The sequence below is a fragment of the Camellia sinensis genome, chromosome 3 (assembly GCF_055761805.1).
Source record: "Camellia sinensis isolate YWXY chromosome 3, ASM5576180v1, whole genome shotgun sequence".
In the NCBI taxonomy this organism is placed as follows: Eukaryota; Viridiplantae; Streptophyta; class Magnoliopsida; order Ericales; family Theaceae; genus Camellia; species Camellia sinensis.
Window position 1 is genome coordinate 163,319,623 of NC_138963.1, and position 72,089 is coordinate 163,391,711.

At 37.8% G+C, this 72,089-nt stretch overlaps 1 protein-coding gene and 1 long non-coding RNA gene across 22 annotated transcripts; both read left to right on the forward strand.

Moving 5' to 3' along the window:
- Positions 1-16,961: 16,961 nt before the first annotated feature.
- On the forward strand, positions 16,962-54,695 carry LOC114314935 (uncharacterized). Of its 21 annotated transcripts, none has more exons than XM_082921271.1 (9): positions 16,976-17,482; positions 18,088-18,224; positions 32,022-32,119; positions 37,585-38,021; positions 38,906-39,042; positions 49,284-49,381; positions 52,486-52,518; positions 53,338-53,690; positions 54,415-54,695. In XM_082921271.1, the coding sequence occupies exons 1-9, from the start codon at positions 17,293-17,295 to the stop codon at positions 54,420-54,422; spliced, it is 1,491 nt and encodes a 496-aa protein (XP_082777397.1). In that variant the 5' UTR covers positions 16,976-17,292; the 3' UTR covers positions 54,423-54,695. The 21 variants fall into 21 exon arrangements, with proteins under 21 accessions (XP_082777398.1, XP_082777397.1, XP_082777402.1 ...); XM_082921276.1 differs by having other exon boundaries at positions 37,594-38,021; positions 53,428-53,690; XM_082921272.1 differs by lacking the exon at positions 52,486-52,518 and having other exon boundaries at positions 16,962-17,482.
- On the forward strand, positions 33,528-33,820 carry LOC145822875 (uncharacterized). The gene is made up of 2 exons (XR_014364714.1): positions 33,528-33,618; positions 33,679-33,820. It is a non-coding gene; the product is annotated as an uncharacterized LOC145822875 (long non-coding RNA).
- Positions 54,696-72,089: the final 17,394 nt, after the last annotated feature.

Here is a 72,089-nt window from a genome sequence, read left to right on the forward strand (position 1 = left end):
ATTTACTTGGATCTGATAAGAATGCCGAGATCATTCGCATTTGCATATAAGGCTTGTTTTGAGAATATGATTTGCCATGTGATTGTAGGACCTTGATCCTTGCTTTGAGCCTACACCTGAAGAACTAGGTGAGTGGTGCTTTTAATAAAGCTATGTTACACTGTTTTGACAAGTCTTGCTTTGCTTGTTTTGATGAAAGTATTTGCTAAGCATGAATGAATAGCCCTGTTTTGATGTATCAGTATAAGCTTTGTTTTAATGTCATCCTTGAAAAGTCCCTTGTACTGGAGGACTCTAAACTTTCGCAGTACCAAGTGCAAAAGTCCCTCGTGTTGGAGGACTCTAAACTTTCGCAGCTCTAAGTATAAAAGGATACGGTCCTTTCTTGGGAGCACTAGAATGTTAAATCGGGTTACGGGCCTAAGTAACAAGTGCCATAATGTTAAATCGGGCTACGGGCCTAAGTAACACAAGTGCCATAATGTTAAATCGGGCTACGGGCCTAAGTAACACCAGATCATCGTGTTAAAAGGAGCTACGGGCTTAAGTAACACAAGTCCCTTGTACTGGAGGACTCTAAACTTTCGCAGTACCAAGTGCAAAAGTCCCTCGTGCTGGAGGACTCTAAACTTTCGCAGTACCTTTGACTAAACGATTACGGATCGTACAGTTCTTGTTTTGATAAGCTTGATGTGTTTTGCCGATGTAAGTAACCATCCCTTGAGACTTGTAAGATTTGATTGATGAATACGGTTCATCCCTTGTTTTGCCGATGTAAGTAAGCATTCCTTGAGACTTGTAAGATTTGATTGATGAATACGGTTCATCCCTTGTTTTGCCGATGTAAATAAGCATCCCTTGAGACTTGTAAGATTGGATTGATGAATACGGTTCATCCCTTGTTTGATAGAGTTTGATGTGTTTTGCTTTGAAGGAGTCTCGACTAATATCTGTATAGTTTTGGCGTGTTTTGTTTTGAAAGACTTCGGCTATATTCATGCAAAACCTTTATTTTTAGTACCATTCACTGAGTATCCAAGCTCACCCTCTCTATATATATGTAGGTGATGAGCAGGACGTCGGCGACGCCTAGAATGTGTTTTTGAAAGCTTGTTTTGGATCCATGATTATGTCGGCAATTCTTAAAAATCATGCTTCTTGGCTTGTATTGACTGTATTTTGTATATGTCGGCTCGAGAAGCCTTTTGATCAAGATGTAACACATACTTTGCTTTGTTGTATTCAAGTTGTAAAGGTGAATGACATTGCATTTGATCTATGCACAGCTCTTATGGACTACTTGTATTTTAGATTATTGCTTCCGCATTTGTGAGCCCCGTTTATTATACTCTGATTGTGTTAAGTTTTTGAAAGTTGGCCTTCGATAATCTCGGATTACTGGCCATCACGGCACCAAACTACTAGGGGCGGTTTGGGGTCGTGACAAAGGGCTTACTATGTATTGAGTTAGTACTCTTCTTTTTGTAACTAAGTATTAACTTGGAAAGCTGTAAGCCCGTAGGGCATTTGCTTTTGTTGTTAACATGTAATACTTTTGTATAAACTACTCTGATTAATGAAAAGATGGTTGGTTTGTTTTATATCAATGCATGTCTAATTTGTTAGGTCCTATGAATTATTTTGAGGGCGTTATAGGGTGGACCTCTCACTAATAAAAAATATCCACTGGACCTATTGCCTTATTCATTCCGTGGATTGGATTTATAACCAATTTTCTCAAGAAAAAAAATGATTATTTAGCACTGGATAAATATTTTTTTTTTGGGACTCTTCCATTTAATTTATATTATAAATATCAAAAGATACGATATATTGAGAGTAAATTATATTCTTAAATAATTTAATAGAGGAGCATACTGAATTGTTGCGGATAGGAGTTGAATATAGAATCAAGTGTATTAGAAACAAGCACTCTAACTGCTAAGTTATCAACATTGTTGACAATGTAATAAGTACATATATTATATATTTAATATTATCTTAATTATTTTTATTAAAAATCAATGTATAAAAAACGTAAAATAAATTTTAAGAAATACATTTTTAATTTTTTATTATTTTGGTAATTTTAATATGGGAAAATTGGTCTAAGATCCCTGCCCAACTTTTGATAGAATGAGAGGTCCACAATAATATTTTTTAATGCCTCATGTCCCTCAACCTTATTTTACGTTATAAAATACCTAATTTGCCTTTCTTTATAACATAAGTTTATTTGGATTTTGGCAAACTGAATATTCTATTGCTGTTTTGTAGAAGATTTCATAGGAATGGACTTCATGGTGGAGATTTCGTAGGGATTTTGCAAGTGTTGCAGTGGATTTGACGATTGAGATTGCTATGATCGTGTAGGTTTTTCAATGGAGTTAAATCAGGTATGTTTTCAATGGAGATTCCACATGAATTTCGATTTTTGTTTTGAATTTTATGTAAGGATTCCGATTTCATATTAGTTTTTCGAGTGTATTTTTGCATTAGGTTTTTGTTTTCAGTTTTGATCAATTTAAAAGAGAGGCTAGCTCAGTGAAGTTGTTTATGATTTTTGGAGTTCATTTTTCATTCTCTTTTATTGATCAATTTTAAAGAGAGGCTAGCTTGATAAAGTTGATTTTGATTTTTGGAGTTCATCTTTCATTCTCTGTTTTTTGATCAATTTCAAAGAGAATTGACAATAGAGTTGATTTTAATTTTTAGAGTTTATTTTTCATACTTTGTTTTTCATCAACATGCTTATCAATGATAAGTTTTGTTCTCTATTTTTTCAAACCAGAGAAATTTCTTTAAACCATAAATAAGTGTAAATTTCTTATCATTTTTTGTTCTCTAAGTTTTTTTTTTTTTTTTTTTTTTTTTTTTTTTTTTTTTTTTTGCACTTTTATTGGTATAGTCTAGAGAAAATTGTAAGTTTATTATTATAATCTAACGAAAATCACAGAGAAAATTATAAGTTCATATGGATATATTATTATAAGTTTCTAATGCAGATAGAATCATAGAGAAAATTATAAGTTTGTAGTTCAGTGAAAATCACATAGAAAATTGTAAATTTGTAGTCTAGTGAAAATCACAAAGAAAATTGTAATTTGTTATAAACATATTATTATAAGTTCGTTATTTTTTTTTTCTTCTCAATTGAATGTTTGTAAGCATAACAGATCTTCTCTGTGAGTTTCTCTACGTTTGTGTGGTAGAGTTAGTATTTTTGTCAATTTGATGTTAATGTGTTTTTGTTTTTGTGATCTTGAAAGTAAATATAAGTTCTTAAATTTTTCTGGACTTTTATTTATAATTCAGAGAAAATTATAAGTTTGTTATTCACTTTCAGTTTGTAATTCAAAGAAAATTGTAAGTTTGTAGTTCAAAGTGAATATAAGTTTTTGTTTCTCTGAGTAAAAGTTATTTTTTGTATTTTTTCTTTCAGTTTAGATGAACAATGCAGTGTTTTTTGTTATCTTGAAGGTGTATATAAGTTTATAAATTTCTCTAGATTTTGATATGAGTGCAATATTACACAATTACACAGAGAAAATTATAAGCTTGTAGTTCAGTGAAAATCACATATAAGCTTATGATTTCATAATAGATCTTCTATGTGATTTTTGTCTATGATGGCGTTTAATAGTTAGCAGTAAATTTCTCTATGATTCTCTCTGGATTCATTATGTTTTCTGTGATTTTGTTTTTGTTATCTTGAAGTTGAATATAAGTTTGTAAATGTCTCTGGACTTTTATTTGAGTCCAGAGAAAATTATAAGCTTGTTATTATAATCCAAAGAAAATTATAATTATTAGAAACTTCTTTGGATTTTTATGTTGCTCTTGTGAAATGTTTTTATATTGAACAAATTATTTTTCTTGTTTTTTTCTTTCAGTTTCAATGGACAGTGCAGTGTTGTTGCTGTACAAATATGACAATAATACTATTGTCATTAATATTTCATGTGAATTGAATTTTGAGGAATTGGTTGGCATTTTGTGTAAAACATGGGAGAATTTGAAACCTGTGACGATATGTATTTCATATTCTATTGTATGCCATCCGAATTATATGGTTCGGAATTATATTGATTTTCTAAATATGTTGAGGGTTATTTGTGCACGTGGTGTTGATATAGTTGATGATTCAGTTATTAGGTATAATGCTTCTGATTAAGAGGATGAAGTGAGATCTAATTGGGTAGATGTTGTGTATGGTGAATGTGATAGGCTCGTGAATATTGAAAGGAATTCACTCTTTAAGTTTTGTTCTCACCAAGAAAATGTGTTATTGTCAGCTGGTTGGCGAAATAATATTACGAGTGTTGGACAAAAATTTGAGGGTGGTGTGGTTGAGTTCCATACTGTTTTATGCGAGTATGCTATTGAGGTTGGTTTTCAGTTTATGTATGTTAAAAATGACAAGCTGAGAGTTACAGCAGAATGTGCATAAAAGGAATCAAGGGGATATATGTGGTTTGTATATGTTTCAGTTGAAAAAACAAATGGGTTCTTTTACATAAAAATTTTGAACAATGAATATATGCGTGGTGTGGCGATTCGTACTAGTAAACATGCTAGGATGACTTCTAGTTTAGTTTTTGGGCTAATACTTGAAGAGGTAAGTTCAAACCTTTAACTCATCCAGTGGATGTTATTAAAGAAATGAAAAATAAGTATGAGGTCTTAATCAGTTATAACTGTGGTTGGTTGGGGGTTAAAAATGCAAAATGTAGTACATATAGGGATTTTTGTTTGTCATTCGATCAATTACGGTGGTATTTTGACGAGGCATTGAAAAACAATCCAGGCAGTCGTTTTGAATTAGATTTTGAAGATAACAAGCGATTCAAAAGAGTATTTGTGGCTTTTCATGCATGCATTACTGGTTTCAAATATTGTTGGTCATTCTATTTCTTGATAGAACATTTTTGAAAGGACGGTACAAAGAAGTTATGCTTGCTGCGACGGGAAAATATGAGAATGAAGGTAATTGTAAATATATCTAATTTTATCTAAGTATGTGAATTTTCTATACATGTGGGAATTGAGTGAATTTTCTATTTTTGTGGTTATGTTTTGTGATTTTTCTCTGACACTTTGAATTTTCTCTAGTTTTGGCCACTCTGTGAATTTTCTCTGATTTTGGTCACTGTGTGAATTTTTTCTGGATGTTGTTATTATGTGAATTTTATCTGTAATTGGTCACTAAGTGAATTTTCTTTGGATATTATCATTGTGTGAATTTTCTCGGTAGTTGGTCATTAAGTGAATTTTCTCTAGATATTGCCAATGTGTGAATTTTCTCTGGAGTTAATCACTAAGTGAATTTTCTTTGAAGGTTGCCATTGTGTGAATTTTCTCTGGATTTGGCCACTGTGTGAAGTTTCTTTAGATGTTGGCAGTGTCAAATTCTCTGGTTGTTTATTGTTCTAAATTTCTCTATATGTGTATATCTAATATGCTTGTTCCTATTTGTTTTGTAGGGTTTTTTCTTATAGCTTTTGCCATTGTTGATGCTAAGAATAAAGACAATTGGTGTTGGTTCCTTGAATATTTATGTCAAGTATTGGGATCGGAGAGGGTGATAAGTTTCATATCAGATCGATATTGTGGTATTGTGGAAGGAATTGCTAGGTTTTTTTCCTAATTACTATCATAGATTTTGTCTTGAACATCTAAAGAGAAATTTGAGGGATAGGTTATCATGTGGAAACACAAATTTGGTTAGGGAGACGATTATGTCCAAGTCTTCAGAATGTGCATATGTGCCAACAAAGGCATCATTCCATTTCAAGTTAAATGAATTAAAAAGTGATGGAGGAGACATTGTGAGTGTTTTCTTGAGAAGTTTATCGTATGAAAATTGGAGTGATGCATATTTTGAGGGGAAATGTTATGGTGAGATGTATTCAAATGTTGCTGAGTCATCCAATTCATGGATACGAGAAGCTCGACACTTGCCAATAACAAATTTGGTGGACATGATACGGTTGCAAATTATGAATATGAGGTCTGATAAGAGGCTGCTCTTTAGTAAATGGAATAAAGTTCTCTGTCCTCGTATGGATAGTGTATTAGAGAAGGCTTTCAAAGATAAGAGGACATGGAATGTGAGTTTATCATCTGATAATGTGTTTGAAGTGCATTGTTTTCCTTTGGTTATGGTTGATTTTAGGTTAAGAACTTGTTTATGTCGAAAATGGGAAATAAATAGATATCCATGTCAACATGCTGTTGTTTCAATTTTAAGGAGTGGAAAGAATTTGAATGATATGTATCGTCAAGCATACACGTTTTCGATTGGCCCAGTTCTAATTGTTGAAAAACCTGTGTGTAGCATTGATGATGTTATGATTTTACCTCCATTGAGTAAGAGACCAACTGGGAGGCTAAAGAAGAACATAATTGCTTTTACTGGAGAGTTTAAAAATGTGATGAAGTGTAGTCGATGTGAGAGTATTGGTCGCCATAATAAGAGGACATACAAGGAACCTTTGTTAAATAGTTGAGGATAATACATTTTATTGATTGAATAGTATATTTGATGATTATTTTGTGTATTTAGTTTTGTGAAATGTATTTTTTGGACAGTGTGTATATAATCTAATCAAATTCATCTAGAGAAATTTTTCAATAACAGTGAAAATTACTTTTTGTATTGTGTTTTTAGAAACATACTTTGGGAGTGCCTTTATAATACCCAGTCAAATTCATTCAGAGAAATTTGTCAATAGCAGAGAAATTTACTATGGGCATTATTTTTGTTGAAATGTGCATTGTATTTTGTGAGGTCAAATTCATGTAGAGAAATTTGCCAATAGTAGAGAAAATTACAGTATGTATTGTGTTTGTTGAAATATACTATAGGCAGTGTGTTTATAATACCAGTCAAATTTATCCAGAAAAATTTGCCACTAGCAAAGAAAATTCTCTGTACATTGTGTTTTGTGAGATCAAATTCATCCAGAAAATAGTAGAGAAAATTACTACGTGCATTGTGTTTTTTAAATTTGATGTTGTTTGTACCAACACAGTGCATTACAGATTATATGATCATATAGGCACTCTCTTGGTACAATACGAGTTAAATTTCTCTGTGAATTTCTGATAACTTTATACTAGTCAAATTCATTCAGAGAAATTTGCCAATAGAAGATAAATTTATTATGGGCATCGTATTTGTTGAAATGTGCATTGTGTTTTGTAAGGTCAAATTCATCTAGAGAAATTTGTCAATAGCATAAAAAAATACAGTGTGCATTGTGTTTGTTGAAGCATACTATAAACAGTGTGGTTATAATACCTAGTCAAATTCATCAAGAGAAATTGCCACTAATAGAGAAAATTCTTTGTGCAATGTGTTTTGAAGCTTCAAATTCATCAAGAGAAATTTGTCAATAGCAGAGAAAATTATTGTGCGCTTTGTGTTTTTTGAATTTGATGATTGTTTTGTACCAACACAGTGCATTACAGATTACATGATCATATAGGTACCCTCTTGGCACAATATGAGTTAAATTTCTCTGTGAATTTCTGGTAACATCATACCAGAGAAATTTTTGCAGACAATTTTCTTTGCGTGAATTGTGTTGACAATCACCACTTAGCATGCATTATAAAATATATATATATTTAACCATTGATAGCTATGAAATTTACATTAGTCAAAAAAAGATATATACATATATGTCAAACATTATCATTCCTTCAATGTATGAAAAAGCAAATTGAAGGGTTATTCCTAACTACATTGTGTGCATTGTCTTCCATTCACTAGTGTGCTTTCACTATTATACTTTTGGTTCTTCTTTTGGTGGTCTTTGAATTGGTTCTGTCCATGACTGGCCAACTTCGGTCGCAAATCTCTCTATGATTTCTACCCCCATCAACCTTACGTCTTGTGTCAACAATTTCGAGCTGATAGGTTCATGGTTGCTATATTGTCTTATTATGTAGCATACAAAGATGCCACAATCTACGCTGCATACAAATTATAGGTATAGTTAGTTTTAAGAAACATTCAAATTAGATTATCTTATTTATAGATGTTGTATGAAACTTACGAATCACTGTCTTGTTGTGGAGCATTGTTAACATACTCAAAGTCATAATTTGTGTTTTGTGAGTCTATTAATTTAAAAGAGGGTTGTGATTGTACCTCTCTTTCAAGGCAAGTTTTCAAAAAAATTTCCACATAATCTTGCTGCAAAAAAATAATTTTTAAAAAATAGAGAAATTTACACATAAATTAATGGGGTTTTATGAAAAATATCATCACATAAACATTATCATGGATCAGAGAAATTTGTACTTGTTACTAATTGTTTTGCATCTTTGATATATTTGTCTTGTGCATCATCCTTCCTTGGTCTTAGTGAGTTGTAGTACCTCCATAAATTGTCTTGTTTGTTAGAGACTAGCAAGGTCTAGTGATTTTCATCTGTTGACTTCTCATTGCCCTCGGTATTTATTGGGAAATAGAGAAACTTGTAGTTCCTCCATGCTGTTTCAAAATGCTTGTCAAATAATGAGACTCTGAAAGTTTGATTTTCTGTCATCTTGATGAAGTTTTGCCGTTAGAGAAAATAAAAAAATTATGAGAAAGTTGAAATAACAAGAATTTCATAAATATACGCACAGAGAAATTTTAAATGCACACAACTAGCTAGAGAAAATTAGACTAGTGACATAACTGGCTTTAAGAAGTATTTTAACAAGAGAAAGTAGTAAGTAAATTCTAGAGAAAATCAAATAAGGGAGTAGTAACATACCAAGCTCATGCATGTGAAAAAAATGAAGTTGGTTGTTGTCATTTTCTCCTTTGGTCAGCAAATAAGATCTCTCCATAGCCATCAATGACTTGAAAAATATCATTTATTATTGTAACATTGGTTTATAAAGGCTGATGGAACATTGCAGAGAAATTTTGATGAAAGATTTACATTGTTGGCAATTTCTTTTTCCTTTGTTAGGTTTCCAATATCTTCACAGGTAATGAGATTCAACTCACTTGTCCAGAATAAAGCGTTACAAGATAACAAAGAAGGAATTTAATAGTTGTTAATGTAATAAAAGTTAGTAAATTGTTGTTTATTATCTTCTATTTTATTTGTTGTACTTACTCTAGTCCAGGCACATTTGATATGTGCTGCAAGATGTCTTTTACATGTTCTTTTACCAATTTTGCAACTGGTAGAGTTTGTGAAAAAACTCAAGATTTTCTGATGCTTGTTGGTTGAGGCAAGACGTACTCATCGGCATCATGTACTTTTTTTTTGTCTTTGGAGGTTTGCTCTGTTTGCTTTGTAGCTTGTTTTGAACCTCTAGTCACCTTCACAACTTTGGGATATTGAAATTTTGGATCTTGCTGCTTTCCTTTCCTTTCCTTTCTTTTGCTTTTAAATTCTTTATCATTGATGTAGGATCTTTTTTCACTGTAGACAGTGAAAATATCAGTAAAAGTTAAATTTCTCTGAAGTAACAGATCATATTTCAATATGTAAATTTATTTGATTCAATAACTTCCAGTTACCATAGACTTTTATCTTTTGTTTTGGTTGTTGTTTGTGTGCCACTTGTTCTTGCTAGGTTGTTGGTTGTTGTTCCATTTATATTCAAACTATACGCAGTGAAAATCAAGCAAGCCCCAAAAATCAAATAAGCAAATAGATAGAGAAAAAATCAAATAAGTAGCAGAAATCAAACTGGCCAAACTAATGTGGTTAGAGAAATTTAACTTCTAAAGAAAATTACCATTGACAGAGAAAATTGTAATAAATAGAAATTTCTCTAAGTTATGTTGACATAAGAACATAACTTTTTATGACTCAAGATTTTCTCTGACCTTGGAGTTGAACTTGTGTTGGTGTTCGGTGAGGTTGTGCTACTAGTTGGACGGATAGTTTTTGAATTTGTTCATGCAATTTAGCATTTTCAGTTTCAAGCTCTGAAATTGAATACCTCAACTGTTGAATTATTTTTGTATCATTTTCTTTTTGAACCTCCAACATCCTTAGATTCATTTGTGCAGTCTCTTTCTTGAAGTTCCGAGTTATATGATGTTAAGATTCTTATTGCAATGTCATTTTCTGCAAGTAATTCATTACAATTTTTCTCTTCTTCTATTTTGGATTTAGAAAGTGCCTTTAGTCTTTGATGTAGATTAGCAATTTGAGCATCCTTTGATTCCTCAGATTCTTGAGGCTGATGCATTGTTGAGCCACAAATGCAATCATGATGTTGGTCCATCAGCTCATTATGTTCTTCTTCATCCCTTTCCTCATTGTTTTCTTCTTCCTCTTTAGATTCAGTGCCTTCATCTTCTTCTTCATTGTCTTCTTATTTTTTTTATTCATTTTCTTTTTTGTCTTCTACTTCTTTATTTTCTTCTCTAGCTTCTGCTTCTGCAATGCTTGCTTGATCTTCATCTCCATTGCTTGCTTCTTATTTTTCCGTGTTGCTTTCTCCTTCTTCTTCAGATGAATCTTCTAATGTCTCCTTGAATTTGACTAATTCCTTTTTTGATTCTTTCTTCTTCTTTTTACCAAGACAAAACTCCTCTGATGGGTTTTTAATTAATTTCTTGTTATCTATCTGTAACAGGAGGCTTTTTTATTAGAGAAATGTTAAAAATTCACTGAGAGAAAAATTCAAATAAGACAGATAAAATTCATCTAAATCATACTAATGGGAAACAAACTTCAGAGAAAATTGTATGGGCCAAAAAAAATTACACACAAGGAGACATAATTTTATGGGTTAGAGAAAATTATGAAACAAGTAACATAATTTAGATATCAGAGAAAATCAATCAATGCAGATAAGTTAATGTCACTATAATTGTGGTCAGAGAAATTTGGATTCCAGAGAAAATTCATTACAAGGGCAGAAATAAACAGTGTTAATCAAAAAAGCAACATAAATTGAAATTTCAGAGAAAATTGATCTCAATCAGTCAAGGCACATAAGTTATGGGCCAGATAAAATTACACACAAGGAGAAATAATTTTATGGACCAGAGAAAATTATGAAAAAAATAACATAATTTAGATATCAGAGAAAATCTATCAAGGCATATAAGTTAATGTGTTACAATTGTGGCAGAGAAATTTGAATTCTAGAAAATTCATTACAAGAGCAAAAATAAACCAGTGGTAATCAAAGAAACAACATAAATTGAAACTTCAGAGAAACTTGATGTCAATCAGTCAAGGCACATAAATTATTCCATATAAGATATCGCATTGCAGAGAAAATTGATCTCCATCAATCAAAGCACAATGAGGGAAACAAACCAGTGGTCAGAGAAATTTTGAAATTTCACTGAGAATGCAGTGGCGATAGAAATCTATCATGTCGAGGTGCAAGAGAGTGGACTGGTGTCTTCTGCAACTATTTGGTCAAGCTTTGCAGGTTCCACTTGGTACATCTTAGGAAGTCAGTTGTGTTACTGTCTTCCCAATCAATGATATTCGCATGTTCACATAGCCAATATTGTGATGGAAATTGAAGTAATTAAATTTTGCTAAACACATAAATTTGTTAGTATCATAACTGTAAATTTGAATGGAAATTCTACTTACCAGCAATGCAATGACACATCCCGCAACTTTTTCTAGAGTTTTGTGCAATGCTGTTGTAGGATCGATCAATGTTGCTTCTTGCCAATCATACTGCTTCATTGATTCAAGAGGTTCCACATACTTGATAAAAACCCACCCTATTGAATTCCCACTTGTTGTAAAAAATAGGGTGAGACACAAGTACAAGGTAACAATGATTGCTATATCTTTGAAGTCAGTTGGTTGCTTGCCTTTCATTGATTTGACCAAGGCATTCTTAAGAACAGGACCAATGAGCCTTGTGTCCTTTGGGAATCTTCGCCTTAGGAATGTAGTCTTTGGTTTTTTTGAGTATCTTAATGACATGGCTTCTTTACCACATTACAAACCAAAAATCAAGGTCATGTCATTAGTTGTAAAGGTCAAGTTCCTTTTACCAACTATGAATGCTTTCATTTTTTCATTGTAACGTTGGATTATTGCAACTACATCATCATTAAATTTCCTAGACTTCCTTGGATCCATCCTTCCAGTGGTTAGAGCTTGGATCAAATACCAGAATGGAGTCTTTTGAAGCTCTTTAAGTTGGTTTGAATTGAATTTAAGGCTTTGAAAAAAGGAGACAATACGGTATTGGATGCTGTAATGAGCTCTCTTTCTTTGGAGTTTAACAGGTTTTTTTCCTCTTGAGCTTGAGTCTTTTGAAGTTGGGGTATACATCTTGACGCTTGTTGCTTCATCACCTTGGACTTATGTTTTTTGGCGAAGAGTTTGTGGTGTTTTGCTACTTTTGATCTAAGATCAGAAGAAGACTCAGAGAGTTTCTGTTCTTTTGTGGTGTTTCTGATATTTTGCTGCTTTCGCGTTTCGCCATTTCTAGACAATGAAAACATAAAGATGTCAACATTAAATGTCATGACCCATACCCGTCCCTATGGATTAAGGTCATAACCGATCAGTAATCATGAGATTACCTACGATCTCAAACCTGATTAAACTTGTTTCAATAGAAATAAAAGGGCCAAAATGGAAGCAAACTTAAAATTTTTGTCCAATGAGCTGTGCTTATATGGCATAGAAAAATCATTCCAAAAGCATTCCATAATAACTCACAGATATAGGCAGAATAAACATCTTGTACGTCCAGGAACTTCAAACATGTAGTCAGTCAAACAAAATTTTATATACATGGGTGATCCGACGTATTCACCAAGGTAGCAAAAAGAGTAAACAAAAGAACAAAAACAAAGTCTTGTGTGTGAGACGTTCAGGCTGACTTCACAAAAACTTGGATTTCTTTCACATCCTCCATTGAGGTTCCCTAAGGCTGGGTTTGGACATCCCTTTACTCACTTATATACATATAGATAAGAGTGAGCAAAAACCCAGTGAATAATACCAAGGTAAAGAGGTTACATGAATGAAATTCTTAACAAACATATCAAACGGCCTTAGTCCTATTCATATTTCTATCTAACACATCAAACAGCCTCAGGCCCAAATATATCAAACGGCCTCTGGTCCATCATATCAAACGGCCTCGGGCCTAATTCATTCTTATCAGACAGCCTCAGGCCCAATTCATTCATGTCAAACGGCTTCGGCCCCAAGTCATTCATGTCAGACGGCCTCAGGCCCAATTCATTCATGTTAGACGGCTTGGGCCCAATTCATTCATTGGCATAATGGATACTCATTCACAATTCAAATTAACAAATCCATGAGACTTATACAAAAGTAAGCATTTGGAAAGTAGCATATTTAAAAATATCTTTACTAAGATATTGCTCATAGTGTTCCGTCGATGGATTTGCCTTCGTGCTTGACCTTACACATTTCATTATATATTGTGTCACAAATAATTCAATCCGTTCTTAACTTATTATTTCTCGTAGGCTTCTTTCTTGTCCCTTTTGTTCATTTACATTGTTCAATGTATGCCTCAGAGTGCTTAGAAATAAAAGAGAACGGAAAACAGAACGTAAAACAACTTTTCAAAATTTCTGAAACAAGGTCCTTCGCTTGAGTGCAGCGTTGGTCGGTCGAGCGGCTTGTAAAACTCTGTAAAAGTACTGGTTGCATGCATTTTACACTCCAGCGAGACTTCTGACGCTCGAGCGAGGAACCTTGCAAAACAGGGTTTGCTCGAGCGCACACTTTGTCACTTGAGCTACAGTACAAATCTTAGCAAAACTTCTGGGAGCTTGGTTTTTACGCTCGAGAGAGGCTTTCTTCACTCGAGCAGACAAGTCAAATTCTGAAATTTCTAGAATTCTGTTTGAAGTTCAAATCACAATTCCAAAGGTCCAATTCATGTATAAAACACTCAAATATGCAAATACACTCCCAAAAACATATATTTGAAGATAACTCGCAACCATAGTTCAAAATTCCATGGGTTTAACAAATTTCAAACCATAAACTTTATATATACACAATTCATGTTTTGTATCTTGCATGGACAAGCTCCTAGGCTTGAAATTAAGCTTCAATACATAAAAATTCTTACATGCATGTGCCAAACAACCCTCAATTCAACATTCTTCACATTCAAATATGCAAATTTATGGCTAATTCTCACATGCATGTACATATTAACTTCAAATTTATTATCGTCAACTCAATTCTTATTCTTAATTACATATCTTGTTTGAATTCACTTAATTATAAACTTAAACCCATGAGTTTGAGTTCAATTACTCACTTAGGAGCTCCAATCTTTCAAATTCTAGCTAGTTCTTGAGTTAACCCTCTCAAATTTCAAACTTCTTGCTTAATTCCAAAAATTTTGCCTTCATTCTCTCTCTAGAACTGTCCCTCTCTCTCTAGAGTGTAATCTCAGCCAAGTAAAGAGAAATGAGCTTAAAAGATAGAGCATAAGTGTAAATATGACACTTATATATGCTTGCCTAATCAATTTTGATTAAGGCTAATTAATTGAGCTTAAATTAATCAATTTAATTTAATTAATTCGGTCCGAATTAATTTTTAATTAACCATAAGCTCTAAAAATCACGCTAATCACAATGGTGCAAACAATTTTAGTTTTTGTAACCTCTACGGTCTTTAATTTTCAAATTATAGCAGCAAGTTGGACAGGTTTTCCTACGGTGAATATATATAGTTTCAAAAACATAAATAATCACACAATTACCACCAAAATCATATTAAGCATATAACCACAATCATAATTAAGGCTAATTAACATAATATAGAATAGAGTTATCACATTAAATCCTAGAAAAAATTAAACATGCTACAAAAAATCGAACATGTCAGAAAAAATTACACATAAGGGAGAAAACTAAGGTGGTCAGAGAAAATTATAAATGTTAGAGAAAATTATACACTGAAAATTGAATGTGGAATACATCTAGTCATAGAAAATTTCCATTCCTAGAGAAAATCAAAAAAGCAATACAAACATGCCAGAGAAATCAACAAGGGATAAAAATAATGTGACCAGAGAAAATTATAAATTCCAGAGAAACTTAGACATAGACAAGAGAATACTAAGTGTTTTCGTGTGAAATACATGTTGCCACAGATAATTTCCATTCCCAGAGAAAATAAACAAAGCAACATAAATATGACAGAAATTTTTTTAAAAATTGATAAAAATTACATATAGATGTAAAATATAGCCAGAGAAAATTCAAGAAAGAAACATAAATCTAGCAACCACAAAAAATGAAAATGCCAGAGAAAATTCAAACACATTCCAAAGAAATTTTCATTCCATAATATTAAAATGCCAGAGAAATTTACATATACAACTAGAAAAATTTAAACATGACAGAGACACACAAGGGGAGAAAAGTGATGTGGCCAAAGAAAATTATAAATGCCAAAGAAGCTTAGACACAGACAAGAGAGTAATATTACATATAGATGTAAAATATAGTCAGAGAAAATTCAACACATTCCAGAGAAAATTAAACATTTCAGAAAAAATTTCCATTCCATAATATTAAAATGCAAGAGAAATTTACATACACAACTAGAGAAATTTAAACATGACAGAGACACAAAGGAGAAAAGTGATATGGCCAGATAAAATTATAAATGCCAAAGAAACTTAGACACACACAAAAGAGTAATATTGCATATAGATGTAAAATATAGCCAGAGAAAATTCAAACACATTCTAGAGAAAATTTTCATTCCATAATATTAAAATGCCAGAGAAATTTACATACACAACCAGAGAAAATTAAACATGACTGACACACACAAGGGAGAAAAGTGACGTGGCCAAAGAAAATTATAAATGCCAGATAAACATAGACACAGATAAGAGAGTAAAATTACATATAGATGTAAAATATAGCCAGAGAAAATTCAAGAAAGAAACATAAATCTAGCAACCACAGAAAATGAAAATGACATATGTCAGAAAAAATTAAATATGGCAAGCCAGATAAATTTATGGAGCAGAGAAATTTGAATGAATTGTATTTGAAAATTACACAGAGAAACACAAAGAAATTAACCATGCCAGAGAAAATGGGGAATAAACATGCTAGAGAAAATTCAAAGAAGAAACATAGATCAAGCCAATATCAGAGAAATTCAAATGACAGAGAATTTTACAGATAAAATCACACAAACATCTTCAAGATTAAGTTCAAAACTTTGAGAAATAACAATTTTCAAATTCATATAGCTTTTTATTACGAAATTGAAACCCTAATAAATGGAAGGCTAATATAATACGCAATTAACTGTGTTTCTAGATAAAAACTCGTTGGATTGTAGAAAACTTACCAGAGTGATGATGAAACCCTAATTACAAACTGATATGCCCTGAGATGAAGATGAACTGAGATGACGATGAATAGTGAAAATGGGTCAGAGAAATTTGTAAGGAAGGAATGGAAAAGATTTTAGTAGAAGATAATGAAACCGTAATGTCGATAGTGAAGATGATTGTGAAACCCTAATTCTCCTGTTCTCTTGCTCGTGAAGATAGTGGGATTTTTTGAATGGAATGGAGTCGTCAGAATCCAATGGAGTGTTCTCAGTTGATTTGTGAAGGGTATTTTGGTCTAAGAAAGAATTAAAAATGCACGCATTCTAGTTGAGGGACCTGATGCATCATTCCTTTTTTTTTGGTGTCCTCTGTCTTTTAAATTACTATTATTAGGGACCTTAAAAAAAATTCTCCTTTTAATATCTATACTTTTTATATTTATATATTTTAATATATTTATGACATAATTATGATATTACGATTCAATTTTAATTCAACTGCGGCTGAATTAATCTGGTCACTCTGCTAATTTGTTTCCCAGTCTAATTTTCAAAATATTACTTGCCATCACTATTAAGTATGTATAAAATTAAAAAATTCATCTCGTTAGAATCAAACTTTATCAATTATTGGACTTAAGTCATGTTATAAATTTTTACACAAAAAAGAAGAAGAAAATAGAAAAAAAGAAAAAATAACTACAAATTGTCAAGTGCATATTCCCCAGAATATTATCACTTGTATCCCCCGAGTCATTTTCTAACCCCCGAGTCATTTTCATTATAGAGAGAGAAATGGGTGGTGGAGAGGGAAGGATCGCATAAATGTAACCATCGGATGAACACTCACTCACTCTCAACTTCAAGAGCGTGCCGCGATGTCCCTCTTTTTCTACAACAAACCCATTTGTGTCTCTGTATTTTCTCAGACTCTCCTCCTCTTTGAATTCAAGACTACCCAGTTCTGGATTTTCAAGAAATGTCGTCTATGGAGAATAATCCTCTTCCTCCAATACCCGGTCGTGTTGTTATTGCTTATGATGCTACCAAGAACCGCAATGAAGGAGAGCTTAAACGCACTGTTGATAGTATCCGATCGAGAGGTGACATTCTTCATGGAGGTGATACACTCACGCTGCTTGGAGTTCTGCATAAGGTCCCACACCCCAGTAAGTGTTTGACGAATTGCCTGTGAGAGGTTCAACTTTAAATTCTTTTACCTTGTCTATGCCCATTATAGTTTAGTTAATATATATATGGGGTTTGGGTCATTTTCTTATTTCCTTTTTGGAAATAGATTCAATATCTATTTATTGGGTGTCTTCCCCACTTCATAAAAGTGCAAATGATAATGGATTTATTTAATTGAAACAATATTAGCATTTGCTTCCACCCAATTTGTGATCTTGCCGTAACAATCATGTGGTAGAGTTGTTTGAGTGTTGAAGGCTCACAAGAGATCACAAAACTGTAATGACTAGATTGAGTTTTGATCCTTTCATGGGGTCTAAGAGTTTTTGGTGAGTCTTAATACTTTCTACCATCACCCCCATCTCACGGCTGTGATATGAAGCTCACAACGGATTTTGGGAGACTCAAAATTTGTGTAAATATTAAGTACGGCCAACAGTTGGAAATTGAAGGGTGCAGGTGCATGTACCACCAACAGTTGGTACGAACAACCACGAGAACAGTTAAAAGAAATAGTAAACACAGTTCTCTTAATCATCTTAATGGTTAAAGTTGATCTTATTTTATTTTATTTTTGATGTAGTGGGTTACCAAATGCAAGCGTCCCCTGTTTCTTTTTTGGGAACAAACATGAGTGTGCTGAAAGACGAAGTTTCAAAAAAGATTGATATGTATGTGAACATGCTCCTACAAAGTGCTGAAGAATGCAAAAATGAAAAGGTAATGAATGTTCTTTATATTTGCAATAGCTATTTCATATATTTAAGAAGCATTACAATCTATTGAGGTGATTATTTTGGAAGGCCAAATAGTATTCCATGGTAAAAAGCTATGTTGATTTTGCATTTGCGAGGGGTTATAATGTTTTTTTTGTTTTTTGTTTTTTGTTTTTTGTTGTTGTTGTTGTTGTTGATAAATATACAAACTTTACTAGACAAACATCAAAATGATGCAAAGAATACAAAAATGACGGTCCCCAAAGGCCCAAACAAGACTAACAAATCAAATCATTCATAAAATCTACAAAAGCCAACACATTTGGATCAAACAAACTTGAAACCCAACTATATAAACATCATAAGAAGCCACCTCTCTAACCCGACCCCCTTCCCAACTCTACAAAACTTCCAACACCGAACACCGGCATTCAAGCCAAACCAAAGGTCACAACAATAAGCATCCAAAGCCGAGAAGCCATGAGACAATGAATGAAAAAATGATCCACTGACTCCGCATCACCGCAACACCATCAACACCAATTAACTAAGATATACCGATGACAAATTAAGTTATCGATAGTCAGAATACATCCTAAAGCCGCCGTCTAAACAAAGAAAGTTACTTTGGATGGCATACCTGCCACTCAAACACACTTCAAAGGAAACAAATTAGCAGCGACATGCACAAGCGCACTGTAAAACGAGGACACCGAGAAAATCTCTTTGGATCTCAGACAAACCGACACCAGATAATCCTTCCATACCCCACCAAATTGCAGCTAGTGCAAAAAGCCCAAGAGGTCTACCAATTGATCCAACTCCCAATCTTGAACATCACTACGCAATTGCACATTCCAAATGAACGATTGTCCTTGCCTAGACCTAACTTCACCCACCATAACCTCACAAACCATTGCAATAGCATAAATCGAAGGGAACATCTCTAAAGTCATCTCGCAACACCACCTATCCCTCCAAAAAGGAACTCTATCCCCCACCCCTACCTTGAAACAAACGAATGCTATAATGTTTTAATCTTCTTGCTGTGTATATATTGTAATTTGAATTACTTCACAAGAGTCTTTGCAATGTGCAGCAAATAAGTCTGTGACTCTTGCTGAGTTGATAGGAATGTGCTATATTCTAAATGCATCCAATGGACTTTCTGATGCAACATTTATTATATGGTTAAACAAGTACGATAGGCTGTGGAAGCCTAACACAAAGTCTAAGGGTCCTATGTTCGTCAAGAAGCCTTTGTGGTCCAAAGAGGATATTATGGTAACTTCAGTTTTGCTGGACATGGGTTGTAGGGTTGCCCATGGGTTTTATTTGGGGTCAAGTTATTAAATGGGTTATGATATTTGGGTTTGATTATGTCTAAAATAATCTTAGTGATCAAAAGTTCAAGTTTCGTATTTTGATATTGAAGTAGAATTAGAAGTCATTAAAATTTCTTATTATGATTGAAGTAGAATTGGAAGTCATAGTTGGTCTAGAATATTAGTAGTTGCTAAATATTTTTAGTTTCTAAATTTGAGAAATAGTCCTTATAGAATTAGTAGAGTCTTTAGCCTATAAATATATATGTGATCTCAATGATCCAATAGCAGAGTTAATATTATGAAAATTTGAGATTGTGTTTCTGTGATTGGCCTATCCTTTGTGAGGGTGAAGCACTTTTCTTTTTTTCTCTCTTCTTCTTCTTCTTCTTCTATCCAGTAAGGTTACTGTTCATGTCACTGTTCACAGTGCTTAAAACAACCACCCAACTGTCCCAAAACACTTATGTTGTCATTCCCAAAACCCTATCTTTTTACAAACCCTTAAACTCCTATTTTTAAATACTTTTGCAGCCACAAAATCCCTCCAAATCCAGCCTTATAAGTCTATTGTTGCTGCTGCCAGTATACTTAAACTGGGTGTTAGAATTTACCATAATATACCATCACCTACCACATAATATACCATCACCTACCACCTCCACTCAACTCACCTACCACACTTACTCACCTACTCCCCAATCCTCTCCTATATAATTAGTACCTCACCATCTGTAATTTACACAACAATCTTGTAATCAATATCAATCAATAATACATAAATTTTTACATGGTATCAGAGCAAGGTTAAAGATCTTGGTGTTCTTCGCCTTCCGGCGGGCGGCAACCTTGCCTTGACCGCCCGCCGGATCTCAACCAATTGACGCAGAATTCTCAGAATCACGTTTCCCGCGCTTTCTCGCTCTTCTATGTCTACGGCAATGCCAGTAACAGAAATCTATATCACAGCCATGCTAGCTCTGTTGTTTCTCCTTCTCTCTCTACCCCATCTGGGTCTCTCACTGAGTCAAGATGGACTTTTTCTCCAGCGAGTCAAACTCGGTCTGTCCGACCCGAACGGTGTTCTCTCCGACTGGAACGACCGCGACGCCACCCCATGCAACTGGACCGGCATCACCTGCGACCCGGCCACGGGTTCAGTCAGCTCGGTCGATCTCCAAACTCCATGTCACCTATGGCTCTTGCAAGATTTAAACTGCCATTGACACGTCCTGCATGGATAAAACCACCAGCTTTCAAGATCCTCTCTCTTTCAGCCTCAAGATCACCAGAACTGATAACTCCGGAGATTTCAGGTCCACAACTGAATCTGGTACAACATCTTTAACTGCTGTGGCCACAACGCTAAAGCATTTGTTACGGTCTAACAAAGCTATTTCTTCAGAATCTTTAGAAGTATTTCTTGAAATCTTCAGCTCTGCCTCCTCAATTCCTCTTCTGTTATACCCAACTTTATAGGTCGTGCAAGCTTGTTCCGTTTATCATTTACAAACTGAATAACAAGCTTTGACACAATTGCACGCAGGTCCTTCTCATTCAAACAACAAGTTGCTTGGATAGGAAAAATGCGATGACACCAAAGTGGTGAATTTAAACTCCCAGATTCCAGAAAACAAATAATTTTTGACACAGTATCAACAACATCAAGAGAATCATTTCTAGGAATGGTAAAAAGAAGCAACCCACTCCCTGTCAGCTTAACCAGTGAAAGGCAACATTTGCATCAGAGTTTTCAGATCTCAGTGCTATCCTCTGCTGCCTTAGACAGCTTTTTTGAAAAGGTTGAAGTGGATACACCAGCTTCTCCATTTTAAAATATTCTCCATCCAACACCATCATCACATACCACCGCCCAAACATTCTTTATCTTATATATATATATATATATATATATTTTTTTTTTGTTGGTGAAATATAAAAAAAAAATAATAATAATAATAATAATAATAATAATAAAATAATAGAAAACGGGTGATGATCACAAGAAATATATTATAATAAAAATATATATATATATATACAAAATAAAAAATCACACCGATGTTTTTCATATCACCCATCCACAAATATTTTACCAACAACATTCCACAACCTTGTCATTTTATTCATATCAGGGGATCAACCCCGATCACAATTTTCACCAAAAAAAAAAAAAAAAAAAAAAAAAAAAAAAAAACCACCACATCCACAGGCCAGATTTTTTCTCTACTCTGCCGCCGGTCTCTTCTTCTTGCTTCCGTCCTGGACGGCCCTTGACGGTACTGCCTCCGTGTTTTCCACGCCGCCGAGCATGTTCACTCCCCCATACTCCTCCACTGCAGCGTATGGCGGACCTCCAAATCGGAACATCACGGTGGCCTTCCGCTTCAGCTCCTTATTTTCCGCCTTCAGCACACTTATCTCTGCTCGCGCATCCTTATACATGCGTTGGAGCAGAGCCAGCTGGGAATTTAAATGCTGCACCTCATTTGTCCTACTCTGCAGCCGGTTCGACAAATTTGTGACCGCCGTCATGGTTTCCACGCATGACTTCAGAGTATACTGATTAGCCTCAATATCAGTTTGCATCGCCATTTTTTGCTCCACCGACCGCATCGGAAAGTTCAATGGAGCAAAACCAGAGGTGTTTGGTTGCGGTTCACTGGCCACCGCACCAGTTATTTCTCTTGTGGGCTCGTTCAGTTCTGGAAAGAGCGTGAGCAGGTTCTGGGTAACTGGACGGGAAGAAGAGGCCATGTTTTTGGGTTGCTAAGTGTTTCAGCGAAATAGCAATTTCAGACTGGTAATGTTCGGAAGGGTTGGTGATAGAATGGCAACAGAGTGTTCCAGAATCTCTTTCTCAGAAACGGAAGAGTTTTTTCAAAGGATTTTCGGCGGTTTCAGACTGGTTTGCACAGCCTACGCCTCAACCTTGGTTAAATAGTCGAGGCAGCCACGCGTATCGCGCGCCACTTGCCGCCAGACGACAAACGGGCACGCCAACCAAGACACTCACGTGCCTCGCCATCATGTCCGGTACACCTTTTGATAAATTGGGCACACCTTTTGATAAATTGGGCACGCCTTTTGATGGCACACCTTTTTGATGAATTGGGCACGCCTTTTGATGGCACGCCTTTTGACAAAATTGGGCACACCTTTTGAGGGTGCGACTTTTTAAGGGTCCGACAAGACTCTGTAAACTGTCCCGACATTTGATTCCGGTTAGCTTTTCCAAGGGTCCGACAAGACTCTGTAAACTGTCCCGACATTGATTCCGGTTAGCTCCTTTATGGGTCCGACAAGACTCTGTAAACTGTCCCGACATAGATTCCGGTTAGTTTCTACAAGGGTCCGACAAGACTCTGTAAACTGTCCCGACATTGATTCCGGTTAGTTTCTACAAGGGTCCAGCAAGACTCCGTAAACTGTCACAACATTGTCTTCTACAACGGTCCGACATGACCCCATAAACTGTCTTCTACAACGGTCCGACATGACCCCATAAACTGTCTTCTACAACGGTCCGACATGACCTCATAAACTGTCCTCTACATGGTTATGACACGACCATACAGTGTCCCCTATCTTTTTTTTTTATTATTTTTATGTATTTTCTTGTTTTGTAAACTCTCTCCAAACTCAAGTTGGTTAGTTCCTATCCTCCTTGAGTTTGCGGGGGGCTGTTAGAATTTACCATAATATACCATCACCTACCACATAATATACCATCACCTACCACCTCCACTCAACTCACCTACCACACTTACTCACCTACTCCCCAATCCTCTCCTATATAATTAGTACCTCACCATCTGTAATTTACACAACAATCTTGTAATCAATATCAATCAATAATACATAAATTTTTACACTGGGCTCACTACTTGTAGGAAAGTAATCCCTACTCGTCCTACATCACTTTCATCTGAGTTATTCTTATTATAAATAAGTACATGGTTTAGAGCGGACCTATACTTTTTGATCTTGACACAGTGACTGTTGCATCTTTTAGAACCTTAATCTAAAAAAATGAATGTATGATAGTGTGAAATATAACCCAACACCAAATCAGATGCAACTAGTATTTATTGCATACATCACGTAAGGAGAACAATGGAAATTGCATGAAGATATTCAATAAAATTTACTATGGTGGTACATATTTTAGAAACTGCTTTCTTGTTATAAGATGGGTAATTAGTTTTAGGTTGTGGGGCTACATATAACTGTCAGCTAACTGTCCAAAAAAACTGATGAGCTCCTGGAATATTGTGAATAACTATGGACTATATAGCAAAATAACTGAAAGGTCAATACTAGTACTAGCTGCCAAAGGTCTGCTTGCTTGTCTGAAAGTAATGAACTAATAATACATTAGCATGAAAAATTTAAGATGATATTCTTAATAGTTAAAAATGGGGTAAATTACACTAACCTTCCATGAGATTTGGAAAAAATACAGTTAGTCCCACATGTTTGGCATAATTATATTGGACTCCCTTAAGTTTTATTTCACATAACAATTGGGCCCTTTTCGTCTCAGATGGATGGAAAAATGATGGTGTCATCTCTTTTACGCTGAAATGTATATTTTAACTTGTTCATGTTTGTGTCTTCACACTGTTTGTGTCTCGGCATCTCCTGGACTCCAACCTGTAGACTATGTCATTAACTTTCAGAGTAGGCAAGACCTTTCTTCCCCCATAGAGCTATAGTTACTTTGATCGATTCACTCAAGTTACCCAATTAACATTCTTCCCTTCAAACTTATAGGCATTTCTAGCTTTCCACTCATTCCACATTATAGTTGATCGAACTGCTTCCCAAATCAGCTTTTCCATACCCCTAAACTTGACCCCATCCTACCAATTAAATAGAATACTGATGGAGCCAGGTAAGCCCATTGAACACACCATAATAGTAATTTTGTCCAAATTTTGCAGACAAAACCACAGTGCAATAACACATGGTCCCCTGTCTCAGCTTCAGACCTGCAGAATATGCATAATGTATGAGCATTTTGATCCAACACCCCAATATTCTGTGGTGAGGTAGATGTTTTTAATTTCCCTTTGCATGCCAACCAACTTTTAAATAGCATCTTAGGAGGAGAAATGTTGTTCCAGATTAAATCAGGTGATTTGACCATAGGACCATAACTCAAGTTAAGCCAGTCATAAGCACATCCTTAACAGAAAACATACCTGATCGGGCAGCATTCCATACGAGCCTATCATCTTCAGTCAAACTGAGGACAGGAGCAGAGAGGAGCATCTGAATTAACAGAGTAACTTCTTCCAAGTCCCAGGTGAATAATTGTCTTCTAAAAGCAAAGTTCCACTCTCCTGACAAGTCCCTCTTACTATAGTAATCAAGCACAGTACCCTTTTTCTCCACTGACAGCAGGAACAGTCTTATAAACTTCTCTTTCAAGCAAACATTCTTATCGAACAGACTCGTTCTTCCATTACCAATGTGAATACATAAGTTTGATTGAAAGAAATTGAAAATCTGTGGTTTGACTGAAGCTATTGATAGTATGTTAGCCTAAGAAGCACAGACATGGACACGGGACACGACACGGACACACAGGGTATGTTATGTTTGGTTCGGTTTTGAGAGTAGTTTTTAAAAATTATTTTGGGGAGAGAGTTTAGAAATTTTTTTGGTTTGTTTGGTTATGTATTTTGAAAGTAGTTTTGGAGTTTGGGATTTTGGAATGATTTGATATTTTATTGTAATTGAGTAGATGTATGTGAGAGAAAAAGTGATTGAGAAGGAGAGAGGAGAGATGAGAGAAAAAATGATTGATTGATGTGTAAGAGAGAAAGTGATTTTGGAAATTGTTTTGAAAAAATTACTAACCAAACAAGTTTTTTAGAAAAAAATTCCCAAAATCACTCTACAAAGCCAAACCAAACATACCCGCAAACATGCAAATTTTCAAAAAATGGGGGACATGACACATTGAGGATACGCTCAATATATATAATTAATTTTTTTTTATTATATGTCATAAATTATTAAAAAAATTTATTGAAAGGTAATAAAAACTACAAAATAACACTTTTAAAATTATAAAAGAAAAACTAAAAAAAATAATCTCAGAGAGAGAGAGAGAGAGAGCAAAAATAAAAATAAAAAATAATCAAAGAGAGAAAAAGGAACCCAAAAAAAGAAAAAGAAAAAGAAAATATAAATAATCGAAGAGAGAGAAAGAGGTTACATTTAGCCCCAAAGAGTCGAAGAAAGAGAGAGAGCGATAGAGAGAGAGAGGCACAGAGAGAATGATCGAAGAAGAAGTAGAAGATTTAACTAGAAGAAGAAGAAGAAGAAGAAGAAGAGAATCAGAGGAGGAGAAGAGAAGAGAAGAACAAAATCGAAGAAGAAGAGGAAGACATACTTTCGATATGGTGAACAATAGCGAACAACCTTTAGCCCTTTCTCTCATCTCTTCTCTTCTCTTCTCTTCGTCTCTTTTGATATTCGATCTAGGGTTCGAAATCTTTAAATTTTTTTCAATTTGATTCCCACTTACAAGTCTCAGAAATTATGTTTTGTCCCCCATAGTGTCCCAAACGTGTTCGAATGTGTCCCAAATGTGTCCTACTACAAACAATTTAAAAAATAAAATAAAAAAATGAGACATTTTCTTTAGAGTGTCGAACATGTGTCCACAGCATGTCCGACGTGTGTTTGTATCCGACACTAATACGTAGCCCTTGGGGGGGTGTCCGTGCTTTACAGATGTCAGCCCAAACTCTAGAAACCCTTAACTGAGGTTCAAGTAGTGAAGACCTACATTTCACGGACTCTTTGAAATTTGGGAGGTACCTGTGTCTACACGACACGACATGGGTATGGGTGCGGGATACAGCTAAGATAAGGCTCTTTACAAATGGATATGGATTTGTTTTGCCCTAAATGCAGAAGAAATAAAAGAGAGAGCAAGGAGAGAACCTAGTCGCTGGCTTCGATCCTCTATTCGACGACTTTGATATTGCACCCTTCGACTTCGACGAGCGTGGCCCTTTTGACTTCGACTTCGTCTTCGACGAGCGCCAACGTAGATGAGCTTCGATCTATCTTCGCTGGCTTCGTCTTCGATGAGCTTCGATCTATCTTCTCTCTCTCTCTCTCTCTCTTTTCTATCTCTTCTCTCTGTTTTATAATCTGTTCTCTCTCTCTCTCTTTCAAAAGATATTTAATTAATATCTATGTCAATTATATACTATATATATCATACATCAATGAAAATAACTATTTATAAATCGTATTTGTTTATAATGTATATATGTCAATTAAAAGTAAAAAGAATTATATAAAAAAACTAAAAATATTATCAATAAAAATAATACATAATATAAAAAATAATAAATATGTTGAAAAAATAATTATTTAACTCATCTTTATATAATAAATATATTTAAAAAATAATTATTTAACGTCTCTCCATACCCATATCCAAATTTGGATCCATATCCATGTATTCTTAATTTTTAGTTTTAAAGCGTCTAACCCCCTAGATATGCACCCGCACCCGATACCCACACCCGAGTCCATGCAACATAGGTGGAGACCACTTACTATTTGCATAATGGTACTTACTATGCAGAACATTTTTCCATAAGACATTGTCCAGCGCTCCAAACTTCCACCACCATTTGGCAAGGAGGCACAAGTTCACGTCTCTCAATCTTCTAATTCCAAGACCTCCTGCATCCATTCCTTTGGTTATTTCACTCCACTTCGCCAAATGCACTCTTCTTTTCAAAACTGATCCACCCCACAAGAAAGATGCTTGTAATTTATCCAACACCTTAGCCACACCTTCAGGCATTTTAAACATGGACAAGTAATATGTAGGTAGATTATCGACTTAATTAAAGCTAACCTACCTCCAAATGAAAGGAGTTGCTTCTTCCAGCTTGCAAGCCTCAACTTAGAACTCTTCACCGCAGGATCCCAAGTGGACTTAAGTCTGGAGTTGGCACCAAGAGGAAGACCCAAGAACTTAAATGGAGTCTTTTTTTTGGTACAATTTAATGCATCTAAACTCACTGATTAGAGTCTCTTCCACACCTACTCTAATCACCATACTCTTAGAGTGATTAATCTTCAACCCAGAAACTACTTCAAAGCACATTATTATTCTTTTGATACACAGGATCTCATCCTAATCTGCTTCACGAACGAGTATTGTGTCATCGGCAAATTGAAGGTCGGTCACAATCACCTTATCTTTGACAATTGATACCCCTTTCCGCAGCCCCAACTTCCTAGCTCTTATAATGATGATATTGAGCCCTTCAACTACCATAAAAAAACAAAAAAAACAACGCCCAATTAGTACACATTAATGTGTGTTTGTGAGGGGAAAGATTAGGTACTCACCTAACCTTTAGCATAGCCCTTCAACTACCATATTAAAGAGAAATGGAGAAAGTAGATCCCCTTGCCTCAATCCCTTCACAGATTTAAACTCTTCTGTTGGGCTGCCTGTCATTAACCAAAACTGAAATTCTAGCAGATGATATACAAGTTTTAATCCATCCAATTCACCTCTGACCAAACCCAAAGCTCCCCAATAAGTTGAGTAAAAATCCCCAGTTGACACTATCAAAAGCTTTTTCAAAATCTAAGTTGAGTACCACCCCTTTCCTTCCCGCTGTTTTCCACCAATCCAACACTTCATTAGCTATTAATATGCCATCCAAGATATTTCTACCACCCATAAATGCTGATTGAGACTCACTAATGATGTTGGGCAATACCTTTTTCAGCCTTGAGGCTAAGACTTAAGCAAGAATTTTATAGACTGACCCAATAAGGCTAATTGGCCTATAGTCTGAAGGACAGATGGGGTTTTCTGTCTTTGGGATTAGAGTAATGAAAGATGAGTTGAGACCAGCCACCAATTTACCATGATCAAAAAATTCTTTGAAAAATTCCAACACTTCCTTCTTCATAAATTTCCTTCCAGCACTTCTTAATCCCCAAAGGTTTAGAGCCATCTGGCCTAGGGGCCTTGTTCCCATCTCATCCTTTTAATGGGGAGGCCGATGTAACTATGTTAAAATCGTGAGACTTATTGTATTTTCTTCAAACTTTAGGGGAGGTTAGTGTAATTGACCTCTAAAAAATATTAGTATATATCACCCAAAAAAAAAAAAAACCAAAAAAAAAAAGCCTAGAATGCTGTGGGATATTTTGTTCTTGGATGATTAAGACACATTAACACAATGACATAGGTGGCATAAGTATTGTTATTCAGGCCCGGCGACAACATTTGGGTGGACTTATAGTGCTATGATGAATTAGATGTAGTCATACAAAATACGTGAATTTTTTTTTTCCCCAATCAATAAAGGTTTTCTATGTATCTTGAATTAATTTTATATTGTAATGTAATGCCATGGAACCATATGAAGTTCTTGAGTCATTTGAAACACCGTAACCATCATATAAGCGGGAGGGGTGTTCACGGGTTGAGTCGGCTCGGGGTTCACCCCTTATCGCTAACTGAACCGAACATGTCAGGTGAAAATATGAATCACCTGCTTTCGACTGCCATACCGATCGAAATCGTCCGAACCAAATTATTCGGTTTGACGGTTGGATCGGATGGGTGATACATGCAAAGCAATTTTTTTTTTCCCCCACATTCGAACAAAACTCAAAATAAAAAATATATACAATCCAAATACATAAATACTGATCTAGACCAGATCTGAAAAAAAGGGATATTGAAAAAAAAATTGATAATAGCAAGGTTATACTCACGCATCATTGCACAATTATCATCGTCACTTAACACTACTGCCAAGCAAGAGTGTTCAGAAATCGAGAGAGAGAGAGAGAGAGAGAGAGAGAGAGAGAGAGAGAGAGGGAGAGAGAGCGTTATAACTACAATTGATCAATCATCATCATCAATTTTTAACAATCCAAAGCTTGCACTTCACTAAAGGGCTTTGGTAGAGCTTAGATATCCATTGCCCCACTGTGTGTGTGAAAGAAAAAAAGAAAATTGAGAGAGAGAGAAGAGACGAAACGGTCAAAGAAAGAGGGAGAGGTAGACGAGAGGTTTAGTGAGAGAGAGAGATCATTGTGTAAGAGAGAAGGAAGAAGATTGAGAGAGAGAGAGAGAGAGAGAGAGAGAGAGAGAGAATAAAAATTGGTCAGATGCATTGGTAATGAATAAAGTTATATGGAGGGATAGAGGAGAGAGTTAGAGAGAGAGGATGGAAAAAAATAAGAAAAGAAAAATATTTGAAATATATTAATTTATCATTTTTAATGATGTGCATGACAAGTGTTAAATTTTGATTTGTCAAATATTCTACCATGTAAAATTTAACTTCAATGTAACATCATTAAAAATTATTTAGAGGTGATAAATTAGGGAGATATAGCATTAAATTTAGTCAGATGGTAATATAATAAATTTAAAGTTATTCTAAGGATATAGGCCTATGTCTTTGAGAATAGGGGATACAAGTCATTTCTTGGGAAGATAAAAAGATTCTTGGGAAGGTGTAGGTCTCCGTTGGAATTATATATGAAACCTGGCAGATTCATATTTATCATATAAAAATAATTCGGATGGGTCGGGTTTAGTGATTTTTTCTTTATCAAGACTGACACTCAACTGACACCCGTAGAAATTTAAACATCTGAACTGCAGCCGACCGAACTAATGGTTGAAACTGTCTGTATTGCCTTTGGGTCTGGTGGTTCGAGTCGGATTTTTCGGGTGATTCGGATCTATGAACAGCCCTAGTTAGAGGTTGCAGTAGCACTTTTGAATCATCACTGGTGACAACATGTGCTGGTATGGCAACCCATGGTGATGTGATGAATTAATATAATTACAAAATACATGATTGCTTCTCCAATACATTAATGTATTGTTGTTTTCAAAATTTATCATGCGCTTTATTTATTGTAATATCTAACTCAACACATATACAAGTCTAAAATATATCCCAAATTACTTGTATAAGTAGAATTATTTCTACGTGTCACAGAAATTGCACAATATACTGCGATATGAGAAGCATGGGCACACACAGATGCATAGACACATGACACAACATGGACATGTTGACACAAATTTTTAAAAAATATAAGACACGACACGTTGGGGACACACAAAAATAATAAATAAGTAATAATTATTTGTCATGTATATGAATATTCAGTTCAAAAATAATAAAAAAAAATACAATGTAACACTAATTTTTAATGTGTAAAGGAGAAAAATAGGTATCAATTTATTTTTTTTTTTCCATTTTGTTTTTCAAGTTATTTATTAAAAATTGTAGGCCTTGTTTGGTTTGTATTTGAAAAACATGTTTTGAGATAAAAAGTACGAAAATTTGTTTGGTTTGGTTTTTTTTCAAAAGATGTTTTGAAAAATTATTTTAAGAGAGAGTTTTGGAAAAAGTGATTGATTTGATGTGTATGAGAGAGAGATTTGTTTGGAAATTTTGTAAACCAAACAAGTGTTGGAAAATTTTTTTGGGAAAATTTTTTTGGTTTAATTATTTTTGAAAACTTATTTGTAGAGAATTTTTCCCAAAATTTTTTGAGAAACACAAACCAAACAAGGCCGTTGTGTCTTTCATGTGTGTCTAGGCGTTAGACAATTGAGATCTCCAAATGTGTAAAGTGTGTCCGGTCTAGAAAAATTTGGAAAATAGTATGACATGTTTGGATGTGTCCAAAAGACATCAAGAATTGTCTGATGAGTGTTTTGTCTTGTCGTGTCGTGTCGTGTCAGTGTTCGACTAGGTGTCGGATATGACATGCCACCTTCTTAGAAGTGTTTGTGTTGATTAAGTGGCAGTCATAAAAATGGTGGTAAGTGCTAGGTAGATGACATGATGACAGACTGCATAAACCTTTTTAGACCCACATGAATGATAAATTCTCAATCGGCTACTAGAGGAGCATGTGGACCAATATGCAATTCAATTGTGCAACATGATTACTGTTGCTGACTCCACACAATTAAATAAATGCACACTTGACTTGATTTAATTGTAAAGTCAAAACCTTTGATTGAATCTATGTTTCATCATAAGGCTATAATGCATTGTTTGTTGATCTACATCACGATGGATGGTTCTTCCCATTTATTCTCTTAAGGAAGCTTGCATGACAAATCCCACTTTTATCCTATAAAAAGCTTTACTTAAAGAAGTACCTGATTGATTACCTTGTCTCTAACTGTACAAAAAGCCCAATAAGATTACCATGTGCTAGTAGTACCTTAAGTATTGTATCAATTATAAAAGAAATAGTTGCAATAGTAGATATACTATTTTCACATTGAAAATGAAAAAACCTCAATGTTTTTGGGATATGCATTGTTCACATAACTTTCAATTGCTATGTTACTGATTTAATCTAAGAGGAACACACCGTATTTTGTTCCTTATCTTGAGTACAGTTATCATTTTCTTGTTTAGGTTGACATTGAAGTCATGGTTACTGCTGGAACTCCAATCCAGAAGGTGGTTTTACAAGAGGTTACAACTTGTAATGCAACTTGGGTTGTACTTGATAGGTAATTTTCTTTTTCTAGTTCCCTTATGTTTATGAATTTCAATTAATTAGGACGTTTAACATGCCATCTACTGATGAATTTTAAGTTTGTTTTGTTCTTTCTGTCACTTCTTAACATACTTAGATCTAGTGGTGAACTGCAAGTTGTAATATAACATGTTCTTCTGTAGTTTAGTTGAAATAGGGTTCAATTGCGGATGTGTTAATATGCTAACACATTGCGAGGTTGAAATTTTGACTTTCCTTGTTATTTAGTTAGTTGTGGCAGCTTAACTCAATTGGGTGGTTCTGTTTTATCACTTTTTTGTTTAAGAAAATGTTTGCTAAAGTTATATAGCAAATAATGAAAAAGCATAATGGATAAATCAATCAATTAAACTTTCTGCCCAAATCAAATTCTGTGTGCAAGTGTTAAACAAGATAATAACACAGATATAATATGCACAAATTGAACATATCAATTTTTATGTGGACACCCTCTAAAGGCGATAAACCTCTGGCACTTTTTTCGATAATGATAATTTACTATTCAACGAGATTAATATAAGACTCAAGTAATGACTTACAAGTACAACCAACCACTATTCAATGAAATTAATACAAGACTCAAGTAATGGCTTACAACCTAAGAAGCATGGACACCATATAGCGAAAAAACATTTTTTATATAGCTTTATTTGCCTTATATATGAATATAAATTTAATGCACAGAGATGTAATAGACAACAATGTGTATGTTGGTATATATATATATATATATATGTCCGTGTATTTTACTTTAATCCCAAACCATCTTTCTAAAATTATATAAAAGAAACTCGCAAATGTGTCTTGAGGCGTGTCCAAACTAGGGTTTCAAACGAACTGAGTTGTTCATGAATAGCTCGAGCTTGGCTCGTTTGATTTCGAGTCGTTTACTAAATGAACGAGCTCAAGCTCGAGCTCGAGATCGAGATCGATTTTTAGTCTCCTTTATTAATCGAGCTAAGTTCGAGTTGCCCCAAGCTTGAATCGATAAGGCTCGTGAACATAAAGAAACGAAATTAATATTTAGTTTTAATAAAATATCAAATCAATTTTCATTAATTCAATTTATTTTTTTGGTTTGTGTTGGGTGTTTGTGTAAATTTACATATTTGGTTAATGAAATTTTTATTAATATGGTTTATCAATTGCTTTTTTTTTATATTAATATGAGCTTTCTTGTATATTTTGCTCATAATTTTCTATTTTTCATTTGAATAAGTAAATTAATTTGAGCTAAATTTTTTTTCACGCTCAAACTTGGCTCGGTTATTGTAGAAATTTAATGTATAAAGAGAAATAGAGAATTGTATTATTGATTGATTTATATTGATATCTATTACAATGATTCATGATTCCTATATATAGAAGAGGGTGAGTGTGTAGTAGGTAAGGAGTAGGTGAAGTGGAGGTGGTAGTGGTGTAGTGGGTTAGGTTTAGTGGAGTAGGTGAGGTGGTAGTGGTGTAGTGGGTTAGGTTTAGTGGAGTAGGTTTAAGTGGGTGAAGTAGGTGGAGAGTAGGTGGATAGTGGGTTAGGTTTAGTGGAGTAGGTTTAAGTGGGTGAAGTAGGTGGAGAGTAGGTGGATTTTAACAGCCCCCCGCAAACTCAAGGGGGATAGGAACTAACCAACTTGAGTTTGGAGAGAGTAACAAAACAAGAAAATACATAAAAATAAAAGAGGATAAGAGACACTGTATGGTCGTGTCAGACCATTGGTGAAGACACTGGATGGTGGTGTCATAACGTTGTAGAGGACACTGTATGGGGGTGTCATAACCATGTAGAGGACACTGTATGGTGGTGTCATAACGGTGTAGAGGACACTTGATGGCGGTGTCAGACCGATGTAGAAGACAGTTTATGGGGTCATGTCGGACCGTTGTAGCAGACAATGTTGTGACAGTTGTGGTGACAGTTTACGGAGTCTTGCTGGACCCTTGTAGAAACTAACCGGAATCAATGTCGGGACAGTTTACAGAGTCTTGTCGGACCCATAAAGGAGCTAACCGGAATCAATGTCGGGACAGTTTACAGAGTCTTGTCGGACCCATGAAGGAGCTAACCGGAATCAATGTCGGGACAGTTTACAGAGTCTTGTCGGACCCTTAAAAAGTCGCACCCTCAAAAGGTGTGCCCAATCTTTCAAAAGGCGTGCCATCAAAAGGCGCGCCATCAAAAGGCGCGCCCACTTCATCAAAAGACGTGCCCGACAGAAAGCGTCGAGCCATCAAAAAGGGCGCCTGACACGCGGCGATGCATGTGATTGACAGAGCGCGTGTCGGCCTCGTCGTCTCTGTCTTTATAAACCAAAGCGAAGTCTGAGGCTTGGAAGCATAACAAACCAGTTGAAACCTCTTCGTTCTCTGTAACATTCTGTAACCAACCCTTCTCTGAAACACTCAGCAACCCAAAAACATGGCTTCTTCTTCTCGTTCAGCTACCCAGAACATAGCCTCTTCTTCCCGTGGTCTGCTCACTCTCTTTCCCGACCTCAACGAGTCAACAAGAGAGATAACTGGGGCGGTGGCCCCTGAACCTCAACCAAGCGCTTCCGGTTTTGCTCCGTTGAACTTTCCGATGCGGTCTGTGGAGCAAAAAATGGCGGTGCAGTCGGATGTGGAGGCCAATCAGTATACGTTGAAGTCATGTGTGGAGACCATGACTGCGGTCACAAACTTGTCGCACCGGCTTCAGAGTAGAACAAATGAGGTGCAGCAGTTAAACGCCCAACTGGCTCTGCTCCAACGCATGTATAAGGATGCGCGAGCAGAGATAAGTGTGCTAAAGGCGGAAAACAAGGAACTGAAGTGGAAGGCCACCGTGATGTTCCGATTTGGAGGGCCGCCATATGCTGTAGTGGAGGAGCAGGGTGGAGTGATCATGCCCAGTGGAGTGGGAAACACGGAGGCAACACCGTCAAGGGCCACCCAGGACGGAGGCAAGAAGAAAAGACCGGCGGAATAGGCGAAAAAGTGAGGTCGGTGGGTGGCCGTCTGCAGAAAAGAAAACAAATCTTGTGGTGTTGTGGTTGTTTTTTTTTTTTTTTTTTTTTGTTTTGTTTTTTTTTTGTTAAAATTGTGATCGGGGTTGATCCCTGAGATGAATAAAAGATGGTTTGGTGTGCAAAGCTATATGGTATGAATGGAATTTGAAAAAGATTAAAAAATAATGTGAAAGAAAAATAAAGAAAGAAATAATAAAAATATATTTGAAATCAAAATGAAAGATGGGGGAAATAAGGAAAGTGGTTTGGAGAAAATAAATAAAAATAATGGATTTTGAAATCAAACGGAGGAGAGAGAGGGGACAAGCCCATGTGAGAGAAAGAGGGGAAAAATGATAGCCGATGCACCCAAAAATAATCTAGCTGCTATCCACAGGCGCTTAGGGGAAGGAAATGGTAGCAAGAGACGGCCAACACCATATATGGCTATAGCAAAGAAATGGAGTATCAAGCTCAATGGGCTAGGATTTAGACCAGAGAGTAAAGCCACTGGTCCTGTTGAACACACACCTCCAAGGCTCAAATAATCAAAACATGCTTCACGCATTTCCTTCCTTGCTTGATCAGGAGATGCACAAAACACCTTATACAGGGCTTCAGTCATTCCTCCACCAGTTAAAGGATGACGCATGTTGAAAGCATCACCTATTAATAGTGCTCCAGGAGTAGGGTAAGGAGCAGCTGGCATACTTCTATTGGGCATTGTTCTAATACTTCCCTTATCAATTGCAGCTATAAATGAATCATGCAGCTCAGGTGGAACCTGGGGAGCCACCAGAGGGAAGCAAAGCCGAAGGCTGCTGCAAAGCCGAAGGCTGTAAAAGCGAAAAAGGAAAAGAAGGCTCCGGCTAAGACAAAAGCTGCTGCGCCAAAAGCTAAAGCCGCTGTGAAGATGAAAGCTGCAGTGAAGCTCAAGGCTGTGGCGAAGCCCAAACCAAAGCCGAAGGCGAAGGACCCTAACAAGAGGCAAATGAGCATGGAGGAGAAGCATAGATTGAGTGTTGGGTTGCAGAGTTTGCCCCAGGAAAAGATGCCACAGTTAGTGCAGATTATGAAGAAGAGGAATTCACATTGGCCTCAAGAGAGAGGATTTAGGTAGTGATGGGAAGATATGTGTAGAAAATAAGCGGAATAGGTTGAGGTCCGGCGGGCGGCCAAGGCGAGGTTGCCGCCCGCCGGTGAAACGAAAAATACTAAGTGCTTAACCTTGCTCTGATACCATGTAGAAATTTAATGTATAAAGAGAAATAGAGAATTGTATTATTGATTGATTTATATTGATATCTATTACAATGATTCATGATTCCTATATATAGAAGAGGGTGAGTGTGTAGTAGGTAAGGAGTAGGTGAAGTGGAGGTGGTAGTGGTGTAGTGGGTTAGGTTTAGTGGAGTAGGTGAGGTGGTAGTGGTGTAGTGGGTTAGGTTTAGTGGAGTAGGTTTAAGTGGGTGAAGTAGGTGGAGAGTAGGTGGATTTTAACAGTTATGTAATCGAGTTGGCTTGAGCCGAGCTCGATTCTTTAAGCTATACTTGAGCTTGAGTTCAATTAATTCTTAATAAACAACTTGAATACTCAAAATCCCTAGTCCAAACACAGGACGCTTGTCTGTGAAGTGTCTTGCAAAAAAAAATAAAAATAAAAATAAAAAAATAAAAGAATAATAATAATAGACATTCCACGTGGTGGACACGCATGTCCTTGAAGGGTCAGTGTCCCATACCTATCTGACGCGGACACAACAACCATTTTGAAGTGTTGGTACTTCATAGCTTACAACCAATCCCTCGGTAGAATTTTCACTTCAAACTCTTGTACTCCACGGCAAGTTGCCAACAATTCCCGATCCCCGTAACACAAGTGGCTTGGAACCACTAGTCGACTGTCTCTTGAATATGGTTTTTATCTCCCATTGAATCTTGCAAGACTTTAGCTTTGTTGCAACGACTCCAGCCAACTTTTGCAAATTGAAAATCGATGATACACTTTATCGGAGCATCACCCCAGGCTGACGTGGGTCTCGCCTTGATTGACTGGAACCCTAGGCTGGGGATAAAGGGATTGATATGCCTTCTCCCACGAGCTTTGGCTTCTAGGATCTGTGTTAGGTGTCCCTGCATCAGAAAGAATCATATATTCATAACTTCACAGATTTGTAATTCAGGAAAGAATTATCATAACCATTTGAAATTTGAGTTATGAAGTTAATATTATTCTCAAAGATGCTAAATCTTAAGTTGCGCCCTTGTTGACTTATATGCTCTCACAATTGCGTATTTCTCATAGACAAGAGTCATACAGTAATGGTCAATAGTTATGCTTTCTATAATTATTATTAATTGCATATCTGAGTTTCCATATGTGGATGTATGTATGCTTGTTCTTCATTTCGTCTTTATATTTCGCTGGTCTTGAGAACAAGTTAAAACTTCTTGGTAGGCACCTCAGGCGGGATTTGAGTTTTTACCTTAAACAAATATCTTCCAAGGTGGCGTTAATTCGTGATAACTTGTCTGTGGAAGTTTTGAGACCTCATACTACTATTGATACGGGCAATGTAGAACATAGGGTGGTCTATTCTATCTCCAAGCTTGTTCCACTGTCGGCTGTTCAAGATAACGAGAACAATGAGCAGTCTGTTATCTTTTGCAGAAGTTGCTCTGCATCCATGACTTCCTTGAAAAGTTCTAATAGGTCGTTCATGGAGAATAATCCTCTAATACCTGGTCGTGTTGTTATTGCTTATGATGCTACCAAGGACCGCAAGGAAAGAGAGCTTAAACTCACTGTTGATAATCTCCGATTGAGAGGAGACATTCTTCATGGAGGTGATACACTGATGCTGCTTGGAGTTCTGCATAGGCTTCCACACCCCAGTAAGTGTTTGACAAATTGCCTGTTAGTTAGAGGTTAAACTTTAGTTCTTCTACCTTATCTATGCCCATTATAGTTTAGGTAATATATATATATATGTGGGGTTTGGGTCATTTTCCAATTTGCTTTTTGAAAATGGATTCAATATCTATTTATTGGGTGTCTCGGATTAACCCCTCTTCATAAAAGTGCAAATGATAATGGATTTATTTAATTGAAACAATATTATCATTTGCTATTTAAAGCGATATGGGTTTGTTTGCTTCAACCCAATTTGTGATCTCACTGTAAGAATCATATGGTAGAGTTGTTTGAGTGTTGAAGGCTCCAAAGAGATCCCAAAACTGTAATGACTAAATTGAGTTTTGATCCTTTCATGGGGTCTAAGAGTTTTTGGTGACTCTTAATACTTTCTACCATCACCCCTATCTCACGACTGTGATATGAAAAGCCCACAATGGATTTTGGGATTCAAAATTTGTGGAAATATCAATATATTATGACCAACAGTTGGAAATTGAAGGATGCAGGTGCTTGTACTGCCAACAGTAGGTACAAACAATCATGAGAACAGTTCAAAGAAATCGTAAACACAGTTTTCTTAATCATCTTAATTGTTAAAGTTGATCTTATTTTAGGCCTCGTTTGGCAAGAGGCTATTTTAGCCAATTAGCCAAAAAGTTACTAAATTAGCCAAAAAGTCAACAACCCATACCAAAAAGTCAAAGATTCTCTTTTCTCTCTACTTTTTGCACATCTTTTCGTAATTAGCCAAAAAGTCATCCCAAACATACAAGTTTTTTTTACCTACCTTTTTAGCCAAGTAGCCAAAAAGTTACTAAATTAGCCTGTTCCCAAACGAGGCCTTATTTTAATTTTGATGTAGTGGGTTACCAAATGCAAGCATCCCCTGTTTCTTTTATGGGAACAAACATGATTGTGATGAAAAATGAAGTTTCAAAAAAGATTGATATGTATGTGGACATGCTCCTACAAAGCGCTGAAGAATGCAAAGATGAAAAGGTAATGAATGTTGTTTATATTTGCAATAGCTATTCCATATATTTAAGAGGCATTACAATCTATTGAGGTGGTTATTTTGAAAGAGCAAATATTATTCAGTGGTAAAAAGCTATGTTAATTTTGCATTGGCAGGGGGCTATAATGTTTTTATCTTCTTGCTGTGTATATGCCATTAGTTGAAATACTTCACAAGAGTCTTTGCAGTGTGAAGCACATAAGTCTGTGACTGTTACTGAGCTGATAGGAATGTGCTATATTCTAAATGCATCCAATGAACTTTCATGTGTGAGTTATTCTTGTTATAAATAAGTGCATAGCTTAGAGCATACCTATACTTCTAGATCTTGACACGGTGATTGTTGCATCTTTTTTAACCTTAATCTAAAAAAATGGTTTGTATGACAGTGTGATATAACCCAACACCAAATCAGATGTAACTAGTATTTATTGCTTACGTCACATAAGGAGAACAATGAAGATTTTATGAAGATATTCAATAAAACTTCACAAAATGTTAGAGGTACTATGGTGGTACATATTTTATAAACTGCTTTCATGTCATAATATGGATAATTAGTTTATGTTGTGAGGCTACATATAACTGTCGAAAAAATTTGATGAGCTTCTGGAATATTGTGAAGAACTGTGGAGAAAGTTGTACCTATATCACAGAATAACTGAAAGGTCAATTACTAATTCTAGCTGTCAAAGCTCTGCTTGCTTGTCTGAAAGTAATGAACTAATGATCCATTAGTATGAAAAATTTCAAAGATGATATTCTTATTGCCGTTATTAGCACCTCATAAATTATTTTGGACCCTCTAATTTTTAGGTTTTTTTAATTTATTTTATTATAATAATAACCTCAAATAAAATTACTATAAAGGACATCATTAATTTTGGGACATCCCATCTCACAATTAAACCTACACACCCACTACATCATGAATTAGGGTTTATGAGAGTACCCACCTCCATCACCACCCACCCATCTTCCCCAAATCCCAGCTTCAAAATCTACCCACCCTCAAAACCTTGAAAACCTTTTGGCGGCAATATTCCAACGGTAACAATGGCAGCCATTTGATTATCCACACTTCTTCGGCAATGACTATGAGTGAAAGTTTGTTTGGCAATCATAACTCCATAAGCCGAGAGAAGTACAACAATAAAAGCTTAGAGGAGGTTCATAGCTTTGATGTTGTTTTTAGCTTAGAGGAGATTGACCTTTTAAGGGTAAGTTTCTTGAAAAAAATGGCAAAAAAAATAAAATCTGTTTGTTATTTTTTCGGGACTGAACTTCCAAACATATAACCGAAATTCGGGAACACAAGCCCGAACATTGTTTATTTGTTTGGAAATAGGTAATCAAACATTATTTATAGGTTCAGACCTGTTTTACTAAGAAAACTAAATCAATTATTATCAATTTTTTTTGTAAGAGAATAAATTATTATGAGAAAATTATCAAATTATGTATATATATATATATGTATAGAGAGAGAGAGAGAGAGCATACCAATTGTGACAATGGTGGATGAGGTAGTAGATACAGTAATCACATTGCCTCTTTTTCTTCTTCTTCGTGGGCTTTGTTACGGTTTTTTGGAAGTGGGGTTTTTTTGGAGTGTAGGGGTGTAGGGGCGTGCGTTCAATGGGGGGAATATTTTTACAAGGATAATTTTGGTATTATTTTTGAAGGGGGGGAGGCAAGAAATTTTAAGGGTTTCAAAATTTATAAGTGGGGGTCTAAAGAAATGAGAGGTCCAAAATAATTCATGGGGTGCTGATAGCACTACTCTATTCTTAATAGTAAAAAATAGGATAAATTCAACTAACCTTCTATGAGATTTGGAGAAAATATAATTAGTTCCACGCGTTTGACATAAATACATTGGACTCCCATAAAGTTTTAATTTACATAACAATTGGTCCCTTTTTGTTAGTCATATGGATGAAAAAATGATGTTGTCATCTCTTTTACTCTGAAATGTATATTTTAACTCGTTTTTCTTTGTATTGTCACACCGTTTGTCTTTACATTACGTTAGTTATAGTCCCTTTAGCCTTATTAAAAGGGAGGCTGATGTAATTATGTTAAAACGGTGAGACTTGTTGTATTTCCGTCAAACTTTAGGGGAGGTTAGTGCAATTTAACCCTAAAAAATATTAGTATATGCCTCGAAAAAAGAAAAAAAAAACCCTAGAATGCTGTGGGATATTTTGTTCTTGGATGATTAAGACACGTTAACACAATGACATAGGTGGCATAAATATTGTTATTCAGGCTCGGTGACAACATACTGGTGGACTCATACTGTTATGGTCTATGAAGTATGGACATAGACACGGACACGGGACACGACACAAACACACTGACACACAAATTTTCAAAAAATGAGAGACACGACATGCTAGAGACAAGCTCAATATATATATATATATATATATTTATTATATGTAAAATTAAAAGATATATTATTTTTATTTATTTACTTTAATATCAAATATTATTCACAAATTAATTTTTTTCCCTACAAACACAAATAATTTATTCCATGTATGTTAATATTTAGCAAAAAAGAATATCCAAAAGAAAAAAGGAAAAAAAAGGGAAATAAAGGTTTTTGTCACAAAAAAAAAACTATAAAAAAGGTTTCATCAGAGAGAGAGAGAGAGAGAGAGAGTCAAATACGCATGCAAGGAGAGAGAGAGAGGGAATCGAACACAACGATAGAGAGAGAGAGAGAGAGACGAACAAACAGACACAGTGATGGAGAGTGACAAACAGAAGAAAGGATGAAAGAAGAAGAAAATGCAGAAAACCGAAGAAAGGATGACAAAAGAAGAAAATATGAAAATCGAAGAATAGATTCGAAGAAGATACCTCGATCTAGCCTCGATCTAGGGCTTTAACAGGTTCTTCACTCTCTCTCTCTCTCTGTGTCTTCAATGGATTAGGGTCTCTCTCTCTCTCTCTCTCTCTCTCTCTCTCTATTTCCAACGTGTCCGTAAGGTGTCCCAAGCGTGTCTGGCTGCAAAAATAAGAAATAAATAAATAAGGGGACACGCTAGGTAGAGTGTCCGACACGTGTCCACCGCATGTCTGACGCGTGTCCGTGTCCGACATGTGTCGGACACCCATACTTGCTTCCGGAGAGGTGTCTGTGCTTCATAGGGTGTAGGCTTGGGACTTGGGAGTTTGCTCCTCTCTAGATGTTAGGTTCGAAACCTTTTAGGTTCTATCAACCCTTGTGTTGGGCCAGTCAATATAGAGCTCTGCTCCGAATTAGTTGAGGTGGGATTGGTCCCCCTAGGGATTAGTCAAGGCGAACGCAAACTGGCCCGGACACCCTGAGTTGTTAAAAAAAAAAAAGAAAAAAAGTTAAACCTTTGATTATGTGTTTCATCATAAGGCTTTAATGCATTGTTTGTTGATCTACATCACAATGGATGGGTCTTCCCATTTATTCTCTTAAGGAAGATTGCATGATGTTAAAACCTATCACCTACTTCACCCACTTAAACCTACTCCACTAAACCTAACCCACTACACCACTACCGCCTCACCTACTCCACTAAACCTAACCCACTACACCACTACCACCTCCACTTCACCTACTCCTTACCTACTACACACTCACCCTCTTCTATATATAGGAATCATGAATCATTGTAAATATATCAATATATCAATCAATAATACAATTCTCTATTTCTCTTTATACATTAAATTTCTACATGGTATCAGAGCAGGTTTAGAACCTAATATTTTCGCTTCACCGGCGGGCGGCAACCTCACCTTAGCCGTCCGCCGGACCTTAACCTATTCCGTTTCTTTTCTACACATTCTGAACATTGACAAAGGTGACGACACGACAACACCAGGGACGCCGGGTGGACCATTGATATCGTCGATCCGAGTGGACTCGCTATCGTATACTGATCGGAAGTTAAGGCCGGGATGCAAGTGCTTGCCCGTTGAAGCTCCTTCCTGGGGTGCTCCTCACACCTGCCTCTTAGATTTCCCTGCTCCCGATGTCTCGCTCACCCGGAAGCTGGGAGCAGAGTTCGTAGGGACATTCATACTGATATTCGTGGCAACGGGAGGACCAATCGTGAACCAGAAATACAACGGAGTAGAGTCACTGATTGGGAACGCAGCATGCGCTGGTTTGGCAGTGATGATAGTGATTCTGTCTACTGGTTGCAACCATGAAACAAGAAGAGAATATTCCAAATGGATCTGGAAGCTAAGCCTGACCATTAGCATCAACATCTTGTGTCTAAAGTACACAAACTGATTTTCTCTCTTCTCTCTCTTAGCAAACCCAGCACAAATGGAGAGGGGCTACGAACCTCTCTCTCTCTCTATGCACTGACTCTCTCTTTTTTTTTCGGAAGCTTTGAGTTTTGAAAGGTAAAGACATACTAGACCCACTCACTTCCTTTTCTTATGAGGAGAACATTTTTAATATCTTTACTCACCCAACATGGATACCACTCACTTTCTTTTTTTTGTTTTTAATCTCACCCATCCACCGCCCAACTTTTGCCCCCCTCTTTTCTTATTTCTTTATCATCACACCAGACACCAACTTTTGTCCCCCTCTTTTCATTTCTTTTTATTTTTATATTATTCACCCACCTCTGCTTTTTTCAACTCTTTATTTTATTTTATTTCATTTCCCACACTGATGTTTTTCATATAATCCATCTACCAATTCTTTTTATCTATTTTCTTTATCCCTTGTTTTCTTTCCTTTTATTTTTATTTTTACACAAAAAAAAAAAAAAAAAAAACCGGAAGAAGACGAAACTGCACACCAAACTCATTTTATTCATATCAGGGGATCAACCCCGATCACAATTTTACACCAAAAAAAAAAAAAAAAAAAAAAAAAAAACAGAACAACCACATCCACAGGCAGGATTTTCTTCTCTACTCTGCTGCAGGTCTTTTCTTCTTGCCTCCGTCCTGGGCGGCCCTTGACGGTGTTGCCTCCGTGTTTCCCACTCCACTGGGCACGATCACTCCACCCTGCTCCTCCACTGCAGCATATGGCGGCCCTCCAAATCGGAACATCACGGTGGCCTTCCGCTTCAGCTCCTTATTTTCCGCCTTTAGCACACTTATCTCTGCTCGCGCATCCTTATACATGCGTTGGAGCAGAGCCAGTTGGGCGTTTAACTGTTGCACCTCATTTGTCCTACTCTGCAGCCGGTGCGACAAGTTTGTGACCGCAGTCATGGTTTCCACACATGACTTCAAGGTATACTGATTGGCCTCAATATCAGTTTGCACCGCCATTTTTTGCTCCACCGACCGCATCGGAAAGTTCAACGGAGCAAAACCAGTGTAGAAATTTAATGTATAAAGAGAATTGTATTATTGATTGATTTATATTGATTGTTCTATTTCTTACAATGATTCATGATTCCTATATATAGAAGAGTAGGTGGTAGTAGGTGGTAGGTGGAGTAGGTGAAGTGGAGGTGGTAGTGGTGTAGTGGGTTAGGTTTAGTGGAGTAGGTGAAGTGGAGGTGATAGTGGTGTAGTGGGTTAGGTTTAGTGGAGTAGGTGAGGTGGTAGTGGTGTAGTGGGTGGGTTTGGTTTAGTGGAGTAGGTGAGGTGGTAGTGGTGTAGTGGGTGGATTTTAACAGCCCCCCGCAAACTCAAGGGGGATAGGAACTAACCAACTTGAGTTTGGAGAGAGTAACAAAACAAGAAAATACATAAAAATAAAAGAGGATAGGTGACACTGTATGGTCGTGTCAGACCATTGGTGAAGACACTGGATGGTGGTGTCATAACGTTGTAGAGGACAAGGTATGGGGGTGTCATAACGTTGTAGAGGACACTGTATGGGGGTGTCATAACGTTGTAGAGGACACTGTATGGTGGTGTCAGACCGATGTAGAAGACAGTTTATGGGGTCATGTCGGACCGTTGTAGCAGACAATGTTGTGACAGTTGTTGTGACAGTTTACAGAGTCTTGCTGGACCCTTGTAGAAACTAACCGGAATCAATGTCGGGACAGTTTACAGAGTCTTGTCGGACCCATAAAGGAGCTAACCGGAATCAATGTCGGGACAGTTTACAGAGTCTTGTCGGACCCATGAAGGAGCTAACCGGAATCAATGTCGGGACAGTTTACAGAGTCTTGTCGGACCCTTAAAAAATACACTGTAGGATGGTGTATATAAGCTGCCCAAATATATATATATATATATATATGGAGATATATAGTGAGCCCTCAAAAGTCGCGCCCTCAAAAGGCGCGCCCACTTCATCAAAAGGCGTGCCTGACAGAAAGCGTCGAGCCATCAAAAGGTGAGCCGGAGACGCGGCGTGGCACGTGAGCGACAGAGTGGCGTGTCGGCCTCGGCTATTTAACCAAGGTTGAGGCGGAGGCTGTGCAAACCAGTCTGAAACCGCCGAAAATCCTTTGAAAAAACTCTTCCGTTTCTGAGAAAGAGATTCTGGAACACTCTGTTGCCATTCTGTAACAATCTGTAAAGACTCTGTATCCAACCCTTCTCGGAAACACTCAGCAACCCAAAAAACATGGCCTCTTCTTCCCGTTCAGCTACCCAGAACATGGCCTCATCTTCCCGTGGTCTGCTCACTCTCTTTCCCGACCTCAACGAGTCAACAAGAGAGATAACTGGTGCGGTGGCACTGGAACCTCAACCAAGCGCCCCGGAGTTTGCTCCGTTGAACTTTCCGATGCGGTCGGTGGAGCAAAGAATGGCAGTGCAGTCGGATGTGGAGGCCAATCAGTATACATTGAAGTCATGTGTGGAAACCATGACTGCGGTTACAAATTTGTCGAACCGGCTGCAGAGTAGGACAAATGAGGTGCAGCAGTTAAACGCCCAACTGGCTCTGCTCCAACGCATGTATAAGGATGCGCGAGCAGAGATAAGTGTGCTAAAGGCGGAAAACAAGGAGCTGAAACGGAAGGCCACCGTGATGTTCCGATTTGGAGGTCCACCATATGCTGCAGTGGAGGAGCAGGGGTTAGTGATCGTGCCCAGTGGAGTGGGCAACACGGAGGCAGCACCGTCAAGGACCGCCCAGGACGGAGGCAAAAAGAAGAGACCGGCGGCTCAGTAGAGAAGAAAAATCCCACTGTGGGTGTGGTAGTTTTGTTTTTGTTTGTGTGGGTTTTTTTTTTTTTTTTTTTTGATGTAAAAGTGTAATCGGGGTTGATCCCCTGATATGAATAAAATGACAAGGTTGTGGAATGTTGTTGGTGTTATTTTTTGGTGTTGTTTTGTTTAATAAGAAAAATAAAATAAAAGAAAATAATGGATAAAGAAAATAGAGAAAAATATTTGTGGATGGGTGATAAGAAAAAACAGCAGTGTGATTTTTTTTTTTTTTTTTTTGGTGGAATATAAAATAAATAATAATAAGAGAATGGAAAACGGGTAATGCTTACTAACAAGGGATAGGGAAAATATATTATAATAAAAAATATATATATATATATATATATTAAAATAAAAGAAAAGGGTGAAAGAACGTGGATGAAATAAATTAAGAGAAAGGAGAGATATGATTAAAGTGGGTTTGAAAGTGGGAAAAGATGAGAGAGGGAGATAGAGTGGGTGCATGATGATGATGTTGGGTCCATGGAGAGAGAGAGAGAGGGATGTCCAAGAAGCTTGTGCTTTTGACAGTTACACATTACCCAAGCTGTATGTGAAGATGCATGTTACTGTCTTACGCTTCTGCAGGCTTGGTATTCTTTGTGGGGCACTTGCAACACGTGACATTGAAAATTGTATTCGAAAATGATGACATCTCCAACATGAAACGTCTTGGAAGCAGCCCAGGCCTTGTAATCAATATTCCCAATGATGGTTCAACCAGCGGAGTCCCCAACCTTGTACACTGCTGCCATTGAAACCTTCAAGCCAGCAAACATGGCTACCAACAACAGAGCCACAGCTCTACACCCCACACCCAAATCCATGGCTAAGAGAGAGAGAGCAAATCGGGAAAAAACAGCAGTGACGAGCAGAAAAGCAGCGCCAGAAACGCCAACGACGACGACGAGTAAGAGTACAACCATGGATATGTGAGAGGCGAGGTGAACGGCGATAGAGGCTAGACGATGATGCGGGTGCCGCCGCCGACATAGCGGAGGAGGGGTGTAAGAAAATGTTGAAGAAGTCAAGGTATGTGTAGAAAATAAGCGGAATAGGTTGAGGTCCGGCGGGCGGCCAAGGCGAGGTTGCCGCCCGCCGGTGAAGCAAGAAATACTAAGGTCTTAACCTTGCTCTGATACCATGTAGAAATTTAATGTATAAAGAGAATTGTATTATTGATTGATTTATATTGATTGTTCTATTTCTTACAATGATTCATGATTCCTATATATAGAAGAGTAGGTGGTAGTAGGTGGTAGGTGGAGTAGGTGAAGTGGAGGTGGTAGTGGTGTAGTGGGTTAGGTTTAGTGGAGTAGGTGAAGTGGAGGTGATAGTGGTGTAGTGGGTTAGGTTTAGTGGAGTAGGTGAGGTGGTAGTGGTGTAGTGGGTGGGTTAGGTTTAGTGGAGTAGGTGAGGTGGTAGTGGTGTAGTGGGTGGATTTTAACAACCAGAGGCGCTTGGTTGAGGTTCACTGGCCACCGCACCAGTTATCTCTCTTGTTGACTCGTTGAGGTCGGGAAAGAGAGTGAGCAGACCACGGGACGAAGAGGCCATATTCTGGGTAGCTGGACGGGAAGAAGAGGCCATGTTTTTGGGTTGCTGAGTGTTTCAGCGACGCAGCGATTTCCGACTGGTACTTTCAGAGAAGGATTGGTTACAGAGTGTTACAAAGTTTCTCTCTCCGAAAACGCAGAGTTTTTCAGAGAAGGGTTGGATCCAGAGTATTTTTCAGAGTGTTTCAGTCTGACAATGTTCAGAGGTTTCAGCCTGGTTTGGTTTCCACAGCCTCCGCATTGGTTTATATCGACACTGACGACGCGGCCGACACGCCACTCTGTCGCTCACGTGCCTCGCCGCGTCTCCGGCTCACCTTTTGATGGCTCAACGCTTTCTGTCGGGCACGCCTTTTGATGAAGTGGGCGCGCCTTTTGAGGGCGCGACTTTTGAGGGCTCACTATATATATCCATATATATATATATATTTGGGCAGCCTATATACACCATCATACAGTGTATTTTTTAGGGGTCCGACAAGACTCTGTAAACTGTCCCGACATTGATTCCGGTTAGCTCCTTCAAGGGTCCGACAAGACTCTGTAAACTGTCCCGACATTGATTCCGGTTAGCTCCTTCAAGGGTCCGACAAGACTCTATAAACTGTCCCGACATTGATTCCGGTTAGCTCCTTCATGGGTCCGACAAGACTCTGTAAACTGTCTCGATATTGATTTCGGTTAGTTTCTACAAGGGTCCAGCAAGACTCCGTAAACTGTCACAACAACTATCACAACATTGTCTGCTACACCGGTCCGACATGACCCCATAAACTGTCTTTTCCATCGGTCTGACACAACCATTCAGTGTCCTCTACAACGTTATGACACCACCATACAGTGTCTTCACCATCGGTCTGACACGACCATACAGTGTCTCCTATCCTCTTTTCTTTTATGTATTCGTCTATTTTCTTGTTTTGTTACTCTCTCCAAACTCAAGTTGGCTAGTTCCTATCCCCCTTGAGTTTGCGGGGGGCTGTTAAAACCTATCACCTACTTCACCCACTTAAACCTACTCCACTAAACCTAACCCACTACACCACTACCACCTCACCTACTCCACTAAAGCTAACCCACTACACCACTACCACCTCCACTTCACCTACTCCTTACCTACTACACACTCACCCTCTTCTATATATAGGAATCATGAATCATTGTAAATATATTAATATATCAATCAATAATACAATTCTCTATTTCTCTTTATACATTAAATTTCTACACATGACAAATCCAACTTTCATCCTATGAAAAGCTTTACTTAAAAAAGTCTCTTAACTGTACAATAACCCCAATAAGACTACCATCTGCTAGTAGTACCTGAAGTATTGTGTCAATTATAAAAGAAATAGTTGCAATAGTAGATATACTATTTTCACATTGAAAATGAAAAAACCTGTGTGTTTTTGGGATATGCATTGTTCACAGAACTGCCAATTGCTACGTTACTGATTTAATCGAAGAGGAACACACTGTATTTTGTTCCTTATCTTGAGTACAGTTATCATTTTCTTGTTTAGGTTGACATTGAAGTCATGGTTACTGCTGGAACTCCAATCCAGAAGGTGGTTTTACAAGAGGTTACAACTTGTAATGCAACTTGGGTTGTACTCGATAGGTAATTTTCTTTTTCTGGTTCCTTTATGTTTATGAATTTCAACTAATTAGGATGTTTAACATGCCATCCACTGATGAATTTTAAGTTTGTTTTGTTCTTTCTGTCACTTCTTAACACTACCTAGATCTAGTGGTGAACTGCAAGTAGTAATATCACATGTTTTTCTGTACTTTAATTGAAATAGGATTCAATTGCAGTTGTGTTGATACGCTAACACATTGCGAGGTTGAGATTTTCATTTTCCTTGTTATTTTAGTTAGTTATGGCAGCTAAACTCAATTGGGTGGTTCTGTTTGATCACTTTTTTGTTTAAGAAAATGCTTGCTAAAGTTATATTATATAGCAAAGACTGAAAAAGCATAATGGATACATCGATCAATTAAACTTTCTGCCCAATTCAGATTTTGTGTGACTGTTAAACAAGATAATAACACAAGTATAATATACACAAATTGAACATATCAATTTATATGTGGACACCCTCTAAAGGGGAAAAACCTGGGGCACTTTTTTTGATAATGATAATCTGCTATTCAACGAGATTAATATAAGACTCAAGTAATGACTTACAACCAGTGTTTTTAAAGGCTCAAGGCACACTAAGGCGTTGAAGGTCTCTCGGGGCCTAGGGGCAAGGCGTGAGGCGAAGCGTGGGCTTTATTGAAGCAAGGCGCACAGTCCTAGTAAAAAATAGAAAAATTAACATAGGCTAATCATTCATAGTGCTAAGACTTTTTTTTTTTTAAAATAAAAAGTAATCAAGATTCAAGACAAATGGGCTTTACCAAATGGGCATGTTGCCACGCCAGATCTTTTCTATTACTTTCAGATGTCATTTTCTACGCAACAAATTTAATAAACGGATAATAATTTCAGTCAGTGTAATATAATGTGTGATTAATTAATTATTTGTAATTTTCTTTCCTAGCAGAGACGAGGAAAAAAAAAACAGAAGACCAACAACAGAAGGAAAAAAATGTGTGATTAATTAATTATTTGTAATTTTCTTTCCTAACAGAGACAAGAAGAAAAAAAAGACCAAGCAACAGAAGGAAAAAAAGAAGTTATGAACAGATCATGAAGTGATGAATAGATCAAAAAAAAAAAAAAAGTCCAACTCACCCAGCAAAGAAGCAGACCAAAAACAAAAAAAAACAAAAAAACACCGAGAGACGAGAGACGACAGCAAGCACCCAACAAAGAAGAAGAGGAGACGAAGGAGAATAAGGGAAACAAAAAAAAAAAACCCAGCATCATAGCGATGAAGAAGCAGAAGGAAAAAAAGAAAAAAAAAGAGAGACGAGACGACATCAAGCAGACGAAGAAGAAGAAGAAGACTAACCTGTAGCCGAAGCCGAAGTCGAAGTCTTCAATCAAAGACGAAGTTGCAATCGTATTGTGCTGCAGACTGCGCGATGAGAAGAGACGACATTGAAAAATTTTAGGGCTTCGACTCTCGTATGTGTTGTATGAGTTGCAATCGTATGTGTTGGACCCATTCAAACTCAGATCAGAGCCATCGATAAGCATCAGGGGGCAAAAAAAAAAAAATAGAAAGGCACGCTTAAGCGTCGCCTTGCGCCTATTCGTGCCTGGCCCAAGGCTCGGCCTAGGCGCGCGACTCATCTACCTCGCCTCGCCTTGGGTCTCTTTAGTTGCCGAAGTTGCGCTTGGATGCGGCTTGCGTCTAGGCGCGCCTTTCACAACATTGCTTACAACCACTATTCAATGAGAATAAATACAAGACTCAAGTAATGATTTACAACCTAAGAAGCATGGACACAATAGGGTGAAAAAATATTTTATACATATCTTTATTTGCCATATATATGATTATAAATTTAGTGCATAGAAATGTAATAGACATTAATGTATATGTGGATATATATATTTCCATGTATTTTACTTTGATCCCAAACCATTTTTCTAAAATTATATAAAAGAAACTTGCAAATGTGTCTTGAGGCGTGTCCAAACTAGGGTGGCAAACAAACCGAGTTGTTCATGGATAGCTCTAGCTCAGCTCGTTTGATTTCAGTTCATTTACTAAATGAACAAGCTCATGCTCGATTTTTAGGCTCGTTTATTAATCGAGCTGAGCTTGAGTTGCCCTGAGCTTGGCTCGATATGGCTTGTGAACATAAAGAAACTAAATTAATATTTAATTTTAATCTATGAAGAACGGACACATCTCCGAAGGCAGCGTATGGGTGTCCGACACATGTTGGACATGGACACGCTTCAGACACGTGGTGGACACATGTCCGACACTCTATGGGAGGTGTCCCCTTTTTTTTTTTTTTGAATTTTTTGCAGTTGGACTCGCTTGGGACATGCTTGGACACGTTCGGGACACGATTCTGAACAAAATCCCTTGCCTGTTGGTCGACAAAGAGAGAGAGAAGAGAAAGAAGGTGAAGAAGAACCTGAACATGTTGAAGCTCAAGAGGGTGAGGGTGAAGTTGAAGCCCTAGATTGACGTATGTCCTCCTTGTTCTTGTTTGCTTCGTTTTTCTTCTTCATTCATCACTTCGAAGGTCGTCTCTCTCTCTGTCACAGTTCGTCTCTCTCTCTCTCTCTCTCTCTCGCAGATCGTCTCCCTGTGTTTTTCGTCATCTCCCCCTCTCTGCTTTTCCCTTTTTGTTTTTCGTCTCTCGTTGATCGTCTCCCTCTCTTTGTTTTTCTCTCTCTCCCTTTTTATTTATTTTTTTCGTTTTCTTCTCATGAAAGACTCTCTCTCTCCCTTTTTATTTATTTATTTCTTTTTATTCTCATGAAAGATTGAAAATAATTTTTTTAAAATTTTTTTATAACAAAAACCCTACTTTTTATTTATTTATTTATACCTAAGACCCTCTTTTTTCCCTCTTTTTATTTTTTCTATTTTTTATTTTTTTAATTTTATACATATAATAAATAAATAATATTATGTATATTGAACGTGTCCCCAGCGTGTCGTGTCCCCTCGTTTTTTGAAAATTTGTGTGTCCACGTGTCCGTGTTGTATCCCATGTCCGTGTCTGTGCTTCATAGGTTTTAATAATATATCACATCAATTTTCGTTAGTTTATTTATTTATTTATTGTTTGTGTTTGGTGTTTCAGGGGAACCACTTTGTGTACTATGCCAAAGGTTAGGTGTGTACTCAATCTTTCCCTTCCCAAATACATATTAATGTGTATTAGTTGGGCGTTGTTATTTGTGTTTGATGTTTGTGTAAATTTACATATTTGATTAATGAAATTTATTATTAATATAAGCATTCTTGTATATTTTGCTCAAACGTTTTTTTTTTAATCTTAATAAGTAAATTTATTTAAGTTTAATTTTTTTTTTTTCAAGCTCGAGCCCGATCTCGAACTTGGCTCATTTATGTAATCAAGTTGGCTCGAGCTGAACTCGATACTTTAAGCTGGACCTGAGCTTGAGCTCAACTAATTCTTAATAAACAAACTTGAATACTCAAAGCTTGACTCGGCTCGGCTCATTTGCAACCCCACTCCAAACATAGGACGTGTGTTTGTGAAATGTCTTGTAAAAAAATAAAATAATAAAATAATTGACATGCCATGTGGTGGACACACGCATCCTTGAGGTGTCCGTGTGCTATACGTATCTGACACGGACAGGATGACCATTTTGAAGTTTTGGTATTTCATAGCTTACAACCAATACCTCGGTAGAATTTTCACCTTGAACTCTTGTACTTCTCGGCAAGTTGCCAATATTATTCTCAAAGATGCTAAATCTTAACTTGTGCCCTTGTTGACTAATTTGCTCTCACCACTGTGCATTTCTCATAAACAAGAGTCATACAGTAAAGGTCAATAGTTATGCTTTCTATAATTATTATTCAGTGCATATCTGAGTTTCCGTATTTGGATGTGTGTATGCATGTTCTTCATTTCGTCTTCATATTTTCACTGGTCTTGAGAACAAGTTAAAATTCTTGCCAGGCACCTCAGGCGGGATTTGAGGTTCTATCTCAAACAAATATCTTCCAAGATGGCATTAATTCATGATAACTTGTCTGTGGAAGTTTTCAGATCTTATACTACTACTCGTACGGACAATGTGGAACGTAGGGTGGTCTATTCTACCTCCAAGCCTGTTCCACTGTCGGCTGTTCAAGATAATGAGAACAATGAGCAGTCTGTTATCTCTTGCAGAAGTTGCTCTGCATCCATGACTTCCTCTAAAAGTTCTGCTATACTTGAGAACAACTTGACATCTTCATTTACGCACAGGTCACGGGAGCATCACTTTTCATCCGGTGATTTGGGATCTACTTCAAAGCAAGAAAAATCAGGTCAAAAAGCTTCTTGTGACTTTAAATTGGTTAAAAAATCATACTGTGTTTATATTTGACTGCCGAGTCTGAAATGCATAGTTCCTATGCTATGCACTTTAGCAGTGCTTGAGGTATTACCTCTGTTGGGTATGACACTTGACATTCTTTTAGCTTCCTTAAGCAAGCACGTGCACAAGGCTTCTTAGAAGATAGCTCTCAACCAACCGATGAAATTGTTTTCCCGAGGAATGTTTTTTCACGGACATTGTTTTGAGTATGCTACCATCGATAGAAAAATAACTTGTTTACCTGCCTTCTATAAGATGAAATCAATATTTGAGTTATTTGCCAAGTAAGTTAATTTCGTAGATGCATTCTTTAAGGGGAAAATATGGCTAGTCAGCCATATGTAGAAGTGAAAAATTATAAGAGTCATCTGTACCTGATTAGTTATAATACAACATTGACTTTTGTATAGATTCATTGTCTGGCTGTAGAAACATTCTTATGCAGTGATTTTAACAACTAGAGAGTAATGACCTCAATTAGGTGTTGATATCCAATATAAACAGAAGGTGCCAAACATGGTAACTTTTAAGGGAAGTGAACTGAACCCGAGTCCTGATGCATAAATATTGCTTTCCATTTCTCAATTACTATTATTATTATTATTATTATTATTACTATTTAGCTTTTGAATTTTAGAAGTTGTCCATTGATACTTTACTGATATTACTTTTAGAGTGCTAAAGCTTGTGACTTTGAGAAATGCATGGATTTTTGAAGACATTCAGGGACGTGGATGCTTTGTGAGAGGAAGTTCGAAGTTTGGCATCTTTTTGGGTCTAAATGTTTCCACCGTTTGTAGAGATCCAACTTTTCTTGAAATCTAGTGATGGGATGGCCATTTGTGTAAACATGATTTCTTGCCTTTGGGTCATTTTTGTTTGATAGTGCAGGACCTCTTGTCCTCCTTTGTACTGTTTTGATTTTTATAGAATAAAATCATTTTTTTTTAAAAAATTTTTATGGATGCTTACATTAATTTATATAATAAATGTCTTGTGTACATATAATAGTCATCGTACTAATAATGATGTTAACAAATCCTACAACTTATTCATGACATTTATCATATTATTCAAGTAGGTTCTGTTTCAAATTTCAAAATTTTATATTATTTATCACATCAATTAATAAGAAAATTATAAAATTTATTAATTTATAAAACATTTCTTATCAAGTCACTAAGATTGTTTCAAATTTCAAAATTTTATATTATTTATCACATCAATTAATGAGAAAATTATAAAATTTATTAATTTATAAAACATTTCTTATCAAGTCACTAAGATTGTGGCCTTGGCTGACTAAGCCTCCGTTTGGGATGCGGATTGACTTTTTGGTTTTTTTGGCTATTTGAGCCTGGGCTCAAAAGCTTGGTTTGGGAAGAGTTTTTTGACTTTTTGACTTTTTTGACTTTTTTTGTGAGAAAAGAGTGTAATGATTATGGGTTGGATGTGATGTTTTGTCTGTTGTTGTTCAAATAGCTGTCTTTTATGGTTCAAAGAGCCAAAAGAGTCCAAATGAGCTCTTTCCAAACGACACCTAAGAAAATTCAAAAAATTCTCTGTACAAAAGGACTCAAATTTTCAAATGGCAAATAAGATGGGCCTCATCTTGATGTTTGGTTTAACACTTCAAAATCTCTGACACTTCATTTGGATTGTGAGGTGAGAAAAAAAAAGAAAAAGAAAAAGTAAATGATTGTAATTTTTCACCCAGGTGAGAAGAAAAGAAAATGATAGTGATTTCTCATCTTTTTGTTTGGAAGAACATTGATTAAAAGATGATACATGTGTCTTTTTATTTTATTATTTTGTATCTAGAGGGGTAATTTGGTGAAAATGAGATTCATTAAATTTGGATCAAATCAATTTTTTACTAAACATTTAATTAAACCAAGTATGCATCAGAATTTTTGCCAACTTTTAACAATTATTTTTTCACTTAAGTTTAATAAATTGTTAAAAAATGAAAATTTGAAAAAGTTTTTGTTTTTCCCTGGTAAAGTGGTTAAAAAAGATTTTTAGGATAGAACATTATTTTTTCCTCTAACTAAATTGGTTTAGACTTTTCTAATAAATTGACGGTGTTGATTGATAGTAGTGTGTGAAAATAAAAAGAGTACAAGAGTAAAAGGAATTTTTTTTTTTAATATAATGATATATACTTGTCATCAATATATTTTATTATTGATGTCAAAACAGATCAATCATTGGATTTAGAATTCATTTGGGAATTAATTTTTCAGGCAATTTTTTAATTTTTCACAAAAGAAAGAGTAAAAAAAATTATAAAGAATAAATTGACTTTTAATTTTTGACTAATTTAACTAGTTTCCTAACAAGGCCTTAATATAATATTACTTATCATCAATAGGGATGGAGAGATGCTCTGAATAGCCCAACACAATCTGGAGGGTGATGCACACAATGTTTGGATAGCCAGGAGAGAAAAGAAAAGAAATTTGGAGGGTGATGTACACTACGTTTGGATAGTTAGGGGAGAAAAGAAAAGAAAAGAAAAAGTTTATTAAGGTGATATTCGATAAAATTGAAAATTGAATGTTAAATTTTTTAAATTGAAAAGTTGTTTGATAAAAAATTAATTGCTAAACTAAAATAAATTGTTTTATTATACAAAATTAAATTTAAAATTTATTAATTTTAAATTATAACTTCTAATTTTTATATTGTAATGGCGGCAGCGCTAATGGCAATGGTGGTGGAGGTAAAGACATAGTGGTTATGATGATGGTAAAAAAAAAAAAAAATTACTTGAAACAAATCAAATAAATAACTTACAGAATTTATTTTACCGAAATAAATAAGTACAAAAATAGATCAAGTTAGATCAAGTCAAGTGTATGACACTCTGTCCTTAAGACAGATTCGTCCCGCTTCGGTGTTTACGAATAAAAGGCGTCTATCTCCCAGGATACAATGATCTTTTACACAAATTGTAGTAGTCCAAACAGTCTGTACAGCGAACAAAAAAAAACCTGTGTTCTATACTCTTAGAATTTTTCCTAAGAACTAGTATAAAGAACAATGCACACAAAGAGCAAAATCGGGAAGAGAATAATTTTTCTGGATGTTTGTGATTGTGAAAATTTGCTGGAATGAGACTTCTATTTATAGGACAAATGGTGACTGTTCAGAAATTCCGAACAGGTATGAAAGCAACCTAACAAGTACAGATTTGAAACTGAACAGATACAGTTTGAAATGAACAAATACAAACTTCAAACTGAACAAGTGTAGATTGTTTGCACCTACTGGATCGGTTCAACCTGTTTGAACTTTCTGGACCGTTGGAAATGGACTTGAGGAGCATTGTTTTTGGATAGAAAAAATTGAATTCAAATTTGAATTAATTTTGTTTAGAAAAAATAAATTTCCCGCAAGAATTTTTGGAAAAAATTGAAATAAATTTTGTCTAAAAAATTAATATTAGAATCGACCTGAATCACAACTTACACTCGCGTTCAGCGGCGGCGGCGCGCGCTTGTGTGGTGTTTTGGACTAAGGCCCATTTTGTCCATCCTTGGGGCTCAACCCAAGTGTTGCCACCTAGAACTTATATATATACATAAGTTCTCTTAAGTTTCCAATGTGGGACGAGCCTTACAAGGTAACCCACATTTTATTCTTTAATTGTTTATTTCACGAACGCGAAAATGACATCAACTTCCCATTCACTCATAAATGGTTTTGACGATCTGTCTTCACCGTGTGACTTGCTATGCAGCAAGGAACACGTCACATCTTTGGACCCACCACAAAAGACGTGTGGAACCCACTTTAATTTGGGCTCAAAGTTGGCTCAAAATAAGCCTATAAAATCATAAATTTCAACAATAATATAGTGGAGGTAAAAAAAGGTGGCTGTGGTAGTGTAATAATAGTGGTGGTTATGGTAACAGTAACCATAGTTGTAGAGGTGAAAAGTAGTTATAATGGTGGTGGAGAGATGGTTGTAATGCGATAGTAACTATGGTGGTGGTGGTGTGGTAGTAGCAGTGAAATGGTGGTTATTCTTATGTAACAATGACAAAGGTAGAGGAGGTGGTGGTGGTGATGGCAGCAGCAGATAGGAGTGGTGGCGACACTAATGGCAATGGTATGACTGGTAATGGTGGCGGAGGGGTGGTGACGGCGGCAACAGCGATAGAAGTGGTAGTAGTGATGGAGGCGTCAATAAGGTTATAACCATGTATGTCACACATGTGCATAATTATTTATAAAGACATAATCAAGTATGATTCCTATCTCTTAAATTTTTCTTAGCTTTTAGCCTATATTTTAAGAGCCACTTAAAATTATAAGCAATACCAATTATGGTTATCAAATTAGCTTAATTGATTTTCACTTAATTCATTCAATTTTAAGTATTGAATTAGGCTATCAAACACCAAATAAGTTAGGAAATAAAATAGGGTAAATTACACTAACTCCCCCTGAGGTTTGGTCTAATTACATCCTATTTCTTGACGTTTTGAAAATTACATTCTCACCCCTGTGATTAATAGTCTCATTTCACAAACCCCCTGCTTATATAAAATGTAACAACTCTTAGTAGAAAACAAAGGAAATTACATTGGAAAAAAAAAAAGAAAAGTAAAGCAAAGGAAAGGAAAAAAAAAGAAAAAAAAAAAAGAAGAGGAAGTAAAGCAAAGTAAGAAAAGAGAGTGTATCAGTTCAATGTCATTCCGTCTAAATAATTACAATGGTAGGGGGAGTTAGTGTAATTTTCCAAACATAAGGGGGTGATATGTATTAAATCCAAATCTCAGGAGTGTAAGCGTAATTTACCCAAGAAAATAAAAAAGGAAATAAGGTTAAGATTTCTCTTCCTCTTGTTTAATTAAGCTGGAGAAAAGAAAAGAAAAGAAAAGAATTATGGTAGCGTTTGATAGATTTTAGAATTATGATTTGAGAATAGAGTTGTATTTTGAGTTTGTGAGTTTTTGAATTATGATTTGAATGTGAAAAATTTGTTTGGTTATGAGTTTTGAAAAGAGTTTTGAATTGAGTTTGAAATGAATGATGTGATATATGATATTTGATTTAAAAACTTACAATTTATAACCAAACACACAACCCAAAATTCTATTCAAAGCTCATTAAAATTTTAAAAAAATTCTGAAAATATTTTTTATTTAAAATATAAAAGTAACAAGTGCAAAAAAAAAAAAAAAAAAAAAAGGAACACTGTTCCGGTCAACTGGCAAGACATTTGGGGGATGACCGGGTAGACGTGTTTTGGAAAGTGGATGTGAAATTAATTTTTGAAATTAATTTTTAAAAGCGCTTACCAAACACGAAACTCAAACGAAGAAGTGGAATTAATTTTTCAGAGCCTTATTAAACATAGCCTATATATTTTTTTCTAATCTTGTTTGGATACACTATTGGGAAAGGCTATTATGTGCACCATTTTTGAAGTGTATATGGTATGAACTTTATGCAAAAACATAACTTTTATCAGAAAAATAAGAAAATTTTATTATATACACTCGCATACCATATTCACTCTTAGTTATGTTATTTTCTTCTTTAGTTATGACCAATTTTGTTCTTTAGATATGACATTATTTTGAGATATTTGATTATGAATTTTTTGTGTTTGGTTATGAGCTTTTTTTTTTTTTTAAATTTATAGTTATGGCTAAGAAAGTATGGAGTTATACCATTTTCTTCTAATCTTTCCCAAAAAATAAAGTTGTTTTGGGAATTAGCTATTATAGTTAATTTTTGGACTTTTTACAAAAAAAAAAAAGGTACAAAAAATAGGAAAAATAGTTGACTTTTTGATAATGATTTTTAACTATATTAGTAGAGGAAAATTCTACTTACACAACATATTTACCTCTTTACACTCTCCATTTTAGATTTTTTTTTTTCAATTTTACCAATGTATGAAATTACCTTTAAGGACAAAAGGTAAAAATTAAATATATTTGATTATCTCTATACACCTATTACACTTCAATCACTATTTCTTTTCTTCCTTTCTCATTTCTTCTTCTCTATACTATACATTTACTTTTAAAAAGTGAGAATCATAGTGTACGGGCACGAAATATTCTTCCCGTATAATCCTGTTGATCAAGTCTGCGCTCCTCCATTCGTCGTCGCTTTACTCCCTAAAAACACAAACGTGAGCTAGTCGGCGGGTGTGTGCCAGATACCTCTCTGATGCCTAAGTCAGCAAAATAGACAAACAGACAAAAAGCTCTGTGTGTTTGGGAATCAAAGTTGTGTTACCTCTCCATAGGTGATGTTGTGAGCTTTTATAGGTTCCGTGTGGCACAATCCTAGTAGGACTCTTACTCCTCCATGTAGAGTCCTCCTAGGAGTCATACTCCTAAAAGAAAATGCTTATCCTTCAACACCCTCCTCACTGCTTAAACCAAGTGAGATGGTTTTACCATGGTCGGACTCTAATATGATCGAGGTAAGCATGGCTATGCTAAGCCGCAGACTAGACCGAGCTAACTTTAGTTCGGCTCTTCCATTCATTGCTCTTACCCCGGTTTCTCCCAGTGCTAACCATGGTGTGATCAGACCGAGCTAACAAACAGCAAGGCTCTGGCCAAGATAACCACGATAAGCCATGACCGGGCTAACTTTGAGTACGGCAATCGAGCTATATTCAAAGCTTCTCTTAGACCGGACTAACTTCAAGATTCTTTCGGACCGGGATAACAATAAGGCTTACTAGGACCGAGCTAACTACAAGCCCTCTTTCATCCAACCCTTCTTATTGTGGCCCAAAGAACGGCCCATTTACCCAGCTCGGCCCATTTAGGTATAAATTACCCTCACAGTTGCCCCTTAATTCCATCTGCGCAGCATGATAGGGATTACCTGTTACCAGCCGAGCTAAAAACTATAGTCTTACAACCGAGCTAAACTTTTAAGCCTTTACAACCGTGCTAAGACTATTTAGCCTTCCCAGCCGAGATAAAACTCTTTAGCCTTTCCAACCGAGCTAAAAAACTCTTTTAGCCTTTCCAGCCGAGCTAAATTTACGCCGGCTCTACCTGTCCGGTCAAAACGTCTCTTCAATCACAGCAACTGAATCGCTTCTCATTCCAAGGACACGTGGCATGCTCTCATTGGCTGAAGGCAGCTGTCACGCCGTCTTCGTATCTCACGAAATTTGAACAGTCCCGCCCTTTTTGTCCTTCCTTCTACACAAAACAAACTTTTCATTTTGAATCTACCACTACACTATTCATCTCCTTCACTCTCTCTCTCTGTGCCTCTACTTCTTCAACCCCTGAGCTCGCTGAGTTCGTGTTCTTCACTGTTGCTGCTTCCATCTTCAGTTTCCTCCTCTTGACCTGGTAAGCTACTCAAATTTGATTTGTTTTTGTTTTTTTACAATCCATGGCATATTGTTTTGTGTTTTTGCAAAACACATTTTCTGCTTGGTCATGCGTTTTTCTGGAAAAAACTTAGCAATAGAACAACTTGAACTCACGAAACAATCTGTAGAAACACTGGGTTTGATCCCAAATAATTATGCAACCGAACTAGGAAGTTGTTTGTAGTTGCTGTGAATCTTAGTCAGACTTATCCAACCTAACTAATACTTCATGCTATACCCAGTAATTTCAACAAGTCAAACCATCTTTTGATTTAACTTAGCCTAGATAACAAACCGAAACAAGTCCGCAATTAGTGTGTTTGAAAGCCTCACTTCCGACCGAGCTATGTCTTGGGGCTAAACCAGCGCTCTTAGTTTAGATCAAACTAAGAAAACTACCCCTAGAAGCTCAACCGGTCTAACAAAACCTTCCTTTTACCCGAGCTATCGAACCGCTTACCGAGACCGAGCTAACAGACCCCTTGCTCAAACCGAGCTTGAACCCATAGTATGCCATATAGCCGAGCTAATGCTTTATTTATCTTGCCTTTGTTTTCTTTTAGCACGGTCCCATGGTCTGTGCTTAACACCTTTGTTTTTCGCTTTGCAGACTTAGGTTGCCCAGGCACTCCTTTGAGCGCTCAACCAAGCTACACAGCACAAATCTTCGACCGAGATAGCACTCTAGTTTAATTTACCCATAACTTAGACCATAAATGGGAAAGTATAGGTTTTTAGTTAACTCTCCTGGTGCAATAGCTGAATTTCGCAAGGACTACCAAATCCCAGATGATGTCCACCTTTCTCTAGCCGAGCTAGACACCGTCCCATGGGAAAAACAAGGTTTTGTCCCCTTTAACGTTATTTCCATTGTGGAGTGCGGTTTACGCTTCCCTGTACAGCCCTTACTCTGTGAATTCCTTAGACAAACCAACCTTTGTCCTACCTAAATTTCTACGAACTCATACCGTATAATAAATGGCATAGCCGAGCTAAACCGTCGGGCTGGCCTTAACCTCGGCTTAGCCGAGCTCTTCCATCAATATTCCATAGGGTCAAAAGAAGACGACTGGGTTTATTATTTAAGAATACGACGCCGCCAAGAAAAAATAATCAAAGATACCCCAGATAAAGATTTAAACGACGATGATTTCTTCTAGGTTTTTGGGAACTTCGAAGATCAAGAAGCCCAGATTCCTGGTGACCGAATAAACTGGAATAAAGGGACCACCGGTATAATTACCTCGGCTCTATTGCATGTTTTATTTTATCTCGGTTTCCACTCCCTGAAACGAACTAACTGTGTGCCTTCTTTCTGCAGATCCAGCCCATCTTAAATCACTATATAGCTATCCCAACTTAGGCGTACTTCGCGCCGCACTACGATATCCCGAAAGAAGTTGGGCCAAGCTACTTAATTTTGAACCGACGTATAGATACCGCAGCCGACGGAAAGCCAGAGTAACAGACTTCTTGCTGGAAGCCTCTCCAGAACCGGATCCATCCTTGCCTGAGATTAACTTGGTCCGAACTACTGCCGAAGAAGAGATGGCAAAGAGGAACAAAGTAAGGGCCCTTCTAACCGAAACCAACCGAGCCGAGGTACCACCGTCCAACCAGGCTCAGGAGATCGTGGTGGCCCTTCCATCTCAACAGCCTTCCTCATCTTGCCCAAGCAAGCGTGCCCGGACTACCCAAACCGAGCAACGCCTAGTTGATGAAGACAAAACCCTTCTTCCACCAAGCCCTCCATTGAGCTCGCAACCGAAGCAGTCCGACCGGGCTAGCTCCTCCAAGTGGGTACCCAAAATCACTTTTCAGAACCGAGCTATTCAAGACACTGACTCAGTGGTCGCTGAAAAAGATCACTTAATGGCATTCAATCTTGCCAAGAGTGTTTGCCTACCAGCAGACATGGAGCATCATAAAAATTTGACCGAGCTAAAGGCCATCCGTTCGGCCACAAAATCCATGGTGCTTGTAAGTAGCTTTCTTTGCTGTTTTTTTTCTAATTTGCGCGACTTTCTGTTCGGTTTTACTACAAGTCTCTTCCCATTCTTTTTCAGGCCATGCAAAAGAACCACATTGCTTATAAGCGCGTGCTAGAGCTTCGTAAGACAGCAAGGCAAGCCATGGCCGAAGTAATCGAGAAAACAACCGAGCTAGAAGAAGCCAGGAAGCAGATAGCCGAGCTAAAAACTAAGAACGGTCGTCTGACCGGTCTTGTTAACTTGGCTGAAGCAGACAAACAAAAGGTTGCAGCCGAGATGAAAAACAAATATCTGCGGGAGCTGGCGAAGCTTGAAGGCAAAAAGAACGTTGAGATCGAAAAGCTAAAGAAGAGTGTGGATGACGCCGAGCTCCGGGGTTACAAGGAGGGGGAGGCGACTTACATTAAACAATGTGAAGCTGCCAAGGATCTCTTTTTCAAATGCGGGTGGAGGGCGGCTGTAGTCTAGCTCGGTCACGGTCCAGAGACCGAGGTCTTCAACGCTCCTGCATACTTTATACCGAGCTCCATGACGGAATATGCTGCTGCCCTACAACAACAATTTCTTGAAGATTCTAATAATGAAGAAGAGACCGTGCCTAATGATACCCCGGTCGTCAATGAGCCTGTCAATCAGTCAGCTCCGTTGGAGCCAGTGGTGGAAGATCTAACTGATGAGCTGCCTACTGAAACCGCGCTCCCAACCGAGACCGTGCTCCCGAATGAAACTGGGCTCCGGGTTGAACTTGATGCTGATCTTGATGATCTATTTGCCTGACTGTTTCTCCTTTTGTTGCTTGATTTCAGTTTTTTCTTCTTTTCTTTGTTGGACACAAATTGTAACCGGGCTGGGGCCCCTCCTTTGTATTTGATTTGAACTTGCCAATAAAAATTTTCTTTTTTGTTCAAACTCTTATTTCGGTTGACCTTTGTGCTTATTCTGTTACTTTCTAACTTATGTCTTGCATGAGGTTCAGCATTCTCTTGCCGAGATACTTTAATCATTGCCACTATAAGTATTCCTGCCAACCACTCTTTGGCCGAGATACTTATCTCGGCTGAAGAGTACTAAAAGTTGGTTTAATCCAGTCAACCACTCTTTAGCTGATGTCCTTACTTCGGCTGAAGAGTACCAAGAGTTGGTTTAGTCCAGCCAACAACTCTTTAGCCGATGTCATTACTTCGGCTGAAGAGTACCAAATGTTGGTTTAGTCCAGCCAACCACTCTTTAGTCGATGTCCTTACTTCGGCTGAAGCGTACCAAGAGTTGGTTTAGTCTAGCCAACCACTTTTTAGCCGATGTCATTACTTCGGCTAAAGAGTACCAAGAGTTGGTTTAATCCAGCCAACCACTCTTTAGCCGATGTCCTTACTTCGGCTGAAGAGTACTAAGAGTTGGTTTAATCCAGCCAACCATTCTTTAGCCGAGATCCTTACCTCGGCTGAAGAGTACTAAGAGTTGGTTTAATCCAGCCAACCTCTAAATTGGTTATTCCAGCCAATCTTTAGAATAAAGTGTTTGGTTATTCCAACCAAACGTCCTATAGCCTGGATCCTTATCTTGGGTTTAGGGGGGGTGTTGATTATTCCAACCAACCTCTAGATTGGTTTGTCTAGCCAACCTAGAGTAAAGTGTTTGGTTATTCCGACCAAACGTCCTGCAGCCTGGATCCTTATCCTGGGCTTAGGAGGGGTGTTGGTTTTTCCAGCCAACCTCTAGATTGGTTTTTCCAGCCAATCTAGAGTAAAGTGTTTGGTTATTCCAACCAAACGTCCTGCAACCTGGATCCTTATCCTGGGCTTAGGAGAGGTGTTGGTTTTTTCAGCCAACCTCTAGATTGGTTTTTCCAGCCAACCTAGAGTAAAGTGTTTTTAATGCCCTTAACTCACTAAAACAATCTTTTACAGAAGGAAACAACTATACTGAAAAGAAACTACTTGTTTTATTGAGAAAGGAAAAAATTACACATACTTAAAAAAAAAGTTAAAAATAAAATAACTTGAGATTTGCAGTATTCCATGGTCTGGGAATTGCTTTGTCGTCCTCATCTTCTAAGTGGTATGCCCCCTTGCCAGCTAATCCGACCACTTTGTAAGGTCCTTCTCAATTGGGCCCTAACTTGCCATCTCCCGGAACCACGGTGTTTCCCATTACTTTGCGCAGCACCCAATCTCCGATCTTGAATTACCTTGGATGCACTGTTTTGTTGTATTTCCTGGATAACTCTTGTTGGTATGAGGCAATGTGAACCAGTGATCTTTCTCTTCTTTCTTCGGTGAGGTCGAGTTCCAATGTTATGGCCTCTCCATTCAAGTCGGGATCAAAATTTTCGCTTCTAATTGTGGGGAGGCCAACTTCCAGTGGGATTACTGCTTCCATGCCATAGGCTAAAGAGAATGGTGTCTCTCCAGTTGATCGCCGAGGTGTGGTACGGTAAGCCCACAGAACATGAGGCAGTTCCTCAGGCCACTTGCCTTTTGCTTTTTCTAACCTCTTCTTCAATCCATCCAAGACAACCTTGTTTGATGCCTCTGCTTGGCCATTTGCTTGGGGACACACCGGTGTAGAATTGTAGAACTCTATCTTGTATTCTTCACAAAAGCCTCTAAAGATTCTTCCATCAAACTGAGTGTCGTTGTCAGATATTAGGGCTTTAGGTATGCCGAATCGAGTAATGATATTCTGCTAGACGAACTTCTTCACATCTTTTCCTTGATTGATGCCAATACTTCTGCTTCCACCCACTTTGTGAAGTAGTCTGTTGCTGCGAGAAAGAATTTCCTGTTTCCGGGTGCTGTTGGAAGTGGTCCTACTATGTCCAAGCCCCCATTGCAAAGGGCCATGGGCTAGTCAATGGTAGGAGTTCTCTGGCCGGCTGATGTATTTGGTGTGCGAACTTCTGACATTTCTCGCACTTCTTCACATACTTCTCCGAGTCTGCCTGCATGTATGGCCACTAGTATCCTTGAGAAATGGCTCTGTAAGCTAACGATCTTCCTCCTTGGTGGCTTCCGCACACCCCTTCGTGTATCTCAAACAAGAATGCTTCAACTTTGCTGGGATGAACACACTTTAGATAAGGTCCTGAGAATGACTTTTTGTACAATGCCATGGAAGGGGAGAGCCAAAATCGTTGCGACTTTGCTCTAATTTTGTTGGCTTCTTTCTTCTCTTCCGGCAGTACGCCGTCTTTTAAGAATGCTATGATGGGATCTATCCATGAAGGGCCTAGTTTGGCACAACATACCTCTTCTGCTTCGGGGTCTTCAATGCTTGGTCTTGGTAGGTAGTCGATTAGCAGTGGGTGATGGATGGATGTATCTGCCATTGAAGCAAATCCTGCTAGTTCGTCTGCTCTGCTGTTTTTCTCCCTGCCAATCTGTTCTATCCTTACTAGTTCAAATTTCTTGATCTCTGTTCTAACCAATTCTTGGTACTTGGCCATCCTGTCATCCTTTGTTTCGTAGTCGCCAGAAATTTGATTTACCACCAGCTGTGAGTCGCTGTAGACCATTAGTTCGGTGGCCTTTATGTAGAATGCTAATTTGAGACCTGCAAGAAGCGCTTCATATTTCGCTTCGTTGTTTGATGCTGGGAATCCAAGGTTGACTGCTTGCTCCACAACCAGGCCGTCTGGTGAGATGAGGACTATACCAAGTCCTGCACCATGCCGGTTGGATGCTCCGTCCACAAAGAGCTTCCACATCTCTCCAACGAATAATTTCCAGCAAGTGGAGGGATCAGGTGATGCCGTGGGGTCAAGAATGTTGCTGGTGTTTTCTTCAAGATCCATACTTGCTGTCTACCCCTTGCTATCTGATTGAACCAAGTCTTTATTTGTTGGTGAGTCTTGGCTTGGTGTAGCATGGTTCACTTCTGCCTTGCTCTCTTTACTCTGGTCTGCCTTGGGGTCTGACTGAATATCCTGTACCAGGGGTTGCGCTATTCCGGCGTCAACTTCTATCCCTGGTTCGGTTGTATCAGTCAAGTCGACTGGGCAGATATGATGACTTCCTGGGGTGAATTCTGCGACAAAGTCTGCCAAAGCTTGGGCCTTTATCGCGGTTCTGGGTTGGAACTTGATGTCGAATTGTCCCAACTCTGCTGCCCACTTCAAGATTCGCCCAGAAAAGTTTGCCCTCTCAAACAAAGCTTTTAATGAGAAAGTTGTGAGGACGACTATGGTGTGGGCATGGAAGTAGCGCGACAACTTTCTTGAGGCTATCATTAAGGCCAAGGCCAGTTTTTCCAGTGGCAAGTACCTCGTTTCGGCGCCCAGCAATGTTTTGTTGACATAATAAATGGGCAGATGTTGGATTCCTTCTGCACGGACCAATATTATGCTAATTGCGTGCTGAGAGACCGCCAGGTACATGAAGAGTTCTTCTCCAGGTATTGGGGTGATAAGCAGTGGTGGAGAAGACATGTATTCTTTCAAGCTTTGCAGAGTGCGGTCGCATTCTTCGTCCCACTCGAACTTGGCTTTCAATGCTTGAAAAAATGGTCGTAGTCTGTCTGATGACCGGCTAATGAATCGGTTGAGTGCAGCTGCCATGCCGGTGAGATGCTGTACTTCTTTTACTGAGTTAGGTCTCTCCAGATCCTGAATAGCTTTGATCTGGTAGGGGTCTGCCTCTATACACTGGTTGGTCACCAGGAAGCCCAGGAATTTGCCAGATCCTACACCGAACGCGCACTTAGATGCATTAAGGCGCAACTTGTGCCTCTTCAGAATCTGGAACATCTCACCTAGGTCCCTTAGATGGTCGTTCTCATCCTTGCTCTTGACCACCATGTCGTCGATGTAAGCCTCCATTGTTCTGCCTAACAACAGCTCAAACATCTTGGTGATCATTCTCTGGAATGTTGCCCCTGCGTTCTTTAGGCCAAAGGGCATGACCTTGTAACAATACAGTCCTCTTGGAGTTGTAAAGGACGTGACCTCCTGGTCTGATTCGTACATGGCGATCTGATGGTAGCCTCTGTACGCATCAAGAAAGCTAAGTCGGTTGTGCCCCGCCGTTAGGTCTACCAGTTGATCTATCCGCGGTAGGGGGAAGCTGTCCTTTGGGCATGCTTTGTTGACTGCCTTATAGTCGACGCAGACACGCCATTTGCCATTCTTTTTTGGTACCACGACTGTGTTAGAAATCCATCTGGGGTAATGCACCTCTCTGATAGCTCCTGCCTCTAGCAGATTTCCCACTTCTTCCGCCACTATCTCGGCGTGGTGGAGTGCCGATCGACGAGTGCGCTAAATGATTGGTCTGGCGGATGGGTGGACATTGAGTTGGTGACAGATGAAGTTTGGATCAATGCCTGGCATGTCGTAGGGTGTCCAGGCGAACACTTCGATGTTAGAGGTCAAGAATTTCAAGACCTCTAATCTCTCAGTGCTGGACAACGACGAACCAAGCAAAAAGAACTTATTCGGGTTCTTTTCATCTATTCTTACCTCTACCAAGTCTTCCACCGCTTTTTGATCAGCTGCTTTGCCGACATCTGCGAACAGTTCATTGCTCTCAGGTTCTTCCACCGAATGAACATATCCCTTGGCAGCGTGGCTGCCATTAACCGTGACAAAGCATTGCTTGGACATAATCTGGTCTCCAAAGACCTCTTCAATTACCCCGACTTCGTTGGGGAACTGCATTATTTGATGGTAGGATGACGCTACAGATCGCATGGCATGCAGCCATGTTCTTCCCAAGATTATGTTGTAAGTGGAAGGGACCTTTAACACCCAAAACTCCACTTGTTTTGTCACGCTTTCTGCCCTGACTGGAAGGATGATCTTGCTGATTGGCCAATCTGGCATTGAGTTGAATCCGATCAGGGGGGACACAGTTGGTGCCAAGTCTTTGTCCTCCAATTTCAGTTGTTTGAAGGTGTCGTAGTACATTATCTCACATGAGCTCCCTTGGTCAATCAAAATCCGCTTGACGTTGAAATCCTTGACTCGGAGAGTGACGACCAGTGCATCATTGTGAGGGCAGTATATCCTTGCCAAGTCTCTATCTGAAAAAGATATGACGTTCGTGGTTTCTATTTTCCCCTTTTTAATGGTGGGCTGGGCACTTAATACCTCTCTTAAATGCTCAGCCTTCTTTATCATGCCCCTGAGCTCACATACGCGCTCAGGCTCAAATACCTCATGTATTACGTTTATCACGCCTTGAGGTGGGGCGTCGATTGGCATTCCGTTCAGGTGGTTGTCATTCTGGGGGGCTGGCTGCGCCCCTCCTTCAATGTATTTGTCCAGGTGACCGGCCGCCACCAATTCTTCCAAATGTTATCTCAATGGTGTACAATTTTCAGTGCGGTGTCCCTTTTCTTTATGGAAGGTGCACCGTGATCTTTCGTCGTAGTCCTTCTGAGCCTCTCCTAGCTTGGCAGGCCATCTGACGAAAGGTCATCGTATATCTCGCTTAGAATCCGGTAGATTGGCTTTTTGAATACCGTGGTAATGGCAGTGCGAATTCTCAACCATCTTTTATCCTGGTCTTCTCCGTTGTCCCGCCTGCCTCGTCCGTTTTTGTTCGGACGTTATACCGCGTTGACCTTTGCCGCGGTCTTTTTATCTGGTACTACGGTCGTGCTAGACTTTGCCTTAGCACGGGTGCCATCTTCTTCTACCCGAATGTGTTGGTGCACTCTCTCCATTAAGGCCTCCATCGTGAGAGGCGGTGTCATAGTGATTGAGTCCCTTAGTCTATTCCCGACTGGAAGGCCTCTTTTGTACTGTGCGATAGCGAGATTGGTGGGGCAGTCCCCAATCTGGTTGAAGGTCTCCCAGTAGCGGCTATTGTAGGATTTTAATGATTCTTTTTCGCCCATGTCGATAGAAAGCAGTTGATCAATTTCCACCGGGGTTTTGGTGTTTGTTCTGAACCTTGTTACGAATGCCTCCGCCAATTGCGCCCAGGAGGCTATGCTGCCTTCTGGAAGTTTTTCGAACCAAGTCAAGCCTAGGTCACCAAGGCTTGATGGGAAGAGGATGCACATCAAAGCCTTGTTTCGTCGATATACCGCCATAACCTGGCGGAAGTGGCTTAGGTGCATGTAAGGGTCTGTCTTCCCTTCGTACGTGGTAAATTTAGGCTGGATGAAGCCTGAGGGTAATGATGCGTTCTCAATCGCCGGAACAAACGGTGAGCTATGTAGTCTTGCCAACGCTTTATCTGTTGGTTCGTAGGCAAGGTGTGGTACTGGCATTCCAACCTCGACGCTTCCATGCGTCCGATGAGCCAACCGCCGAAGGGCTGAAACTCTGTGCGGGTTGCGTGCCCTAGCATCCTCCTTCTGTCGCGCCCTTTCTTCAAGCACAGTCCGTAAGTCAGATGATCTAGGCAACTCCGTTTGCCTGGATGATGTATGGTGCGTGTGTGAGGGCTGATAGGTACTTCCCTCTGTGTAAGACCTTAATGATCTCGTTCTCTTAGACCTGGAGTAACGAGTTCTGGAAGTCCTTAATTGAGTGTCGCTCGTCCTGAGGCTTCTACTTTCTGCTTGCGATGTCGTGGTATGCCTACTATGATCTTCTGAGTGGCGAGGAGGCGCATTACCTTTGCGCCCCTCTGCTGTCGCCATCCATTTTCCCTTGATCTGGCGCTTCATGGCCTCCATGTCCGCCACCATCTTCCTTATTAATTCATCTTGCTCCTTCACGCGGTCCTCCAGAACTTGAGGATCAATCCTTCGCCTTTGTCTGTCAGGACTTTGTGAACGAGAGTGATGGGGGCTGTTAGTCTGCCTCCTCCCCCTTGCATCCCTCCTGGGATTCTGTCGCCGTGGCTCCAAGTCCGTCATAGGAGGGATAGAAGGTAGGCCTTCGCGCCTTGCACCCCCCTCTGGTGTTTGTCCGTCGATGGCAGACTGTGGCAAATCTTCGTTGTGCGCCATTGCTTCTAAAGAGGAAAAGCTTGATCAAGAGGTTTTGTTCTAGTCTGATTTTTCCACAGACGGCGCCAATTGTACGGGCACGAAATATTCTTCCCGTATAATCCTGTTGATCAAGTCTGCGCTCCTCCGCTCGTCGTCGCTTTACTCCCTGAAAACACAAACGTGAGCTAGCCGGCGGGTAGGGATGGCAATTTGAAACCGGCCCGACGGGGATCCCCGATCCCGACCCCGATTTAAGCGGGTTTTCCCCGAAAAATATCCCCGCGGGGACGGGGATGGTATTTAAAACTTAATCCCCGAACAGATTCGGGCCGGGGACGGGGATCAATTCTCCAACCCCGGCCCCGGCCCGACTAATCCCCGACTCTGTCCCCGCTGAGTGATTATAATATATATATATATATTATATTATTTGTTTAGGGTTACTATATATATTATAATATATATATGTATTATATTATTTGTTTAGGTGTTCTCTCAGATCTCTCACTCAAATCACACTCTCAGGTCTCAGCCTCTCTCCCTCTCTCTCTCTCCTGTGTAGATTGAAGATCAATGGTGTTCCCTCCGAGCTCACCGATGGTGTTGCAGCAGCTTCCCCGTCCCGCGCCGATCTCCCTCCCTTCCACGACGACCTCCGTCCGACGCCGATCTCCCTCCCTCCCACGCCGACCTCCCTCCTTCCGACCTCACTGCTCCACGCCCCGATCTCTCTCCCTTCCTCCGATCTCACGCCGATCTCTCTCCCTCCCTCCGATCTGCCTCACACCAACTCTCTGCCTCCCTCAGATCGCCCTCCATTCCGTCGCTTCTACCGCCTCATCCATCAGAGCTCGGATCTGATGAAGATCAAGATGAAGAAAATGATGTGTTATGTATTTTATTTTTTATTTTTATTTTTTACATAGCTCAGATCAGATCTGCCTTTCATCCAAAAATAAATAAAAAAAGGCAGATTTTTTATTTTTATTTTTTATGCAGATCTGTTGATGAAGTTCTTGTTGTTGTCAACATGTTGATGGATGCTTATGATGTTGTTGTTGTTGTTTTTTTTTTTTTTTTTTAATTTTAGCCGGGGAATTAT

What these genes read in the sequence shown, in the direction of transcription:
- LOC114314935 (XM_082921267.1), top strand. Translation starts at nt 17,293, where the DNA reads ATGTCGTCTATGGAGAATAATCCTCTTCCTCCAATACCCGGTCGTGTT. An exon ending in ACTTGGGTTGTACTTGATAG is followed by an intron (nt 32,120 to 37,584) that starts GTAATTTTCTTT and finishes ACTTCTTGGTAG; the next exon opens with GCACCTCAGGCGGGATTTGA. An exon ending in AAGAATGCAAAGATGAAAAG is followed by an intron (nt 39,043 to 49,283) that starts GTAATGAATGTT and finishes TTTCTTGTTTAG; the next exon opens with GTTGACATTGAAGTCATGGT.